At 38.3% G+C, this 59,135-nt stretch overlaps 1 protein-coding gene across 3 annotated transcripts; it reads left to right on the top strand.

Moving 5' to 3' along the window:
* Positions 1-6,345: 6,345 nt before the first annotated feature.
* Positions 6,346-56,716, top strand: LOC122083492 (mitogen-activated protein kinase kinase kinase 5-like). 3 transcript variants are annotated; one of them, XM_042651324.1, is made up of 12 exons: positions 6,347-7,247; positions 12,202-12,837; positions 12,918-13,005; positions 30,497-30,559; positions 30,672-30,835; positions 31,205-31,280; positions 38,355-38,414; positions 38,500-38,625; positions 55,486-55,695; positions 55,778-55,878; positions 55,999-56,245; positions 56,338-56,716. In XM_042651324.1, the coding sequence occupies exons 1-11, from the start codon at positions 6,715-6,717 to the stop codon at positions 56,231-56,233; spliced, it is 2,292 nt and encodes a 763-aa protein (XP_042507258.1). In that variant the 5' UTR covers positions 6,347-6,714; the 3' UTR covers positions 56,234-56,245; positions 56,338-56,716. The 3 variants fall into 3 exon arrangements, with proteins under 3 accessions (XP_042507259.1, XP_042507258.1, XP_042507257.1); XM_042651325.1 differs by lacking the exon at positions 56,338-56,716 and having other exon boundaries at positions 6,346-7,247; positions 56,043-56,210; XM_042651323.1 differs by having other exon boundaries at positions 6,348-7,247; positions 55,999-56,716.
* The last annotated feature ends 2,419 nt before the right edge of the window (positions 56,717-59,135 follow it).

Genomic DNA, 59,135 nt, shown 5'->3' with positions numbered 1-59,135 from the left:
TTCTTAACCATCTAAACATGACCAAGTTGGACATGCTATGATCATATATTTATGTAGAGATTCCTTCAAACATGTGCTTCACGAAACATAAAATATTTTGAAAAATATATAAAATGCTTTCTTTGTTGTTTTCTTAAAAGATAAAATAGAAACAGTTTCATCATCTAATGAACTATATAACTAAATGTGCATTTACAATCTTATACATTAAAAATGTATTTAGAAACTAATAATATGGTACAAGAATTACGATAAATAATAAACACATACAAAAATTATGTAATCTCAATTTGATTTGAATAATAGAAAAAATAGGATATAGCATTGTGCAAGAACAATGATTTGTCCTTGAGGAAATATCCTCCTCTTAGGAGAGAAGAAAATAGGAAGGAGTGGCCACCTATAGGGTGTTGGACTCACATTGAAACATATGATTCCATTTGAATAGGTCCAACCAAAAGATCGGTTTAGGCCAAGTTTCAAACTAGGGAAGGTGTTAGGCATCCACCAGTTGAATCATTCCTCTTATTTACTTCTATTTTTATTTTTATTAAATGATAATATTCTTAAGCCACTACACGTCATGTCATAATTTGTATAAATAAGAAATAAAAATAGTGTACAAAAGACAATAAAATAAAAGAATGTATAAGCGACACCCCTTTAGATAGCATTTAGAACTTGTAATCTTCTTTTTATCCATATAGAATGTATGAGTTGGGGATTTTTTTTTTTTTTAGTTTACTCCATTTCTAGTACCCTCTTTACCTTTCTATGCTTTATAAGAGGGGGAAAAGAGTTTGACTCTTTATAAAGTAAGAGACCTAGTGTAAAAAAATTAATTGGTTATTCAAAAATATATTATAGTAAAAGAAATTAATTTTACATGACCATTTTGGAAGAGTTTTCTAAACTCTCTATGATTTTGAGCCATCCACATAAATGATTTGGCAATTATTACAATTGGATAGATAATGCATGACTTGGATTGTTTCAAAGTCTAATTCAATTGAATAACATCCTAAGATTGCCATAAATCGCAATGTTTATTTGTGCACTCCAATTGTATTTTGATGATTACCATGCATTCTTCTATCATCATGGATCATTAAAGCTCTATTTTACCACTTGGTAAACTTCGTTTACGATAAATTTTGATTTTTGAGTAGAGGCCTATGAATCTTCTTGTTGACGTAATTTGTTCCCCATTTGGTTTAAGGCTTGCTAAGTGTCTTGTGTACCAAAATTTTACCCTAAACGTTTATTATGGGATAGTGTTCTCCGTGAGCAAGCACAACCTCCATTAGGCGCCAACGCTACCCCCTAGCTCTAGCTAACACAACACGTGTCAAACTTTTAGGGCTATTTATCTAAGGCTTCCTAAAAGGACTATGTAGGAAACCAACCCTTATAGCAATTGTTATATAAAACTTTATTTCATTAAATAAAACAATTCCTTTTTATGCTTACTTACCTCATATAAGCCATGCATATTTTCCACACCTAATAAGTCATTATAGCTAAATTTATGGTGCAAAGGAATATGATTATACAACAACAACATAGCCTTAACCCAACTAATGGGATCAGCTAACTACATGGATCCTTGCTCTCTAATCAGCACTATTCGAAATTATACATAATACAATGCCTAAGTTATGCATGTCTTTCCTCACCGCTTCTCCTAAGGTCATTACAGGTTTGCCCCTAACCCCTTTAATCCTTCAATGTTAATTTGATTATATATATTCATTAAAAAGAATAGAAGAAATTTATTATATATGAGAATATTAAGTAAAGCTTTCTACCAAAAATATATTAATTAAAGCTATTGTTGTTTGGAACCTCATTTCATAATTTTTCCTTTTATATAAATACAGGCTGGGGATCACTGTCTAGTCACGTGGCCAGTGCACCAACTCGGGGACCAACCAAGGGAGGTGCATAGGCATCCAACTAGGGGTAGGGTAGTCTTTTCACTACTCCCATATTTGGATGTAGGTGCACATGACCAAGTAAAGATCTTTTCCCATAAATACATTTCTTCTTTTGCAATTTTACTTCTTAAAATAAAAACCATATTCGATGAATCTCATACGCTACTTTTCCATCATCTAAGTTCTTATAACTAATAAACCTAGTGCAAGGAAGTGTACTAGTCACACAAGAACATTAGTTATGTTAACTGTTTGCATAAAACCTCACTTCCTGTGCAAATAGGGTTTCTTTCTATGTAAAAACATCTTAAAAGGGAAGATTAAATGGAGATATATGCCATATACCTCATTTCCTACCTCAACCAACCATGCTTATACACATGAAAGCATATATCATATTGGTTCAATCTGAAGAGTTTAGTCTCACTCATTACTTGTTACATGAAAGTATGAAATATTTTTTGATAACTATTTTCTTATATAGAAGTACAATAGGTTCATCTATGACATCTATAAAACCCTTATTCAGCACGCAATCTAGTTCTAGCTAACGCAACAGGGGGTATCCGATTTGTAGGGCCGTTTAGCTAAGGCTTCTTAGTGGACTATGTGGGAATCCAACTCTTATAGCAATTGTTATAAAACCTTGTTTCCTAAATTTGTCTCTGAATAAGTTCAATTCATTTCTATGTATTGGTACCTGATATAAATAGTAAATATTTTTCACACCTAATAAGTTATGGGAAAAAGAGAACACTACCTGCTTGCGTTCCTATGCCCATGCACATAGGGAAGTGGAGATAGGAGTAGGGGCATCTTTTCACAGCTCGCTCCCACTTCCTCGTGAGTCTAGGCATGGGAAACGTAAGTAGGTAGCACTTTTTCTCCCTAAATTATTATAGCTAATGTTTATGGTGTCAAGGAATCTGATTATATTTATACCAAAATAAATAAATAAAACAAAAGAAGAACTTTATTTGTTTAACCTCATTTCATAATTTTTCCTTATACAAATATAGTTTCTTCTTTTGTACTTATACTTCTTAAAATAAAAATCATACTCAATGTGTCTCGTACACCACTTTTCCGTCGTCTAAGCTCTTATAAGTAATAAACCTAGTGCAAGACGACTCTTATAAGTAATAAACCTAGTGCAAGAAACAATATTAGTCGCATGGGAATACTAGTTAAAGTAATTGTTTGCATATAACCTCACTTCAAATTTTCCTAGCTATAGATAGTGTTTTATTTCTATGTAAAACATCTTAAAAGGAAAATCAAATAGCGATATATCCCATGCTCATATATATGAAAGCCTATATCATATGTGTACTAATTTGGAGAGTTCAGTCTCAGTCATGACTTGTTTAACAACTCTAATCTACTTTACCATCAGTTCCTTATAATCTTTTACCAAAAAAAAAAAAAAAGTTCCATATAACCAATAATTAGAGTGAAAGGAAATTCTACCAATTATACGAAAATATTATTTATGGCAATTGATTTTTCATAATTATCTTCCTATAGAAGTGCAATAGGTTCATTTATGACATTTATAAAATCTTTCACCTATTAAGGTTTGGGTTTCTGAACAATAAGACTTTCTTTCGAATAATATAGGGATTGATTGAGACTCCAAAGTTCCGATGCAAGAGCAAGGTGATTGTAGATCAGGGAGGAGGATTTCAAAAAGCATTGAACCTCCCAATAGAATGAATCATAACAGTCCATTGCCTGCAAGAGCTACGATGCCTCTATCATATGTGGCGGCGATCAGCCAGTAAGTCCCTTTCTCACTCTTTGTATGATGTGGCCAAAAGCTGATTAGTAGCCTTGAACATTTTAGGGTTTTTTTTTTTTTTTAAGTCACCTCATATTGAGGACAGCTGATCCATCCAACGCTAATGTGTCCCTTCAAAAAATCTATCAGACCATGAAAAGGGTACTGGCGACTAGATCCGTGGCTGTCTATCACGATCTGGATCACCCGATTCATCCTGATCCCGGACCGATTTCCATAGGCTACTATATATTCACTCAGAGCTACTGGCCATAGGCTGATCCGATCCCAATCCTTGAAAAGATGCTGTCAGAAATGGTTGAATCTGCTGTGTCAATTCAGGATCTGTGGAGTTCAACCAGATCTGAATCCGATTCAGAGCTTGTGCTCGCTACCTAATCCAATAAGATTTAGAGCTTGCAACAGTTAAGGGGAAAAAAAAAAAAAAGAAAAAAAAAAGGGAGAAAGAACCTTGTAAATCTGGCATAGAAAATGGTTAGACTGTACAAGATATGAAAAGTCCACGTTGACCCTCCTTGATGTGCATTGAATATGTTCTCGCCCATCCTTCCATTGGTCCGCTAGTCTTTGTGTTTCCGTTAAACTGATAGGGTTCTGTCACTCATAAACTTTTTAAGAATTTGGTTTTTTGGGCGAGAGAACTGTACCGATATGGCATAGAAAACATCGGACCAACGGATCAATGAAAGGGTGCATAGAAGCATATTCAACAAGTGTCAAATGGGGGCAACACGGTCTTATTGTACCCAGCAACACCCAAAACTTATTTTGGATCGCTGGATCAGTATCAGCCCCATGGCTGTAATTGCAATCCATTGACCCGACTCGATTCTTCAAACTCAAACCATGATTGGGAATTTGGGATTCAGGAAGACCATTAGACCAATGATACATTATTGGTGACATCGGATCCATCCAATTGTTAGATTCCACCACCAGTCTTTTTCACGGGGCTGTTAATTACCGGATGCCAGACTGCTTGGAATAGACATGAAGACGGATTAAAAATGCCCTAGCTTGTATTTTTATTTTAGTATTCACATTGAATAAAGAGAATAGGGATAGCTTTTGTACTTTTTATTGGTAACTTTATTTATTAAAGAAATTGTTTAAATGACACACTTTCCACCAAAAAAAGAATATATATAAATATATATATATATATATATGTGTGTGTGTATTAAATGGTAAGGTGCATTAATGTATTTATAACTTATTTGCTTGGATTTGCCTTTAGTAAAAATGACCAGATATTTTTTGGGTGAAAATTTACTTTCATTGAGAAGTGTGTTACACTAAAAGGCAAATAAAAGTGAATTTTTTTTTTAATAAAATAAAATTTCAATCTTATTACAACCTTTATTACAATAGAATTTTTCCCTTTGGTTAAGGAAATTTTTTTTTTAAGTAATATAAAAGTGATTTATCATTGTTAAAAATTATCATTATTTCTCACATTTTTTTGAGTTAAATGTGAAATGATAGGATGATTGTGGAGTGGTGATCAAATCCACTTTCATACCTTTGTTGCTATTAAGTGCAAGGTTGGTACCAATTTTTTTGCAGTATCCATGGAAGCGGAAGGTTGAAGGGATGAAATTCTCCTTGCTAATGCATTGTGCTTTCAAGACATTGTGGTTGTTAGTGATTGTCTTTTTGTAATTAAGGGTCTTTCTTATAATTTCGGCTCCTTTGATTAGGTTTCTAGGTCCATTGTTGAGAACATATTGTCTTTACTTTCTTCATTTCGATATATAGATTCTCGTTTTCTTTCTTGTATTGACAATGGGGAGCTGCATATGTTAGCCCAGGATGCTTCTCGTTGGGAATTTCTTGAGTCTAGTGTTTGCATCCTCCTCTTTGGTTTGTAAATTTTTCTCCATGGGAGAGCTTCTCTTTGTTAGATTTATTTTAATTAAATTGTTGTTTGAACAAAAAAAAAAAAAAAATAAATAAATGATAGGATGACCTCAATTAGAGTTGATTGACGGTAAAAAACCATGTAGCTGGTAGACCTAACCTTTTTAGGATAAGTCTAAGTTGTTGTCATATCATATCAAGTGATTTTCTTACTATCAGTCCTCAAGGTGTCAGGTAACTTGTAATCTTACTTTTTTGCTCTTTTGGCATGACACATTTTTTTTTCTTCCATGGAGGGTAGTACTATTATTTGACTTGCATACTTACATAATAAATGACAACTTTTGATAATAATTTGCTAATGTGCTATTTTCAATTTATTTAAAAAAACCTTTTATACCCCTATTTTATAAATCATTTGAGAATAAGACAACGACCAATAAATAAAAAGTTTCCAAGTTCAAAAAATAAAGAAACCTTACTAGTTTGACACAAGAAATACTAGGCTTGGTAGGCATGAAATGACCGCATTGCCTTGTGTGCATTGAAAATGTTTCCACTTGTGTTTTCATTGGCCGTTAGACTAATGTTTCCTACATCGAACAAGGTAGGATTCTTTCGTCCAAAAATAAAATAAGATTAAAAATTATTTGATAATATGTCTATCGTTTTTTTTTGGTGGAAAGATATTATGTCTATCTCTTTAATGATAATCATATCTCATATGCTCCAATCAAAATTCAAAAACAGAGAAGAAAAAAAAATATAGCTGCATTTTTTGTCTTGTAATCTGAGTGTTGACTTTGATGTTGATGTTGGTGATAATTGAGAGTTGCATGGTGAGTCGGTAACCTTGGGACAACGTTCTTTCCTCTGGTTGAGAAATGTCTGTAAAGCGTGTACCGGGGGAGAAGACCCGATCTTCCATGACTGATCCTGGAGGAATTTGGGTTTCCTTGAATATGGAATTCCTTAATTAGGGTTTTGCTTCCACGATCATGGTGGTCTGCATCTGCAACTCTTTAGAATTTCTGTTATTTGGGTTCCGATTTCGCTTCGTTCTTCCTTCCTAAAAATATCGGAGCTTGTGTGTACCATGTTTCCCGGTCCCCAGAAATGTATTGGTGGCAGAACGCCCTTTTTTCTCATTCGTCTTCTTCGTCTATAGACACTAATAAATCCAAATCGTTAGGTTCTTCTTCTCATCAAAGACGTAATGTCAGGGACATCAATTTCTTCAGGAACCGTCGAGGATCGAACGGGCAACCACGCCTCACTCGACTGCGGAAGCTTCGTCATCTCACAGACGATGATGTTGGGCTCTTACCCTTACCCTTGAGAAATCTCAGTCCTCTCTCTCAGCCCAATTCGACGTCAGTGTCTCGCTCGCCCAGCAACCCTGATCCAGTTTCGGCCTCTGCTGGGCCTTCTTCATGGTCATCGGCGGTGCCGCAGCCATTGCCGCGGCCAGAATTGTCCGTGCTTCTTCAGCGGGATAACTTGTTCCCCTCCTCGACGCATTCAGGGGATTGTCCTCTGCCTTCCCCCAGGGCGGCGTCGAGCAGAAGCAGTGGAGAGGGTGATCGAGCAGACTATTTGTTCGGTGATGGGACAGAAGATGGGGTAACTGGCCGCTCTTCCGCTTCCAGGTAATATCCTTTTTATCTTTCAGATAAATCAGTGAATTTATTTTAATTATCAAATGAGGAACCTTTATTCGTTTATTTCTATCATTACATCCCTGACACCGGGAACAAGCATTTAATTCATGGATGAGGATTGAGAACACCGTCTAGACACTTGTAAAATTTGTTCCTGGTTTTAGGTCTCACTTCTACGGTTGAGGAATTGGTTCGACATTGCACTTCGTTTTGCTTCTTTGGTCATTGCTTCTGAAGGAAAATGATAGTGATTGCGGTTGAGGCCTGAGGGTAAGGCCTATGGTTTGAACCTATTTTACCAGTAATAAAAACCCAACTTTAAGGCTTGAACACTCTCTGTGCTTGAACACTCTCTCTATTTTACCAATAACTCTCTATATGTTATTGTACAACATTAAAGGTGAAAATAAAAGGAATGGTAGTAAAATTAGGTTGAACGTCCATAGGTTTGAACCAAGCTGTTGACATATGTCGATCAAAAAGAGGGTTAAATCCATCCAGTGTGTTAACAGATAAAACATTCTATTTAATGAGTTCAAGAGACGCGGTTATTACTCTTACTCGCATAAGGATGGGGAAACAACCCAAATTCTTTACAAGTTTACCGAACTCATTAATTATTGCTTTTTTGTCACTTCCAAGTGGTCCTGTTATGAATCTTCCTATTCAAGCTTGAACCTTTATGATTCTATTTTCCAACATGTTAATATATCAAGGGAAATACTGAGATTGAATCACCTCTCCAAGTTCCTCTATTTATGAAGGGCTTCATCTCCAATGTGCTCTTCCACTCCCCCTTCGCTTTTTTAGGAATGCATATTCCACTCTAATTTATGTCAGTGAATGGGATGATTAGATATTATCGTTATGATATATGAATTGGAAAAGAGAGTTGTTACTTTGGGGGGTAATTAGAAGATCTAATGGCATGGGGACTACGAGAGATTGGGTCTTCGGGTTTCATATATTGGTTTGAATGGGTGGAAAGTTAGAGTGAAACTTGGTAGCTGGTTTGAAGAGATTGGGATTCTCTTAACTAGCAGCTAGTAGGAATGAAGAATGATTTTGGGCCTGAGAAGGCAGATATAGGTTTTAAGCGGCTCCAGACGCAAGTTTTGTAGGTTTTGAAGATCAATAGCATGCATAATTAATTGGAAGCAGAAGAATGCTGATCTTTGATGACATAATTTAATTGAAACAGTAAAGTTTGAATGGAATATAAAGCTGATCTATAGAGTTTTATAAATATAGGTCTCTTTAACAATAGGAATAGGAAAGGACAAGAAAGGCAGTATCCTCTCTGGTGGAGAGAAATTTAACTCTCTTATAGTTAGTTCACATCACACTCAAGCATGTAGCTTAGACAAAATCCCTTGCCCAATATAGTAAACATTAGATGTACCTTCTATACACTTAGATACTCCCCATCCTATATAGGATAGGTTGTACCTTTGCTAACATAAATTATGAGAGGAGGGCCAATTAGATGCTGCCAGAAAGAGGGGTTGGGGTAGGACTACAACTCCCACAAGTATTACTAATAGTTGTAAATTAGGAAAGAAAGTAAACAGCAGATGTGTAGAAACATATGGCAAAGCTGCCACTCAGATTGGTAGCCAATTTTTTTTACATGGGATTGGGTATTGGTATTTGTTGAGGAGTCTGATCCACTTCTCTTCAAAACATAACATACAGGGATATGTGCCTGGAAATGGGTATGGGTACAGTGAACATGTGTAAAAAGAAATCGGGTTACTTTGGGAGGTTAAGGGTTGCAATCTTCTTCTCCTCCTTAACAGCTGTCCGTTTGTCCAACTGTACATGTCCCAGACCAATCTCCTTGTCATGTCATCTTGATAGGTACTCTGGTGGTATTTGAAGCATCTAGGTAGCAGAGGCTCCCAATAAACTATAACAAGGCCAGAAACCATCTTTCTAATTAAGTACAAAATTTCCCTGGCAACACAAGATCAACTGAAAAATTAAATTACTCCTAATCTTCTCACTGAAACTAGAAAGGGCCGCCAGGAAACATTTGAGTAAACACTTGGGAAGAACATGGAGAGTGATTGTTTGGCCTACTACATTTTTGGAACCCTGGAAAGCAATTGGTTGTCCTGCCAGGTAACATTTGGGGAACCCTGGGGAGCGATTGTTTGGCCCGCCAGGTAACATATGGGGAACCCTGGTGAGCAATTGTTATCCTTTCTTCTCTTTTACCCTGGGAATTTCATCACCCTCATCCCAAAAGGGGAGCAAAAGAAAATACGATACTTGTATTGATAAATTTAGATATTAAGGTCATTGAACACTCTCTCTATGCTTGACCAGCCAAAAGAGAGCTGCAGGATTATTTTCCTTTGGCCTGTTGGAACCCTAAATCTGTTAGGGTGGATTGTTGGTTATGTTAGCGTACTTCAGATGATCCCGCTCATAGTGGGCCTCCAGCAGTATATTGGGAACTCTTGTTGACCAGGTTTGACAGTCCTAAAACTTCCCTACTTGTGAGTTTCAATTCAGCGCTGATTTTAGGCTTTGGTGTTGCTCTACTTGATCTCCAAGTCTGAGATCAGAACTGATATTGGTTGAGTGTTGTTTCATTTTTTTACCTAGTGTGAACTAAGCTTACATTTCCGGGTACCAAGAATCAAATCCAAGCACGGTTGTAAGGGTTTCTACCTTTAGGCAGTTCCATTTATGTTCTTGTGCCATCATGTGCTAGTTAGGTAATTATTGTTGATATCCCAGTCTAGTTGTGCAACATTGTAGGCATCATATATAAGCCCATTTATTTTGTACTGGGGTGTTTAGTGTTTGCTGGACACAGGAGTTGTACCTACCTTCTATTTGGCGCTGTAGCACCCTCCTAGTTGTATGTGGTAAACTGGAGTTGTAGCTCCTTGTCACTTTTCAGTTGTAGCTAACTAAAGGAGTAGTGTATCGAGCAATGTACGAGGCCCAACTAGGGAATTGCTCCGTGGATGTCGGCAACTTGATGAGCCACGTATATTCTGTCTTGTGGTTTTTTTGTGCAGATTTGTGGAGTGCCATGTGTGTGCATTGTAGATGGGTGTGAGTGGTTGCGACGTGGGTGTGCACACGATTGTGTGTTTGATTGTTGTTACTGCTGGGAGTAAGTTGCAAGTTTCAGTTGAGCCGGTCAGATAGAAAAAAAGGTTTTTATTCACTGATTCACCCCTTCTCAATGCCAGCCATAGTCCAACAATTTATATGTATCATAAGCACATCCATGCACTTCTTGACCATTTCCATGCACATCTTTAGCGTATCTTGCGTCTCTTCGATACAATACATCTCTTAAAATCACCCCTCTGATATGATACCTGGTACTAATAATTAAATCCTTGGACTGGCCAAACTTGAAAAGATATAGGGTCATAAATGAATGTGATGTAGATTCTTTCAAAAAGGTGGAAAATTGAATGGAAAGGATTTTCCTTAACGAGTGAAGTGATATAATGGGCTGTCGGTTTGGGTTAAAGAGAATATTAGTATACATAAGGAATAATAATAGGGTTCTAGATTCTACCACTTTATCATCCTCGAGAACCGCTTGGCCAGCTGTGTGGAGGTTCTTATATAGAGGTCGAAGGTAGTTCAGCTATGGTGCACAATTTTCACAGATGAGGCTTGCATAGATGGTTGTGTGGCGGATGATACTTCTCTCCTCTGTCCTCACCTACTGGCGATCCTTCCTCAGGCGGTGATGTTGAAGATACCCCATTGGATTCTCTCCATTCCTATGCAGCTGTGACTAGTGAAATTGGGGGATTTCAAATTGTGTTGAGTGATGGAGTGGGCCAGGATGGTGATTCATTAGAAGCTGGCAGCATTTAAATTGTTTTGGGTGGTGGGAACATGTCTCCCTAGCCCCTACCACTTAGAGGGTGATGGAAGTGGAATAGATATGCATGGTCAGTTCACCAATCCTTTGTGCTCCCCAAATGCTACCCCGAAGCTTCTTGACTCATCCTCTGAATTTGGGGTTCAGCATCCAAAAGTATCACTCCAAGGGTAAAAATTCACAGTTGACGGATTCCTCTGATGTAGTGCATGTGGATCGAGTAAATCCTTCCATTGCCTCAAAGAACCATTTGGAAGGGGGGGGGGGTCTGGATGCTTCCTCCTAAAAAAACAAAGTGGGAAGAAGGCCAATTTAGTTCCCTCTAGTTCTCGCCCTCCTCCGACGGTCAGAGTTACTAGGAGCATGCCTAATTGACTGTTTGTTTTGGGCTTTCTTGAAGAAGTTGTATTGTTTTGGGGTTAGTGGGGGTGTGGTCATTTGATCTGCTGCCCAGGTTTTTGGCTTTTTGTGCAGGTCCTTGTATCCTCTTCGGATTTCCCTTCCATCTTGATTAGGCTGTAGAGATAGGCCATTGATTCTGTTGTGGAGCTCTCTCCATATATCTCTTTTCTTTCTTTTTCTCATTAAATATATTTTAATTACCAAAAAAAAAAAAAAAAAAAAAGAGAAAAAAAAGGGTTCTAGAGAGTAAAGGACATAAGAAAAATTTGATGGGTACACATGTTAGTAGGTATTGGAACAGGTATAAGGGAATTGGCAGAAGTTGATTGGAAAGGGGTTAATAGTGTTTAGGTTGAGTCCTTGAGGGAATGGGGTGGTCTTGAAGAATTGATTAATTGTTGTACTGGTTGCCCCTATGGTTGTGGGTGATATAATTATCAGCAGCTTAAAGTGATTAGTAGAATTCTAGTAACTGGTATCTTCAGTGGCCTGAAAGCATTAGAACCGTAAAAGTAAGTGCAAAGATTGTCATTACTTTGCAACGCTTAACATGTAATGGGGATGCAGTGATAAGTGGCATACTTATTGTAAGTTCTTTTTATTCTTGGTAAAATTTTATCCTTCACTGTCAAAATGAGTTGACTAATGTTTACATACATTTTCTTATTGCATTAGGTATGCTTATCAAACAATCCGCAAAAGTACTGAGCATGCTGATGCACTTTCTGCCAAATCTCCAACTGATTGTGGTAGGATGTTCCTTCATGATCCAAGTGGTGTTGAAAATGTTCGAAGCAATTACATGCTGAATGTTCCTGTTAACAGTGCTCCAGCTAGTGGGTTTTCAAGTCCTGCACGTAGCCCTCGAAGATTTAGTACTGGCGACTTTCTTTCTTCTCCCTTTTCTCAAGGTTTTCAGGTTTGGTCTGCACCCGAGATCCCACCCTTAGATATGCCAACAGGGTGGTCTCCCCGAACATCACTAGAGAAACTTATATCTAGTTCTGACTGCTCGCCAATTTATAGTCCAACAACAATAAGTCCTGGCCTAAACCCTAGAAGTTTAAGTGGAGCTGCATCTCCAAAGCTTCACAAGCAGTCTGCAGAGAGCTCTTCCGCATGGCATGAAAGCATTGGTCATGTCACAGTCCACCCATTACCCCTCCCTCCAGGAGCTACAGTAACTCCACAGCAAAATTTTGTTCATCAAGCTACATCTAAGCCAGATACATCATCAATGACCAGTCAGTGGCAAAAAGGAAAGGTTATCGGGCGTGGTACATTTGGAAGTGTTTATGTTGCCACCAACCGGTGAGGCATTAATCCATGTTTTGTTATGTGGGTTTTTCTTTCCCTTACGTTCGAAATTAATACATCCATCAATCAAACAGAGCAACTGGAGCTCTTTGTGCTATGAAAGAAGTTAATCTGATCCCGGATGACCCTAAAACTGCGGAATGCATAAAGCAACTAGAGCAGGTTAATTCTCTTCAATCCTCTACATAATATTTTTTTTGGGTTACCACAATCCTCTACGGGGAATTTCATATTAAATTTATAGCCTATATGGGATCCATATGGAATGAAAGGAGTCTTATAATAAGGTTATAACCAAAAACTAGAGCTAACATCATGATGTGAGCATTTGTATAGTCTATGGGGTTCGGGCTGCAGACCTGGATTTTTATCCTGTCTCTATTTGTTATCAGTGCCCACTAACTTACCTGGCCACTATATGTTTCGCAACTAATGAAAGGTAGGTTCACCTCAGGTAAACAAACCCCAATAGTAAAACAACCATCAACCAATATCAGATCTGAACTCAGACTATGGGAATTAGTAGAGCAATAATAAAGCAAAGAATAGGGCTGAACTGAAACTCCCAAATTAGATGAGTATTAGGACTATCACACCTGTCCAAGAAAGGTCTGAAAACACTGCTGGAAACCTAAAACAGTAGTTGCAATCAGGCCTGGTAGTTGGACAGCAACCTTGGATCAAATTCCCCGGAACAGGGTTTTAAAGGAGAAATCAGAAGTTAATGTAAGATTGGTTCACAAGTGATCCAATCCCAGGCAGGATCTTTACTAAATTTAATAAAAATCAAATTCAGGGACTGGGAGAATGAATAAAACAGAAAGTAGAGAATGAAGGGAAGAATGGGGGTAAGGGAATAGGTTGTGTCGAGCATCTCACTCTTCCCTAGGGCATCTCAGCCGAGCTGTCTCTCACAGCACTGCATCTTATAGTTCTCTAGTATAAAGCTTTCTTTTTTTTTTATTCAATTCAAATTCGTCTTCAATGTTGTAGCCCCTTACAAACTTATATAGATGACTCAAAACTAACTCAAACACTAAAATGGAAAGGCCTAACCTAATACTTAACTAATTAGGAAACCTAAATTGACTAAAAAACTGAAATAACAAAGAAAACGAACTCAAAACAGAAATTGAACTAAATTAATGAATTAAATCCCGTTTTACTACTTTCTACCTATATTTTGGGCCCATTAAAGTGGCTCATTACAAAGAAAACCCATGGGGATCAAAAGCCCAACTCATACATAACCCAACCCAATGCTTATTTATAATAAAATAAGCCCATTAAGTGACTTATCTGGGTCAATTCGCTCTCTCTCTTAGAAAAAATTCGTCCTCGAATTTTGTGAAGTGTGAGAGTGATTAAAGCATGGTGCACGTCTCTCTTCAAGCCGTAGAAAAATTTAGGTAGCTCTTTGATAATAAGGATGTAGTCTAGAATGTGAGGAGCTCAATTTTCAAGATACTTCAATGGGATGACGAACTCCACATGCTCAGCTCCAACAACCTCAAATGTATCCATGGGATCATCCACATGAATGCCTTCAACCACTGTGTTCTTGACCTCCACAATTTCAATCTCAAGCTCCTTAGGATCTTCCTCTTGGCTATTCACAGTCATCACAGATGTTGAAGCACCACTCTCCTTGGGTTCGATCTCCTTGTCCACAATTGTGATTATGTTGCTTTCGACTTTATCCACATTAATCTCTATCTCTGATAGGAACATTAATGACTACCTCTCCCTTGACAGTAGGAGTGGCTGGATTTTCACCAACACTAACCTCAACTTCTGACTCTGGTTCATTGGTCGGAGGTGTCTTCTATTGTTACTCCTATGCAATGCGTTGTGTGATAGAGGCCGATAATCCTTCATGCTCTTGTCAACTGTAGGTGGATTTTGAAAATTTGGTGGAAGGAAGTACATTCTTCATTCATACTTAGGTACATGCCCGTAAACTCGTACTGCATCTTATCCTAAGTTCTAGGCTCATGCCCTTGAGTTTGAAGTTGCCTTTCACGGACTCTCCATTGTATTCGAACATAATTACTCATCTGGGAGCAAACATATTGAAGCCGTTGCGTCTCTGTTAAGTTGTAGTTGTCAAAGTACACATCTAATTCATATATCCATTCAAGGAAGATGTATGAAGAAATTTTCTTGCGAAATTCATGTGGCTCCATCTTTGGTCTGGCTAGGCTCTGATACCAATTAATGTAAGATTGGTTCACAAGTGATCAAATCACAGGCAGGATCTTTACTAAATTCAATAAAAATCAAATTCAGGGACTGATAGAATGAATAAAACAGAAAGTAGAGAATGAAGGGAAGAATGGGGTAGGGGAATAGGTTGGGTCGAGCATTTCACTCTTCTCATGGGTCTCACCCAAGCTGTCTCTCACAACACTGCATCTCATAGTTCTCCAGCACAAAACTTTTTTTTTTTTCATTTTAAATTTGTCTTCAATGTTGTAGCCTCTTAAAAACTTATATAGAAGACTCAAAACTGATTCAAACATTAAAAAAGAAAGGCCTTACCCAATCCTTAACTAATTGAAAAACCTAAACTGACTAGAAAACTGAAATAACAAAGAAAACATACTCAAAACAGGACTCTAACTAGACTAATGAATTAAATCTTGTTTTCTTACTTTCTACCCATATTTCAGGCCCATTAAAGTGGTCCATTACGAAGAAAACCCATAGGATCAAAGTCCAACACATACATAACTCAACCCAAGGCTTATTTTATTAGTGGTCCATCAAAGGCTCAACACATCAAATGTTATGTATATGTCGAGCCTTTGATCCCATGAGTTTTCTTTGTAATGTGCCATTTTAATGGGCTTAAATTATGGGTAAAAAGTAAGAAAACGAGATTTAATTCATTAGTTTAGTTAGAGTCCTATTTTGAGTCTATTTTCTTTGTTATTCCAGTTTTATAGTCGGTTAAGGTTTCCCAATTAGTTAAGGATTGGGTTAGGCCTTTCCTTTTTAGTGTTTGAGTATGTTTTGAGTCTTCTATATAAGTTTAGAAGGGGCTACAACATTAAACACAAATTTATTAATGAAATTGCAGCTTTATGCTCCCAAAATTTTGAGAAAAAAATTCTTCAATAGCTGAGATAGCTGTGGGTTAGAGGCCCAGGTTGAGATAGCCATCCGACCATAATGTAAGATTGGTTCACAAGTGATCCAATCCTAGGTAGGATCTTTAGTAGATTCAATAAAAGTTAGATAATATGACAGATAATATGAACAAAATAGAAATAAGAGAATGACGGGAAGAAGGGGGTAAGGGAATAGGTTGGGACAAGTATCTCAGTCTTCCCTAGGGCATCTCACCTAAGTTGTCTCTCACAGCACTGCATCTCACAGTTTTCCAGCAAAGCTTTTTTTCTTTCTTCATTTAATCAAATCCGTGTTCAATGTTGTAACCCTTTACAAACTTATATAGAAAACTCAAAACTGACTCAAATACTAAAAAGAAAAGGCCTAACCTAATCCTTAACTAATTGGGAAATCTAAACTAACTAGGAAATTGAAATAACAAAGGAAATAGGCTCAAAACATGACTCTAACTAAACTAATGAATTAAATCTCGTTTTCCTACTTTCTACCCATATTTTAGGCCCATTACAAAGAAAACCGATGGGATCAAAGGCCGAACATATACATAAGCCAACCCAAAGCATATTTACAATAAAATAAGCCCATTAAATGACTTATATGCATCGACCTTCATCGCCTGCAACCTTCATTGCCCATAACCTCCATCTTTTTGCATCCTTCCCTTGCACTAAACTTAAATCGACTATAACTCCTAAACCGACTCGAACTAAGGACCCATCCTACTCCTAAACCGACAACAACTACCCCAACCCACTACTTAGCCGACTCAACTTTCCCAATCCTAATCCAACCCTAACCACTAATCCAACCCAACTAGGACTAACCTAGGACTTACCCAACCTATGCGCTAGCCTATCCACCCACCCTACCAAAAAAAGAAAAGAAAACCACTCTAGGCTCTCTTAGTATGAGGGGAAAATTTTCCTCTCTAGGCTCTCTCTGTCAATGGTGAGTGTTCTCCCATTAGGGGCCTTTGTCATGGCGTTGCTTATGCTCGATCTCTATGCTTGATTAGCTCTGGATTGGTCGTCCTCTCTTGTAATTTCTTGTTGAATCTGCATTCATGGAGTCTGAGGATTCTGGGATATCAGTTACTCAGGAAGTAGGGGGTCGTTCCTTTGATCATGACTATCCTCTCTTCCCAATTAGAACCATCAGTTGGATGGGAGCAACTATCTGATCTGGTCTCGGTGTTATTACCTATCGATTGCTGGTCGTGGTTATGCAATGTTTCTCACAGGAACTTTAGAACATCCTACTACTGCAGGTTCTACTCGGGATAAATGGAACGTTTCCTGATGGTAATGTCCTATCTTATTAATTCCATGTCACCTTTTTATTGCTCGGACATATCTATTTTTTAATTTTGCCGCTCGACTTATTATCTGCTGTGCAGTGAATCGAGGATGGGAGTTACAACAACTAGATGCAAAAAATGCCTTTCTTTTTGGAGAGCTGATTGAAGAAGTGTATATGGACATTCCAATAGAATATTTTAGTCCAAAAACACAAGGCAAGGTGTGTAGACTGAAGAGAGCTCTGTATAGATTAAAGCAATCTCTCGGGGCGTGATTTGGTTGCTTTCACAAGACCATGATAGCAGTTGGCTTTACTTAGAGTAATACAGATCATACTCTATTTATTAAAAGCGTGGGTGATCAGATCATGATGCTGATAGTATATGTGGATGATATTGTTGTTAGTGGCAATGTTACAGATGTAATCTCTAAACTTAAAGCCTATCTTGGTAAGGAGTTTGAGATCAAGAACCTAGGAAGGCTGAAATATTTTCTTGGTATTGAGGTGGCACATTCAACTAAGGGTGTTGTTCTCTCTCAGAGAAATTATACTTGGGACCTCTTCTCAGAGACTGGTATGTTAGGGTGTAAACCCCTGGATACTCCTATTGAGGCTAACTTTCATCTCAGAAGCAAGGAAAGTGAACCGGTTGATAAAGGTCAGTATCAAAGGCTGGTTGAAAGACTCATATATCTATCCCACACAAGACCAAACATAGCTCATGCAGTAAGTTTGGTGAGTCAGTACATGTATGATCCCTATTCCTCACATATGGGTGTTGTAAACTGGATCCTTAGGTACTTGAAGATTTCCCCAAGCGATATTTTATTATTTTACAGATCATATGAGGATTGAGCCAGATGATCATCTCTTTGTTACTGGTTACTGTACATTTGTTGGTGGTAACTTGGTTACGTTGGCAGAGTAACAAACAGTCAGTTGTGGCTTGATCGAGTGTAGAGGTAGAGTTTTGAGTTATGGCGTATCGGATTGCGAGCTACTTTGGCTGCAAAATCTTTTTCATAACCTGGGTGTGTTCGTCCAGATGCCGATGTTGCTATATTGTGATAATCATGATTCAAGGTTTCCACCGATACTGTCGAAATTTCCCACATTTCGACGCTGATACCAAATACGATGTGACTTTTAAAAGTCACTGGTTTTGACCAAAATTCCTACATTTCAACCGAAATGTGGGAATTTTCGAGTAGACCAACGGGTCAGCCTTTATAAGACCTTCTTAAATAGGAAACCAAGCCTTCTTATTTCAAAATTTCGACCCTCTCCCTTATTTCTTCTATATGAAGTGGGAAACTTGGGAAAACACTCCAGATTTTGCCCTTGTGCCATCTAATCATCATTCTAAACTTGGATCTTGCACATTCATAGCAAATCTACCTATGCAAGGGAGCTGGGACCGAAAAGGTAAATCCCATCTTCCTCAAACCTTGTGTGCCATCCTTCAAGAGCTCCGATTCATTTGGATATGGTGGTGGGTATGGACAGTATGATTATGGTGGATCTTCTACTTCATATGGGCAAGAGGGTAGTTTAGGTGGTGGGTCATCTTTTGTTGACAGTATCTTTGGATATCCATCCAGCCTTATGTGCCACATCCACATCCTATCACTGTGACTGAGCCATTCCCTAGGCTGGGATACCTAAGCTAATTTTGATGATGTATCTTACAGATGGCAGTGACAGACTACCAAAACAATTGAGCCCAAACATGTCATGGGACTCATATGTGGTGTATTCAGAGGAGCGGCTATGACAACTGTAGTGGTATGCGGCTCGTGGACTCACCACCAAAACACTGTACTTGGAATTGACTTTTGAGTGTTGAGGGTTGAGCGATAACTCACAATTATGTGACATTATTATTTATTTTGGAGCCTTTGCATTATGTATTATGTACTTATATAGATTGTAGACTACATATAATGTAGACTATGCACTTATGTAGTATAGTTTTAAACTTCCAGTCAACGACTCAACGTACATTACCAAATTTTTGTTTCACCCTACAAGTATGAATTTAGGTGTTTTTCCATAAAACTAATTATGTGAATGTGTTGGAAATGTCTAAAATAGGACGTACACAAAAAATCAGAAAAAAAATAAAAATTTTGAGGGTTGAAACCAAGTTTCCACCCAACCAGGAAAAATTCCCGGGTTTATTCAAAATTTCCCAAGTTTCGACCGAAATTTTGGTCTCCCCAAGGGTTGAAACCTGGTCGATACCCGATACCTTGAACCTTGGTGATAATGTGATGGCTGATTGCACACAACCTTGTTTAGCATGATCGTATTAAGCATGTTGAGATTGACAGACATTTCATCTAAGAGAAGTTAGAGCAAGACCTTATCTGTATTACTTTTGTGCGGAGTGAAGATCAGTTAGTGGATGGTCTCACAAAGGGACTTAGTAGTAATATATTTTATTTTATTTAGTCTAAGTTGGGCGTGTGTGATATCCATACATCAACTTGAGGGGGAATGTTGAATAATGCATTGTTGTAATAATAGGTTCTAGGGGTAATATCCAAACAGACCCTTAAGCCCTTAGGAGTTGCTATAAGGACTAATTATTTTACTATAAATAGAGGAGGACTGTGCCCATTGAGGCACAAGTCCATATTCCCCAAAATCTTCACTAACCAAGTAGAAGTAATTTTAGAACTAAAACTGAACTCAAAGAGGAAAACTAACCTACTCACAAATAGGTTGACTAACCATAAAGGAAACCAAATTTAACACAAAATAGAAACTATTGCTAGTGTAGATCAATGGTTGCTGTAGCTCCCTTCTTGAGATTGATTTCCACCAAATAAGGACAGCTGTAGGAATCTGTTGGTTACCAAAACTTGGAGACCAAGTATGCTTATCGATGGGAAGGTAGCTGGCTGCTGAGCTGGCCTGAAGGATCCAAAAAGGAAACTAAGTAGCTGCCAAACCTGGGCTGGAAAAACTTCTGATTGATGGGCTAATCAGGAAAGCTTCTATAGGCTCTGTTAGGGGCTGCAAAGGCATGGTTCGATGGCCTCTAAAGCGCTGGAAAGCTGCTGCACAGATGGCCCAAGGCTGGCCCAGAATAGGCCAGATCTGGGTTGGCTCTTTGGGTGGTTCGATCCATCTACATCAGCAGCTGCATATCAAGCATGCAAGGCTGGGACTATTCTCTCACTGTCTGAGAGTAGGATTGGCTAATGGTTCCTATTAGTCATACTTTAGTAGGAGCAAAATTAATTTATTATTCTATGGTAATATGAGCGCAAGCATTGATATTGCTTTGTGCTAGTAAAATTGTGAAAAGGCTTCTTATGTGTTTGCCAGTTTTGGTCTGTTTTTGGTATTTCCAATACAAATATACATTAAATTGTTGGTGACTAGAATGTGCCAATGGAGTGTCCAACCTTCTGTCTTGACCATAGTTGTCAAGGCGTCGCCAAGGCATCCAGGCGGTTTTCCCGGGGCCTAGGCGACAGTAGCCTTGTTGCATTGCATGTCGCCTTGTGTTTTTATCCTTATTTATGCCAAATATCATTTAAGTAAATGTTTTTACTTAAGATATTATTCATAAATAAGCAAATACCCCATATTTGAATCCAATAAAAATAGTTTAAAAATCAAATTCCAAAAGGATAAAAAGTCAGCCCCCTAGTCCAAGAATGAAAACTAGATTTTGGTTTTAGGGGCGATTTTAAACTTTTAAATGCTAGGATTTTTCTCAAATATCAAAATTTTATAAATTCTATCATGTTATTAAAATCTTGCTAAAAACCAAAAGTCCAATAAAATAATCTTTTGCTTTGATAACCATAAAATTATTTTCATTCAGACAATTTTAACAGCATTCGTGCACTTAAAATTAAGTTTGACCGGAGCATAACTTTGTCATTACAAATCAGATTTAAGTAATCTTAGACTTGTTAGAAAGTTGGTTTTATGTTATAATTAATACAAAAAGTATCATATAAAAATAAAATCATTTGACCAGTCAAACTTATTATAGAAGAAGAGTATTTATCTAAATATTGATTTCTTATAACTTAATATGACTTAATGTTAATTTTTTATGATTTAATATGGCTAATTGTTGATTTTTAATGACTTGATGTTGCTTAATCTTTATTTTTTATGATACAATATATATAGCTTACTAAATAATGTTAGAAAATAGGGAGAATAAAAAATAACACTTGGTCGCCTTGTTTGCCTTAAGGCGGATGCCTTCTCTCTAAGCGCTTAGACAACCCTCCACAGCCTTGGTTCGCCTTGGCACCGTAACAACTATGGTCATGACTCTTTTAATTTTTAATACAATAGCTTGCTGCTGACTGAAATTTGCCAAAATGAGCTGCCTTGCTGATCCTCTTAATTTTAACTGAATTCTTTGAAAATTAGCTTTCTTTTGGCCATCTGGCATGGGACTCTATTGTCTTGTGTTGTATTTTTACTTTTTACCTATTACCTCCCTAGGAAGGTGTATGTAATGCCTAATACCATGTTAATAAGTCAATATAGGGGAGAGAAGTCTATTCTCTCCCTCATTCTGTTGCACACTTGATGCAGATTATTAACCAAACTAAGCTTGTTTTATTAGGAATAAGTCTAGGGTTGGGTTGTATATGTGTTGGGCCTTTAGTCCATGTGGTTTGGAGTGTATTGGGCCACTTTTAGGGGTTCGAAAAGAGGGGCTTTAAGATTGAGTACGGGATTGTTAGTTAGTTTCCCTTTTGGGTTGGCTTGATGTGGTTTATTTAGTTTCTAATTTCAGCATTATTTAGTTTCCAAATTCAGTACTTAGTTAGGTTCTAATTTCAATACTTGTAATTCCTAGTTTCTATTTCCAGTTTTAGTAACTAGAAGAGTTTCTATTTTCTTTAGTTTCCTATTTTAGATTTTGGAAACTATAGTTAGTTTTTATTTTCTTGTGACCCCATCATTATCATAAATAAAAGAGAGCTCTCATCAGTAGAGAGACAATTTTATGAATGAAAAAAAGAAGCTTGCTGCTAAGTCTCTGCTGGGACTGCTATGTGTTTGATCACAGTGGAAGGGAGTGGTATTTGATCCATTCGATTCCTTGCGGTGGGAAGCCCGGGAGGATCTACTACAAGTGCTCTTCTTTCTCTTATTGTTCTAATCTCTTTCAGCTAGTCAGGTAAGTGCTCTAATCATTCTGCAGAATTTCTGGGTTGAGTTCTCTTTTTTTTTCTCTACAGTCGGCCTATTTTGTTTGGGAGGTTCTGCCCATCCGATGGTCTTGAGATTTTGATCGAGTGTTAGGCTGAACCAAAAGGGAACTCGATCCAAGTTTGGTGTTGATCAGACCATTGGATCCTGCTGACATGGACTGTCTCATTTCTGGTCGAATGCTAAATCCGTCCAGATCTGAATTCTGTTTCTGTTTTGCCTTGCTGAAATCTGTTGCCTATTTATTCCAGTGTTTGACTCGTTACGTTGGTGATTTACGGCTGTAGTTATTGGCTGCTAATTCTCCAGAACCAGAACTGATATCGATTGGTCTGAGGTAATCCCTACTGTGGTTTCAGGTTGTAAATCATTATTTAACAGTTGTTTGATCCTATTTGAGCTGTTATCAGCCCCTGGTTTATATTTAACTAATTGGTACTGTTCTGTCCTAATCGATAGTATGCTGAATTGTTTATATTCTGTAGTTTGATTTGCTACATTAAAGTATGGGTTGGTTATGGTTGTTCTTGGATTAAAAGTTCCTATAGTTGAGACTTGGTTGGTTCACCTACCCTAGTCTACATTAAGTGGTATCAGAGCATGGCTGAGAACAACACCCCCACCTTAGTTTCTATTATGGAGTTGATACAAAATATGAGAGCTGAACTAAAGGCTGAACAACAAGCTCTTAGTGAAAAGGTGTTGGCTATGGAGACTCAACAACAACCTACACATGGTACTCATGTACCACCTGAAGTGGAGCCCCTATGATCTCAGTTGCTCATGTACCACAGCGGATTCCTGTAGTGCAACCTACTTTTGAAAAATATATGAGGTTACTTTGACAATGAACAACCTACATATCATAGACACTCAAGAGATTCATAGAAGGCCAAGTTTGACCTCAAGGAGTATGATGGTAGGTATGACCCTCAAATGTTTTATGATTGGATAGCTGCATTGGATAACTACTTTGACTACTATGACCTATCTGAGGAACGAAAAATTAAACTAGCTCGTAGTAAGCTAGTTGAGGCTGCTCGTGATTGGTAGAGACCTATGAGTATGAACTGGAGGACCGTGGTAGAGAACCTACTACATGGGAAGAGATGAAGCAAGAATTATTTGATAAGTACTTGCCACGTAATTTCAGAGCTAGTATACAAGACCAGCTGAACTCTCTTCGTTAGGGAAATAGGACTGTGGTGGAGTATATGAATAAGTTTGATGCTTTTTATCCTCGCACAGGCATTAGGAAGAATGAGAGGCAGTTACTTTCTCGGTTTCGACTGGGATTACGAGCTGAAATTAATTGGGGAATTGGTGTTGCTGATGTGTATACAATGAGAGATTGCTTTGACAAGGCTCTTCGAGCAGATGAACTAATGGCATAGCCAAGTAGAAGGTTTGGTTATCAAGCTGGGGAGGTCAAGAAGAATTTTCCAGCCACTAAACCTAACACTTTAGCACCCCTAAGAGCCTCAACTCCTCTATGTGAAGTGAAGATACCTCTATTCAAACCAAAAGAACTTGAAGTCAAGGTTCACATTGAAGAGATAGTTCTTGAAGCTTCAAAGATAGAAGGTCAAGAGATAGAAGATTCAACTGAAGAGTTCTACATTGAAAAGAGCATAGTAGACAAGACTGAAGCTGTGGAAGATGCGGTAGTGGTTGAGATCACGCCACAACAAGTCTTTGAGATTCATGATGACAAGGAAGAGCTTGCGATTCTATGCACACGACATTCACAGTTGGTATTGATTCAAAGGTTGAACATATAGAGTTTGTTATGCCATCATGGTTCTTTGAAGAGAAAGCTCCACGCCTTGAAGACTACCTTCTAAAAGTCTACAAGCAACCTGAATTCTGTTTGGGAACGGTTACAGCTGCTATTCACATGCTATTCCCACCTCATCACTACAAAATTCGAGGACGAATTTTTTCAAGATGGGGAGAGTTGATGCAGATTATTAACCAAACTAAGCTTGTTTTATTAGGAATAAGTCTAGGGTTGGGTTGTATATGTGTTGGGCCTTTAGTTCATGTGGTTTGGAGTGTATTGAGCCAATTTTAGGGGTCTAAAAGAGGGGCTCTAAGATTGAGTACGGGATTGTTAGTTAGTTTTCCTTTTAGGTTGGCTTGATGGGGTTTATTTAGTTTCTAATTTCAGCATTATTTAGTTTCCAAATTTAGTACTTAGGTTCTAATTTCAGTACTTGTAATTCCTAGTTTCTATTTCCAGTTTTAGTAACTAGAAGAGTTTCTATTTTCTTTAGTTTCCTATTTCAGTTTTTGGAAACTATAATTAGTTTCTATTTTCTTGTAACCCCATCATTCTTATAAATAAAAGAGAGCTCTCATCAGTAGAGAGATGATTTTATGAATGAAAAAAAGAAGCTTTGTACTATATCTCTGCTGGGACTGCTGTGTGTTTGATCACAGTGGAAGGGAGTGGTATTTGATCCATTCGATTCCTTGCGGTGGGAAGCCCAGGAGGATCTACTACAAGTTTTTTCTTCTTTCTCTAATTGTTCTATTCTCTTTCAGCCAGTCAGGTAAGTGCTTTAATCATTCTGCAGAATTTCTGGGTGTTCTCTGTTTTTTTCTCTACAGTCGGCCTATTTTGTTTGGGAGGTTCTGCCCATCCGATGGTCCTGAGATTTTGATCGAGTGTTAGGCTGAACCAAAAGGGAACTCGATCCAAGTTTGGTGTTGATCAGACCATTGGATCCTGCTGACATGGATTGTCTCTCAATTCTGGCTGAATGCTAAATCTGTCCAGATCTGAATTCTGTTTCTGTTTTGCCTTTGCTGAAATCTGTTGCCTATTTATTCTAGTGTTTGGCTCGTTACCTTGGTGATTTACGACTGTAGTTATTGACTGCTAATTCTCCAGAACCAGAACTGAAATCGATTGGTCTGAGGTAATCCCTACTGTGGTTTCAGGTTGTGAATCATTATTTAATAGTTGTTTGATCCTATTTGAGCTGTTATCAGCCCCTGGTTTATATTTAACTAATTGGTACTGTTCTGTCCTAATCGATAGTCTGCTGAATTGTTTATATTCTGCAATCTGATTTGCTACATTAAAGTATGGGTTGGTTATGGTTGTTCTTGGATTAAAAGTTCCTGCAGTTGGGACTTGGTAGGTTCACCTACCCTAGTCTACGTTACACTTCTTCCTCCTTTCTTCCTCTCTTCTCTTCTCTTGAATCGATTCTTGCACTATTTCCAATGTGGTATCATAGCGTGGCTTGAGAGTCAACCAACTTTCACATCTTTTGTACCTCTCTTTGGAACCCTAGAAGAGTAGCGGGTTCCAATAGGGGCTATTCCATGTAATCAAAAAACACTTAGAAGATCTAAGGGAGTTATCTCATCAACCAGAAGACCTAATGGAAGAAGATTGGAGGTTGTGAATGCCATTTGAAGAACAAGGGAGCCTATACACTGTTACCACCAGCTTCTTCAAGTTCTTGTTTCTCTTTCATCGAGCAACCTTGGGGAGTGGAGCTGGGCTTGCTAGGATCGCCTAGGGCTTAAGCTTTCAACCCCCATGCTCTTGGTTGCTAAAGGAATAAGCTGTTGGAGCACAACTCATCCTCTCAAAAACTGCTCGGTACCGCCAGATTTGAGCTCTTACCCTTTATTTAGTTGGAAATGCTTTATGTGGTGATTTTGGTTGCTATTGTTTAGTGAGTTACATCGTATGGGACTTATGTATTGTCATGGGATGAAGCTACATTGTGAAGGGTTTATGTAATTTGATTTTATTCAAGTTTTATGGTTGCCTCCTTGCTGTTTTTCATTTTTTGAATACTGGGAAAAGAAGAATTTGAGTAGAGTGTAGTCCCCATTTGGTTTGGATATCAATGTCGACATTTGGTTTGGATATCAAACTGAATTTCTAAGTGTGTTCATATATTATGTCGGAGGTCAGTGGACTTATGGGAGCTACTACTAGTGGTTCGAGTGATAACTTCACAGAATGTGGCCAATCCAAGTAGTTGGTACTACCCAACTTCACAATGGATATTGGGTGTTGGGATTTTCAAATGCAACCAGACTAGTGTATATTACCAGTACCATTAAGGCTCCTCATCCAATTATCCCACATATAAAGAATGGAAGACCGAGAACTCAATTGTTATGACTTGGATGATTTTTTCTATGAAACCTAAGATTGCTAGGAGGTCTATGAGAAAAAGGAGATTGCCAAGGATATTTGGGATAGTTATGTAAGATCGAATCACAAGTGATCCAATCCCAGGTAGGATCTTTAGTTCATTCAATAAGTTTCAGATCAAGGACAAATAATATGAAATAAACCAAAAAATAGAGAAGGGAACGAAGGGGGTTAGGGGTTCAACAATTTAAGCCTGGGTCTCTCATCCACAACTATCTTAGTTGCAGAATTATCTCTCAAAATTTTGGAAGCACAAAGCTGCAATTTCATTCATAAATTCGTTTACAATGTTGTGGTCTCTTACAAACTTTAAAGATTCAAAACAGACTCGGACACTAAAAAGGAAAGGCCTAACCCAATTCTTAACTAAATGAGGAACCTAAAATTACTAGGAAATTGAAATAACAAAGAAAATAGACTCAAAACAAGACTCTAACTAAACTAGTGAATTAAATCTTGTTTTCCTACTTTCTACCCATATTTTAAGCCCATTAATGTGGCCTATTACAAAGAAACCCCATGGGATTAAAGGCCCAACACATACATAATCCAACTCAAGGCTTATTTCCAATAAATTAAGCTCATCAAATGACTTATTTGGATCAAATAGTGTCTCTAAGACTTTTTACCAAGTGGGTAACGCAGCTAAGGCCTACCGACTCCTTTTGAAAGTTATCACAGTGAAGTAGGGAGACATGACTATCTCTTATTTTTATAACACTGTTACTGGTCTCTGGGAGGAGTATGATCATTATCGGGATATCCAGCGGTCCAATCCTAAGGATGAAGCAAAGGTCTAGAGAACTCTTGAAAATGAGCGTGGTGTGATTCTCCTTGGCAGGCTGAAGCCAAACTATGAGCCAATCCGGGCACAAATAGTGGGCTGGTCACCTCTTTCATCTCTGGATTAAATGTCTAGCTACTTGCAAATTGGGGAGACTTGAAGAGTAGCCAGGGAAATTGTACCATCGTTGGAAAGATCTACACTTTCCTCTAGCTCCTATAAAGATTGGCATGTTGGAGGAAGTGGCCAAGTGCCACATCATGGAGATGACATAGATGGACTCAAATGTGACCACTATGGGAAACTTAAGCATACTAGGGAGAGGTGTTGAGTACTTAATGGGCGTCCCTCTAGACTTGCACCTACTAGTATACATGTTGGTAGGAAATGGGGAGCCGGAGCAAACATCGTAATGGGTGAAACTGAGCATATAGTGTATCCATTTGGACCATGGGCAGACCACAATTTCCTCACAAGGGAAGACATGGAACCTTTTGATGGACCTGAAACCTTTTGACGGGTTATGTCACAATTCTCCACTACAATGCCAAATCCTTCTGCTTCAGCCTTGCAAGTCTCTATAGCTACTTCTAGTGCTTCCACTTGAGTTATTGACTTTGGGGCCACCGATCACATGATTGGTATGTCTCAGTATTATGATTCATATTTTGTTTGCTCTGGAAAAGATAAGGTCAAAGGTGCTGATGGTTCCTTTTCCTCCATTTTTGGTAAGGGTATTGTTTTGGTTACCTCTTCCATTTCCTTTGTTCTCTTCTTCATGTTCCCGATTTTTTCGTTGACCTATTATATATGTCACTTAACCAAATCCTTGAATGGTAGTGGACATGAGGAAGAAGGTGGGATGGATGAAGTGGAGATGTGCGACTGGTTTGTGCGACCGACGTGGCCCTAAAAAACTTAAGGGAAAATTTTAGAGGATAGTCATATGCCCAGTTATGATATATGAGATGCGAAATGTTGCGCAATGAAGAAACGACATATTGATAAGTTGTCTGTAGCGGAGATCAGAATGTTAAGATGGATGTGCGGGAAAATTAGGAAAGGCAAGGCAAAGAACAAAAGCATTAGAGCGGGCCTGGGAGTTGCCCCAATCTATGATAAATTTCGGAAAAGTCGTTTGAGATGGTATGGCCATGTTCAACGGAGGCCATATGATCCAAATAAAAGGATGTAAAAGAGCTAGGAGTAGACCAAAAATGACCATAGGAGAAGTGGTTAGGAAAGGCATGCATAGATTAAGTCTTACTCCAAGTATGGCATCGAATAGAGCGGATTGGAGGTCCAGGATCCAGGTAGCAAGCCCCATGTAGCTGTGTCTAACTTGGTACTATTTTTGGATTTGCTTCCTGTCACTTATTTTTCCTTTTTCCAGTCTTTGCTTGGATCCATGTAGCCGACCCATTAAGTTGGGATAAGGATTTGTTGTTGTTGTTGACGTGAGGAAGAAGGGCTCTACCTTCTTGAACTTTGGATTTCTGTTTTTACAACTCAATCTTATGTGTGTGGGCATAATGACAACGTTATTGATTCAGTGATGCTTTGGCATCAACGCTTAGGCCATCCCTCTTTTGGTGTTATGAAAAATAGTTTACTCACTTGTTTTCTTATATTTATATTTCCCTTGTATTTCAGCGTGAACCCTGTTTTGTTTGCTGAACATTGTCGTTCTTCTTGTCCTTACTGCAGACCAACTGTTCCTTTTCATATTGTGCATACTGATGTTTGGGGACATGCTCCCACTACCTTTTATTTAGCTATCGTTATTTTGTATCATTTGTTGATGATTGTTCCCGGACTACATGGACCTTTTTTATGAAACATAAAAGTGAGGTTTATGATGCTTTATAGAGTTCTATCAAATGATTTGCACTTAATTTGGTATTGGAATTAAAATAGTTCACTCTAATAAGGGGGGTGGGTGTACATATATGGTGGACTGTAAACACTTTTTTATCGATAATGGCATCATCAATCATCCTTCTTGTGTTGACACACCCCAACATAAGGGTTGTGATGGACTATCAATGGTCCCTTATCTTCGCTTTTAGATATTGGAGAACATAGCTATGGAAAAATCAGGTTTGAGATAGGAATCCAAATGGGAGAAATTAGGGTTGAAATTTATATTGAAGGCTTAGAAGCGGAAATTCTACTATTCAGTGAAGAGGGAGACGGGTTTCTCTTGGCATTCAAGAGGTGCAACTGGCTGGATACTAGAAATCTATAGAAATTATAAATAAAGTAAAAATCCTCCAAGAAACCCATTGTCCGGTTAGTAAAGTATGAAGCGGGAATCTGTTGGAGTAAATCTTATGAAGCTTTGACAAAAGAGTTGAGCACTAATTTGCAATATCATTAGTTGAAATCATTAATACAGAATCAGGTTGCTTCTTCTATGCTGTCTTCGGTTTCTCAAGCATTAGGTGGCCCATTTTTGAATTTTGCTGTATTTTCTTTTCTCTAATAAATTGCAGCTGTTTGTAAGATGTAAAGTAAAAGGATCCAGGAAAAGATGAAATTAGAAACAAAAAGTCATTAACTACAAAATTCCTGTTCTGCCATTCCATGCTATCTGGCAAACATTAATGTCCTTGTTCACCACTTCAAGCCGGATCTCCTTCTTGTTCATGCCTGAGCTATCTTAAAGATGATCTCATAGTCAGCTATTGGGGGAAAATGGAATTATTTCTTTGATACTGATCTCATGTTGCTAGAACTGCCCTGACATTTTTCAATTGATGGATTAGATATACCAGTGGGACTCTCGGTCTATGAAGTCTTTTATGATGGATCCATTTCATTAATAAGATGGCTTGATAAGAATGTCTTTATTTATGTGGCATAAGCATGTAATTTCTTGGTCAGTCTACCAGGACTATCCAATCTTATCTCTTTACTAGTTCTTTATCTGAATCAGAAACATATATGTTTGATTCCACAAATATTGTCTTCTCACATGTTACTTATCTAAATATCTCTTTTAATTGAATGAATTCTGATTTTAACATGAACCATCTATGTTGTTGCAGGAGATCAAAGTTCTTAGCCAATTAAAGCATCCAAATATTGTGCAGTATTATGGCAGTGAAATAGTAAGGATTCCCTATTTTCATGTTATGGCTGCTTGTGTGTTCTTAGGTGTGAATGCCTATAGATTGCTATGCAGTTCCAATTAATTAATTGACCAATAATTCATGTTTGCAGTTTGAGGATCAGTTTTATATATATTTGGAGTATGTACATCCAGGATCCATTAGTAAATATGTTCGTGAACATTGTGGAGCTATTACAGAATCTGTGTTGCGCCATTTCACCTATCATATTCTTCATGGGTTGGCTTACTTGCATAGCACAAAGACAATCCACAGGTAACGGTGGGGACCTATGCTTGAGTTGATATTATGAAACTATGCTGTAGCCTGCATTTATTTAAACAAATGACAAGATACAATATGGACATACATTAACCTTTTTCCATTGATTAATTGAGCTGGTATGTGGAAGATGCTTCATATTTTTTGATAAATGGAGAAAAATTTAGTGTAAAAGAATTGTTTTTTTTTTTTTTTTCCCCTCTATCAATTGAAAGAATCCTCGTGTGGCATTGCTCTGTGGAAAATTTTAAAGCATGAATTATTTGGTAGCATAGGGTTTATGGTTATGTTGTGATTCAGTTATGTTGTCATCCATTTGGAGAACAATTTTGATGTGCCAAATTTGATGATTGCATATTATAGGGACATCAAAGGAGCCAATTTGCTTGTTGACGCATCTGGTGTTGTTAAGCTTGCTGACTTTGGAATGGCAAAGCATGTAAGTTTAAATTTTAGAAACACCTAATGATCATAAATTTCATAAGCACAATAGATCTTCTTCTGGTTGGTGCGTGAGCCGTGAAGTAGTTTCTTGCTGTTAATTTTTATTGACAAACTCAATAAATGCTCAGAATATTTTTTTTCCGGAATCTGCCTTATGACTATATATATATATATATATATATATTCTGTTCAGATACAGAAAAGGGATAGTCGTGATGATCTGCAATTATATACCTGTGTGAATTGTATGTTGCAAATACCATTGTCTCCCATATCATTGTCCGCAATTTTTTTTTTTTAATTATTTTTCAAAGATGGAAAGATCCCTTTCCTTTCTCTGACCTTAACGAGAGATTGTGTTGTAAAAGGTTGTTTTTCCCTTCAATTGCCACCATACCATAGGGTCTTGCTCACGGATTTTATGTTACACTTTGCTGCATTCTTTTTGTAGCTTGATATTTTTAACCTGCAAAGGGTGTGTAATGCTGTCACAGGCCAATAATTGGCCCTATTTTGGTATTACATGGTTGTGGGCCTCTGTTTTAAATGTTTTTGGTTGTAATGTGCTTAATTATAATGCCCAAAAATTTAGTCAAGTAGGGGTGCACGAAATTTAAGTCTTTTTGAAGTAGTATTAGGAGTTAGAGAGTCTAATAGTTCGTTTGATTCTAGTTTCATTAGGATTTCTGAAATTTTAGTTAGTCTTTAATTCGTAGTCAGTTTGCAATTCTTTGTCTATTATTGGTCAAGTAGTGGCTTGAGTTGTATTAGGATTAGGAAAGTTCTCCTTGCCCCATTCTTTCGTCTTCTTCTTTGTCTTCTTCCCTTCAATCCTCTCATACTATATTTTCCCATCCATATATACTCTATTTCTTTTGTCGTTTGAGGTGGCATGGCCATGTTTAGCGGAGGCCTTTGGATGCTTCAGTACATAGGAGTGATTTGATTCAGATTCAAGGAACTAAAAGAGCAAGGGCTACCTAAAATGACCCTAGGAGAAGTGGTGAGGAAGGACGTGCATAGCTTAGGCCTCGTATTCAAGTATGACCTCAAATAGAGCTAATTGGAGGGAAGGGTCCATATAGCTGACCTCATTTAGTTGGGATAAGGCTAAGTAGTTGTTGTTGTTTTATTATTCTCGGATATTGTTCAACACCTGAGTGATGCAGTATTGCTTTTGTGGACCAGGCCAAACCTGATTAGAGGCCCAGACAGAGAACCAGGTCCAAATTTGGGTTTTGGGTCTGTTTGTATATTGAGGATTTATTTCTATTTTGGGATAATTACGTTATCTTTTATTTTATTTCGGTTGATGAAGTAGGAGATTTGTTTGAGTTGACTTCAGTTTCCTAATTTGAGAGTTTTATTTTCCTATTGATATGCATGTAACAAGTGGGCGAGCCTTGGTGCAACGGCTAAGTTGCATTGTTGCAACCATCAGGTTGCGGGTTCAAAACATGGAAACAGCCTCTCCGCAAAGCAGGGGGTAGGGCTGCAAACATTTGTCCATCCTAGACCCTGCAGTAGTAGGAGCCTCGTGCACTGGGATGCTCTTTTATTAATATGCATGTAACACTACATTGGAGATGAGATTGCATGATGGAATATTGAGTATTGCTCTGGTGTGCCTGCGTGGCTTGACAACCACTGGCTGTGAATTCTCCCTTCTTTGTTTTCTTCTCTCTTTCCCGTTCTGTTTTCTTCTCTCTTCTTGTGCATCTCCCTCCTTCCTATGCCTCAGTTTCTGGTTCACCTCTTTTAGAAACACCGACAGTCCCCCATCTCAAGTTTTGATCTCTCTCATCCCCTTCCTTTTATTCCAAAGAATTGGGCTGAAATTACTTCTGGTAGAGGCAACCCTAGCCTCCAAGTTCCTGCTCCTAATCCCTTTCTATCTTGAGATTGCAGCCAAGTTTCAGATCTGAAACTACAGGTACTGCCAGGTTCTATATCAGGTTCCCCACCATCTTTCCCGCTTGCAGTTTCGAGTGGTTATCTAATGGAGTCGATAGAGCATTTATTAGGGAACCTTCGCCTGAAATTTCAGGTGACCCAGAGACCTGTAGAGGGAGTTCTTTCGATTTGAGTTTCTCTTCCTGTTGCTGGATGTTCGAAGGTCGAAGACAACCTTGTGGTTGTGGTTATTTCTAACACTTGTCTAGTTCTTGTTTGCAAACCTACCCTTCCCTTCTTTATTTTTATTATGTCCTTATTTTATCATTCCTTTCAATTTTGTCCATGTTAAAAAATTACAAATCCCTTTAGCATTACCTCATTGGGTAAATAAAGTATGGTTGGCTCGACTTTGGGTATATCCATTCTTCAAGATAGTCTGCCTAAACCTCTCAAGCCAAGCCTTCGATGATTTTTGGGGGCCATATATAATGTAAGATCGAATAACAAAGTGATCCAATCCCAGGTAGGATCTTTAGTAAATTTAAGGAGTTAACTTGAATCAACAAACGGAAGCAATACAATAACTATTTGAACACAAAACAGTAACTTTTTCCAGATCTTGAGAATGGAAAGGCAGAATTAGTATTTTGCAAGTATCTCAAGATCAAGCCATTGGAAAGGGCTCAAATTTGAATCGGTCTCCAAATTGGGGTTCTTGAATGCCTGGTCACAATTTGAGTTCGATCGGATGTCTGAATTGCTTAATCCGGAAAAACGTGACATCCAAACTTCTTGAAGACTTGAAGAAATTCAAGGAAATCTTGAAGAGCTCTACTTGTTGCTGGATGAAGAAGATGATGAAAGAATAAAAAGAAAAGAAGAAGGATTGAGATGGGATAGATGGTGGGATGGCTATCTTAGCCTAGGCCTCTCACCCACAACTATCTCAGCTGTTGAAGAATCTTTTCTCAAAATTTTGGGAGCACAAAGCTGCAATTTCATTAATAAATTCTTGTTCAATGTTGTAGCCCCTTACAAACTTATATAGAAGACTCAAAATTTGGTGAAATACTAAAAAGGAAAGACCTTAGCCAATTCTTAACTAATTGGGAAACCTAAACTGACTAGAAAACTGAAATAACATAGAAAGTAAACTCAAAACATGATTCTAACTAAACTAATGAATTAAATCTCATTTCCCTACTTTCTACCCATATTTTAGGCCCATTAAAGTGGCCATTACAAGGAAAACTCATGGGATCAAAGGTCCAACATATTCATAATCTAACTCAACCCAATGCTTATTTCCAATAAAATAGCCCATTAAATGACTTATCTGCATCAATATATAGCTTTCTTGAGAAGACACTTTCTCCTCAACTGAGGGAGACTTGAACCTTACTGGAGTGTGCATATATACTTATAATTTAAAGTATCTCCGATACGATATACTTAGATATGCTTCTTAAATTTAGCCGATTGATATTAATACTTTAATCCTTGATCTTTAGCATATCTTAGCGTATCTCTGATACGATATGATAACCTCCGATACGTATCTTAAATTTAGCCGGCTGATATGGTGACCGATACCGATACCAATACCGATACTAATACTTTAATCCATGTATATACTTCCTTTTCCAATTCACCATGGAAGAAAGCATTCTTTACATCCAGCTGATACAATGGCTAGTCCTTATTGGTGCCAATGATAAGAGGGTTTTTTATTTAATTGTGTTTAGCCACGGGGGCAAATCTCCTGATAGTCAATCACATACACCTAACTTTGGCCAGTATCCTAGCCTAATACCTCTCTCAACAGTGCCATCTGATTGGTACTTGATTGAGTAGACCCATCTATACTCAACCGGTACTCTCCCTTGGGGAGATCAACCAATATCCAAGTATAGTTTTTCTCCAGAGCCATCATTTCATTTTCCTCCCATATGGATTCCTTCCACTTTGGGTCAGACATTGCCTCATCAACATTCTTAGGAATGAGAGTAGATGAAAGAGAGCAACATAGATGGAAAAACCTGTAGGAGACAAAGCATAATTGGAACACACTTGACTATATGATTAGTACAAACTCTCTTTCCCTTTCGAATAGCAATGGGCAGATGTAAATAAAAAAAAGGAGAACGAGTTTTATTTGACTAAGGAAGTTGGATCTCTGCATGTGGATCCAAAAAGGGCGCTCAGTAAGTCTTCTTTCCCTTTCTTTGGCACACAGTTAATTCATTCTCATTGTTAGAATTCCATGAATGATTAACAACATCAACGACATCCACTTCCTTGTGTTTCCCCACATCAAACAGGAAAGGAGAGATAGGCAAAGGTGAAAGGAGAGGGGTGGCACCAGCAGACTCTTCACTTCCTCTCTTGGCCCCCTGAAGAGGATGCTGCCGAGGAGTAAAGAAAGGCAAAATTTCATGGAAGGTGACATCTTTCGAGAAAAGGCGTCTTCAGGAAGAGGGATGGTAACACTTATAGCCTTTGGTAGAGGGCTCATACCTAAGGGAAAGGCATATGAGGGCCTTAGGGTCAAGCTTAGTCCAAGTAGATTTATTAATATGGATATAACAAACACACCCAAAAACCTTTTGGAGGAAGAGAGAAGAAACTTGGGGTGAAAAAATTTCCATAGGGGATATGGAACCAAGGAGACTAGTGGGCATACGATTGATTAAAAAGGTAATCGTAAGAAGGGGATCATATAAAAATATCTTAGGACCATGCGTGTTGAATAGCAGACCCCTAATGACTTCCAATAAGTGTTGATTTTTCCTTTCAGCTGCTCGATTCTTTTAAGGTGTGTCTTCATAAGCAAGCTGATGGATGACGCCATTATTGGTAAAAAGAAAAAAAAAAAATGTTGGATTCCACCATACATGTACTCCCCTCCTTTATCAAAGTGCACAATTTTAATCTTAGTATTAAATTGAGTGCAAACCATTTGATAGGAATTTTTTAAATCATCACATACCTCACTTTTATATTTCATAAAAAAAATCCATTTAATGTGGGAACAATCATCAATATATGAGACAAAATAGCGACAACCAAATAAAGAGGCAGTGAGAACAGGCCCCCAAACTTCATTATGCACAATATGAAAGGAATGGTGGATCTATTACCATGATAAGGATAAGGGGAACGGCAATGCTTAGCCAAAAAAAAAAAGTTCACACTAAAATACATGAGAAGAAGAAATATAAGAAAACAAGTGTGAACTGTTTTTTCGTATCACCAAAAGAAGGATGGCCCAAACGTTGATGCTAAAGCATCACATAATCAACAATATTGTTGTCACTACGCCCACGTGTAGGATTGAGTAGTAGGCAAAAAAGATGTTATCGGATAAAAAAAAAAGGTAGAACCCTTTCTCCTCACGTTCACTGCCAATAATCCTCTTCATCACCAAATCCTAAAAAAGAGATTAAAAAAATGTGACAATAATTCATGGATTTGGTTAAGTGGCTCACAGATAAGAAGTTAGTGGCAAAGTTAAGAATATGAAGAACATAAAGGGAAATAGAAGAAGTAACATAGGCCCTATCCTTACCAGATATAGAGGGAAGAGAACAATCAAAACATATAACAACCTTGACATTATCCCTGTCATAACAGACAATTAGGATCATTACACTGAGACATACCAGTCACGTGTTTAGTGGCTCCATAGTCAATGATCCAAGAAGAGGCAGTGGGTGAAGGAATAGATGTAGATTGTAGAGTCAGCAAACCTGAAGCTTAAGAATCTGGCACTGTAGGTGTAGAAGAAGAGCCACTCAGCTGTGACAGAACCTTGTGACATGCTGCAATATGCTTCCGTGTGAAAGACATGTGGATTGTCTTTAGTCTAGATGGATATCCCATAGGCAAGGTTCTAAATCTCGGGTTTTAACTAGGTTTTGACCTTGGTCAGCAACGAAATATAGGTTCAAACCTTCGAAATTTCGGGGAAACTAGGTACTTTTCTAGGTTATGTAGAAACCTTGGTTTCGACCCCAAGAAAGTGTTTTCTTGGTTTGACTTTTTGTGTATAGCATATTTTTGACCTTTTAAAGCTAATCCATGAACTATTATCACAAAAAGAACACCCAAAAATGTCATTTGTGGTGTTAACCCAAGTTTTCTAGCATACATTGAATGATGTTGTACATTAGTCTTTTTTTTTTTTCTTTTTTTTCTTTTTAAAATGAATCAATGTATTAAAATTGCACGAAGATTATACAGCCCCAGAGGGGAAGAGAAAGAAGGAGAAGGAGGCCGATGAGAGGCTAGAAAAACCATCAAGGAGGGAGGATAAGAGAGGATGGGAGATTGGAGGTCCTAGAAATGTAAATAAGGTTTTAAAATAATCAAAACATATAACTTATATAGTGAATTAGTCATACAACACTCACCACTCAATACCAGGGAGAGTTTCTAGGCTGCTTCAATCCACGAGATGTGTACTATTGCAGATGTTGTAGCCACTTCTCTGAATGCAACACATATGAATCCCATGACATGTTTTGAGCCCAATTGTTTTGAAAGTCCATCACTGCCCACCTATAAGCCCCATCATCAACACTTTGCAAGTATCCCAATCTAGGGAATGGCTCACTGAATGTGAGGATGTGGAGGTGCCATACTTGATTGCTTTGAAAGATTTCTATTAAATTAACTACTATGTTGAACAAAAAAAGAACTTTGGGGGAAAAGTGGGTTTACCTTGAATCTCCAAGAAGTCCTTTCTAGGTTGATCTGGTTGATAATGCTAGATGGTAGAAGAAAAATTGCAAAACCTTGGGCAAAAAATTGATACTTTGTGGCCAAATTCACCTTTTCTATTCATAATCCGAAGAATGGAAGACTAGCAACAAATATGGTTTTGCACTGCCTTTGGTGCATTCCATCGCAACCCTTTGTGTAATTCAATGTTGGCCTTGTGGAATTTATAGCTTTTAAACTTCTAGTTGCCGATCAGCACTGCTGCACTTACATCAAAGTTATACTGATTTGTTCAAATAATTGCTGCATATAATTAGATAGGAATATCTTGAGCTATGATAAACAACCCCTATGTAAAGATTTCACCTTAGTTATTATTTCTAAATTATTTTTGTCTAGTGGATGTCATCCGCTTTCAGTTTTTAAAATTGGGTTTTGTATTGGTGCTCAGCTTAGTGGACAAGTGGCTGAACTTTCTTTGAAGGGTAGTCCATACTGGATGGCGCCAGAGGTACTTCTTTTTTGCAGTTACTAAAGTCTCAGATAGCTTATAGCTCCCATGCTCTGACACATTTTTTTTTTTTTTTTTATAACAGGTCATGCAGGCTGTGATGCAGAAGGATCTTAACTGTGAGCTTGCTCTTGCAGTTGACATCTGGAGTTTGGGCTGCACAATTATTGAGATGCTGACTGGGAAACCTCCTTGGAGTGAGTTTGAAGGGGTAAGAAGTTTATGTTGGTTGTTGAGGGTTATGCTTTATCCATCATGCATCAGACTCTTGACAAGCTGTTACATATAATTCAATCTTCTTATGGCATTCTTTGGACTTACGAAATAGTTGAGACCTGTCCAAAGGTTTAGGTGTCAATTTCATGTTATTCATTAGGAGCGGCTTGGTCCAATGGTAAGGTACGAATGTTGTGACCTGGTGGTCAAGCGGTCGAAGCAATCCATCGACATTCTCGGGGTAAGGCTGCATAGTTCTCACCCCACAGACCTTGCACATGTGGGAGCCTCATGCACCAGGTACGCCCATTAGGTGCGGCTTGGTCCAATGGTAAGGTACGAATGTTGTGACCTAGTGGTCAAGCGGTTGAAACAGTCTCTCGACCTTCTCGAGGTAAGGTTGCATATTTCTCACCCACTGGACCTCGCACATGCGGGAGCCTCATGCCCCAGGTACGCCCATTAGGTATCCTTTTTCTGTTGTGTTGAGGCAAAGGTTGTTATGAGAAAGTGGCCAAATTAAAACAACTGTTTGCAATGGTATAAAATAAGAAAGAGAGAGAGAGAGAGAGAGAGAGAGAGAGAGAGAGAGAGAGAGAGAGAGAGAGAGAGAGAGAGAGAGAGAGAGAGAAGGTCGTGACTTTGGGAAAGGGAGTCCCAATTGTGTAATTTGGGTCTGCCCTCTTCTTCCCATTATATAGTAACATCTATTACAAATAAACTGTGAATAGGACAGCAGTCCTAGTAGGACTAGAAACATAAAGACATAATAGGAAACTAATTAGCCAGCTAATCCTAGTTGAACTCTAACCGCAAACGTACGTATCAGTGTAGCTACGGGTCGAACACAGGGAGAGCAGCCACTTTATTTTTGGTTTCTTTTAATAATGCGAAAGTGAACCGATTAATGGTTGTGATCTAATTCTAACTACCACCCTAAACATATGTATCTAAAATAACTTCCTAACCATTTGTCATCTAAGAATTTTAATACGCAAGCCACACAATTAAAATTAAATAAATAAATAATTAAAAATAAAAAACCCATGCAATTAAAAAGCAATGAAGGAAAAAAATGTTGAAATAAAAATAAAGTAAAAGAAAGGGGATAAAGTGAGAGAGAGGCTCACAAGTAGGTTTCTCTACTTAGCCCGAGGGATGCATCATAATATGAGCTTCCCTACTTGACTAGAGAGTCACTCTTACAAGGGTTACTCTACTTGGCTTTAGGGAAAGGGAGACAATTAAAATAAAAACAATAAAATGATGGTTCTATGGCTAGGAGGGGCAAAACTAACACACACACTAGCCATGAACCTTGGGGGAAAGGGAAAGCAATAATGTAACGACTGAAATTAAAATCCTAAATTAAGAAAGAAAGGGAAGTCAGAAGAGGGAATGAGAAGGGGGAGAGAAGATTATTGAAGAAGCCTACCTACTTGAATCAATGCTTGAACTTGAGAGCTTGGGTGATTTGAGATACTGCCAACCCTAAAAACCAGATCTGGAATGAGCCAAATCTGAAATTTCTAGGCCTGGAGAAAACAAATCTTGAAAAAAAAAAAAATTGAACTTGAAAAAAAGAGATGCTCCACGGCTCGTGATCTTGTCACCTAGATCTAAGCCTAGAACTTTAACTTTAAAAATTACAACTCAATTGCATAAATCATAAATATAAAAGGCTGAATAAAAATAAAAGAGTGCTTCATTAATTGAAATAAAAAGCTATTACAAAAGTGATCAAAGCAAAAACAAAGAACTAAAACTAAAGAGTGAGAGGGAGAGATAGAGCAACTAAAAAAAAAAAAAAACCCTAAAAGAAGAATGAAGTGTCTCCTCTCCTCTTACATGAGTTGTATTTATAGGGAATGGGGAGGTAGGGTAACAAATTTCTCTTTCCTAAAAGGGGGAAACCCACAATTGTTAGGTGAGATCTTTTGAGACCAAAAATGTTTAGGTGGAGGAGAGAGAAGAGAGAACTAAACTTGGAAAAATTTCCTATAATTTTTTTGCTTATTTTCTTTCCTTTTTTTATTTATTTTTCTCTTATTTTTCTCCCTCTCTTCAAATCTTGCGCACAACCCTTGTTGGCTGATTTTTTTCTTTCCCTTGGACGATTTTTCTTCTTGCTTTGTGTGATTTGGACAATCTTCTGGTGATGATGTGGAGGAGAGAGAAGATTTGGACAAGATTTATTTATTTTCTTTTTTTTCTTTCCTTTTTTTTTTCTCTTCTTGCGCAAGAAACCTCTCCCACGATTTTCCTTGCTTTGAAGATTTGGACAATCTTCTAATTTGATGTAAGAATCCCCTCTATGCCCTTAGTGCTTTAAGTGTCACACTCTGCCTCCTCTAGGCCAAGGTATGCGGCGTTGGATACCCATATCTAGTAAGCCTAACCCTCCAGGATCACAGATACAGTACCCCAATCCGTAAATGCCCCAAAATCACAACTAAAATCAGAGTACACGTATAAGATTCGTAAACTTTACTCTGTATTGGTGATTCACTAAATGATAATTACTATATGCCAAAATTCATCTGAATTCCGATCCCAGGTATTACAAGATTACAAATAGTACATGAGGATAAATAACTGAAAATAAAGAAGCGATGTCCATCCACACGGTGTCTTGCAGACACAAGCCTTACCATTGCCACCGAAGTCCCAAGCATGCCTCTGCATTGGTTCCACCATCTAAAAAGGGTGCAACAAATGGGGTGAGCTTCCACGAAGCCCAGTGAGGGGTACACACACACCCATGCATCCACAACAATCAATAAAATAGAAACAAGTATAAATGCTCACCCACAACAATATTAATGCAGTTAGATGAATGCAATTTGATGTATGAAATGACATGATCCGGTTTTAACAAACAATTATAAGTAACAATTTCTAGGTCCAAAGGGGGTATAAGTGCTACTGCAACATAGGTGTTATCCCCAGTCATGAATGTACGTTATCAATCCGCAGGGATACAAGCTAGTTGCGGGTCAGGAGCATGTCGGTTCCGAAACCACATCGTTACCCGGCAAAACCCTATTAATAACCCTCCAATAATACCACTACATCGAATCCAACATCATATATAGGGTATACCCGTCACCGAATCAAACAACGCATGAGGGTCTATCACGGCGTTGACATTTGAGCACCTCAGTCACCGGAAATCGTCCCCACCACGGATCATCGGACGAAAGGATTAGCCAATACGTAAACCCCTATTGGCAAGGGTTGTAGCACCAGAGTGGTTATCCTAGCCCAATGCATTCTAATATGCCACAACACATTTCAATCATACTCACACACACACACACTCACTCTGAGCATACAGTGTCGTTGGCACTAACCGTTGGCTACCCTGCACCCCAGTCATACATGCATGCTCACACGCACACCCTGAGAATGCAGTGCCGCCGACACCAACCATTGGCCACCCTGCACCCCAGTCTCCACACACACACACACACACACTCTCACACTCACACACTCACCTTGAGCATGCAGTGTCGCTGGCACCAACCGTTGGTCACCCTGCACCCCAGTCTCCACATACACATGCACACCCACTCACCCTGAGCATGCAGACGCAGTGCCATTGGCACCAACCGTTGACCACCCTCCACCCCAGTCTCCACACACACACACTCACCCTGAGCATGCAATGCCACCGACACCAATCGTTGGCCACCTTGCACCCCAGTCTCACACACAGACACCCACCCTGAGCATGCATGCCGTCGGCACCAGCCATTGGCCACCCTGCATCCCAGTCACACACACATATGCACAATCATAATCCACATTCGCATCCCACATCAACACTTTACACAAGGAATAATATAATAATATGCAAAATGATATAATTTATCCACATATGCATTATGATACAAGCATTCCATAAAAGCACACAAAATCCCCTCACCTTGAGTTTTAGATGGCAGTAGATAGTTTATGGTTTCATGTTGCGTGCTCCCGTCACTTCTCGGTTCCACTCCTAGGACACATAGTGTTTTGAGGTTATTTGGTTATCCATAGGGGAGTGGGACACTAAGACCCGTGCCCCAATAAAAGGATTAAACATTAGCTTTAAAATGGTTCACCAGTGGATGCTCACCGATGGACCGCTCCGAAAGGGATGCAAATCCTACAATATTTTCTCCTGTGGATGGTCTCTGCCTTCACCGGTTGGCCGATGACCATTAGTTGGTGAAGTTAAAATCGGGGTTTCCTTGCCCAGATCAGCCCTATAGGCTTAGTGGCCCCTGTGTATGGTGGTGAACATGCGTGTTTTTCAGTGGGGTGTCATTTCCCAACTCCATTTCTCCCTTCTCCCTCTTTTGTATAGTTTGCAAATTGGGTTTTGTGATTTTAGAGTTGGTTTGCATGTAGGGCATTCTCACACACTTCAATTAGCTTAGGTTCAGTGAAATTAGTGAGTGGATCAACATAGGGTTTCAAGATACACCCAACTTCCTCAATACACAAGTTTAGGTTAAGCTAAATTGGGGAAGACTTAGGTTGAGCTCATAGAATGGTCATTAATGGCTCATGAAGTCACTCCCAGACACCATATATAGGTTTAATTTCATTTTCCCCAACCTAAATTTTTAGTAGAATGGTTAGCTATAGAGGATTTGGGAAACGTTCATTGTTCTAGGGTTTATTTGCCCAAATTGGGATTTTAGATGGGGATTTCATAGGGAATTGTCCATAGACTCAATTGTGACCATTCTAACCTTAGTTTAGGTGCAAGACATCTTTTCCCCAACTTAGGATTAGGTTAGGATGTTAGGTCATAGAGGATTTGGGCAAATTCCCAAATCCTAGGGTTTAGGGTTTTGGGTTGCCAAATTTTGGGGCTTTTCATATGGGAGGTTTCCCACATTCAATGTGAGTGTTTAACTTGCTTGATTAGGTCCCTCACACCAAAATCCCCCATTCAATTTGTAAATTGGGTATGTGGGTGGAGGGATTTCAATTAGGATTTTCCCCAACCTAGCCTAGGTCAAGAATGGGGTATGAGAGAGAGAGAGAGAGAGAGAATTATCTAAATGGTAGAGATGAACTTACCTTCAATGGTAGGTGTTCCCTTTGCTTCCCTCTTCTTCATCCTCCCTTGCCTTCCTTCTCCTCCTCCTTCTTTCTCCCTTTCCTTGTTTTTATTTTGGTAGGAGAAGAAATGAATGGTAAGAATCCTATTTATAGCCACTTAAGTCCCACTAAGGGTTGTTTGGGGAATTAATGGATTTTTACCAAATACCGGGTTATTCCGCTATTCAGCACTAACGGGCCCACCTTAGGGTATCCGGATACATTAATCTATTTCCCAATAGGTTGTCCCAACTCTTGGGGTGGTTTGAAGTGCACGGGTGCGAAGTCCTGGGTCCCACGGCAAAATAACCCGATTTCGGCCAGTATTCTCACCGAAGGGTGTTCACCGGTGGATGCTCCATCAGCCAGTGAAGGCTGAACTGGTCACCCTTGTGAGGAAATGGGTCCTTAAGTTTAGTGGGGCCTTCCCAAGGTGTTTTCAGTGTCTGGGCCCCACCACTTGGTACATTTCACTAGTAAGGCTTAGGGAAATTCTCTTCAATGGTAGCATACATACCCTAACTCCTTCAATGGTTCGTAGTCTTTCCATGCAATGAGCAAGGTAAATCCACAAGTTACTAGTGGTTGTCACTCGGGTTGCATTGCTTATGTCTAAAAGTTTAAAGGGAGTTGTCACTCACTTTGACTTTGTCCCATGTATCCCTCAACTGTGATGGAAGTACCAGCTGTTCGGTAACCCCAAAGTTTATAAGGGAACTGATCATTTTAGTATCAAAAGGATTATTGTCCACAAAAACAGTAGTTCCCCCAAATTTGACGCCTGTAAAAGCATGGTAATTCAGGGGGTAACTGTTATTTTGCCTTGTGGAAGATGGAAGGTGTGGGTGCTTGGCCACCATCTCTCAGCCAAAGCACGGGTCAAAGAAAAATCTAGACCACGCATGTCTAAAAGAGCAGCAAAGCCAAAACTAGCCAACTTGATTCTTTCCTTAACACTGGAACAAAGTGTTGTGTACCATTCGTATGCTTGGTGAGGCGACCCATATTATTTGTAGGATGGTTCTGGCTAGTAAAATCATATGCATAATAATAACCAGAATTTAAATATCACAAAAAATAATAATAATAAAAAATAATAATAATTAAAAAAAAATTGTCATACCAGGTGATATTTTTGCACATACATAAAGAATATGTCCAAGTTAATTCATGCATAAGATACATATTCGGCCTAAAATAAATAAGATAGGCTATTTAAGGCATACTATACCTAACAAGGGATAAGTGAAAGAATGAACTTACCTCCAATTTCCCCATGCACTATTACATATATGATGGCAAGTGTCTTTCAGAATGGAACCTGGATACTATGTAGCTTTCACTTCTGGGTAATTTGGATCACCCAAGGGGGTAACCATATTTCCCATGCCAAATGCGCTTTTTTTCCACTCGAAGACATGAGGGGCTTGTTTGAAAGGTCAGAGGGGTCTATTCGTAATTTCAAAAGTTGGAAGGACCTTACTTGAAATTTCTTAAAGTTGGAAGGGTTCAATTGAAAATTCCAACAGTTGAAGGGATTTATTGGTAATTATTAAGAAATGGAGGGATGTAATTAAAATATGTAAAAGAGGAAAGGATTTGGTGGCAATTTTGAGAACTAAACGGCAGAGAGCCGAAATTCCGTATCAAAAGAGGAGAGATGAGTTTTGGGCAAGCCCTATGTATAGACAAGAGATGGTACCGAACACGGATTTGGTTCGGATTACCAAATCCGTGTATACTTGTAATCCGTTACATGTGTAACCTTGTATAAATAGTTCGGTGGATTAGAAAAAAAAAACACGTGTAACCTTGTATATATATATGTTACATATATATTCTTATCCAAAGGCGTGGGGAGATTTTTCCTTAATAGCGTCAGAAAGTGCCTATTCCAGTACTGAAATGTCATTATAAGAATAACATTTCCACAACAGTGCCAGAAAGTGCCGATTCCAATACCAAAATGCCATTATAAGAATGACATTTTCCCGATAGTGCCATTAAGTGTAACTTCAGTGTTAAAGTGCCGCGAAGAGTGTTATTTCTACAGTAGTGCTAGAAAGTGCCGATTGCATTAATAAGAATATCATCTCCATAACAACGCAAGAAATTGCTGATTCCATTTCAAGACGCCATTATAAGAATGACGTTTCCCCAACAGTGCCAAGATGCATATGAAAATTCCTTTTTCGCAGCAGTGCCAGAAAAGTGCTGATTGCATTGCCCGGATGATATAATAAAAATATCATCTTCACAACAGCACCAGAAAGTGCCAATTTCAGCCTTGTTTCCACGACAATGTTGGAAAATATTAATCTCAGTATCAATTTTCATGTTATGATATCAGTAAGATCAGAAGTATCAAGAAGTGTTACAAAGAGGTCATTTTGATTAGAAGAGCTGAGGTACGTTATAAGAACGATATCCTTACAATTTCTCCAGTGAGTTGTCTCTGAAGTATGTATTCTCTTCCTCATTAGAATATAATTGTACTTTGAGATAATTCCCTTATACTTGCATTTTTGGCCAAGTTCAGGACATTTCATGTATGATTCAGTTCTAGTGGTATGATATACCCGATACTAGTCAATGGGATATACTGTCATCGAATTTCACTGCCAGAGTTTAACCGTTCACCTTTTGCATTGCACCTCCACTATTCCTAAGCAGAATATTGGCAGTACATGCATTAGGGTGACAAAATTTTGTTCTTTTCTTTGCCCTTTGGCTGTTATACAGTCTCGGCCAAAGAGGGACATTCTGTAGATATCAAATTTTGTCCCCCCTCGGCAATGATGAATTACGGGTAATGAGGAGACATATATTCTCTTTCGGAAAGAAGTTGAATTTTCGGCACAAGTCCATATTATCCCAGAACTTGGGATCAATAAAACCCAATGTTTAAAGATATGGGGAAAGTGATTGGAAGTGGTCGATGCCTTTTGTCAAGAATACGACAATCGAGCCTAGTATGTGCTCGATTCCCGTATCATTAGAACGTGCTCAGGAATACGGTCCTATTGGTATCTTGCGCGAAAAAAATAGATACCCAGGTGTGCCGTATTATTTACTTTAAACCCTAAACCAGACCAAACCAAACCAAACCAAACCCTAAACCAGACCAAACCCTATACCAAACCAAATCCTAACCTGATTCCAACATAATGGCATTTTGGTATTGGAATCGGTACTTTCTGGCACTGTTGTGGAAATGTTATTCTTATAATGGCATTTCAGTACTAAAGTAGGCACTTTCTGGCACTATTGTGGAAATATCTTCCAACGCCTTTGGGTAAGAATATATATGTAACATATATACAAGGTTACACGCTTTTTATTTTTTTGTTTTTTAATCCACCGGACTATTCATGCAAGGTTACAAGTTTTTTTTTTTTAGATCCACCTAACTGTTCATGTAAGGTACACAACCAAATCTGTGTTCAGTATCGTCTCTTGTCTATAAATAGGGCTTGCCCAAAACTCATCCCTCCTTTTTTGATACAGAATTTCGGCTCTCTGCCGTTTAGTTCTCAAAATTGCCACCCAGTCCTTTCTTCTTTTACATATTTTAATTATATCCCTCCATTTCTTAATAATTACCAATAGATCCCTTCAACTATTGGCATTTTCAATTAAACCCTTCAAACTTTTAGAAATTTCAAGTAAGGTCCTTTTAACTTTTAAAATTACGAATAGACCCCTCTGACCTTTTAAACAAGCCCTTTATTTCTTCGAGTGGAAAAAAGCGCTTGGGTGATCCAAATTACCCAGAAGTGAAAGCTCCATGGTATCCAAATTCCATTCTGAAAGATACTGGCCGCTATATATGCAATAGTGCATGGGGAAATTGGATGAAGGTAAGTTCATTATTTCACTTATCCCTTTTTAGGTACGGTATGCCTTAAATAGCCTATCTTATTTATTTTAGGCCGAATATGTATCTTATGCATGAATTAACTTGGACATATTCTTAATGTATGTGCAAAAATATCACCTGGTATGACAATGTTTTTTTTTTTTCTTATTTTCAGAATGATAAACCAAACCAAACCAAACCCTAAACCAGACCAAACCCTAACCAGACCAAACCCTAAGTCAGACCACCCTAATCCAAACCCCAACCAAAACCTACCGCCTAGCCTACGGTTACTGCCTCAGTTGATAAGATTTCCAACTCAACCACGTAGGGCTACTGCCACCCAGTCTACGGGGTAGTTGCCCAGTCTACGGCATATATGGAACCATAACGGGGTTCCATGGGATTTTTCAAGAATTAAAAGAGTGCCACAGGGGGGAGGGGCCTTACACGGATGAGTGTAAGCCCTTACACATCCGTGTAAGCCTTACATGGATGTGTAAAGGCCTTACATGCCCCCCTAAACCCCTTTACACGCTCCTAAACCCATTTTTACACGGATGCCCTTATTCCTTCTATAAAAAGTGACCTCGGGTCACTGAGAAAAGCCCGGATAAAAAAGAACCCCTGAAGAAAAAACCCTGTTCCAGAGACCTTACAAAAAGAGAGAGAGAGAGAGAGGAAAGAAAAAGAAGAGACGAGAGTCTGTAGAAATTCCGAGCCGAGCTTACTGAAGTTGACAGAGTCTTACCCTATTTTCGAAAGTCCACGTCGTCCATATTAGGTTATTACGGAACTTCTGTTTAAGTTCTTTTGTATTTGATTTCAATATTTTTATTACGGTGCGGAAGCTCTGCTCAAATTTCCATATCTGATTCTGACCCTAGGACCACGGCACAGAAGCCTTGCCCAAATTTCCACAACTGATTCCAACCCTAGGAATACGACGTGGAAGCCCTTCCTAAATTTCCACATCTGATTCTGACCCTAGGAATATGGCACGAAAGCTTTGCCTGATTTTCTAAAGCTGATTCCGACCCTAGGAATACGGCGTGGAAGCCCTGCCCGAATTTCCAAAACTGATTCCAACCCCAGGAATACGGCGTGGAAGCCCTGCCCAAATTTCCACAGCTGATTCCAACCCTAAGAATACGGCGCAGAAGCCCTGCCCGAATTGTCACAGTTGATTCTGATTCTAGGAATATAGTGTGGAAGCCCTGCTCAAATTCCCAGAAACCATAACCCATGTTCTCACCCTAGCATAAAAACTCTGTCAACTTTCTTACCCAAGTGCTGGAAGTTTTTAATTTCTCCAAGAAAGAGAAGAAAATTAAATCGTTGCCCCTGAGTTGAGAAAAATTATCGGAAATTTCACCGTTTTTATCGATCATTATCATGTAAATATTTTATTGTAATTTCATTTGCATGTATAATATGTACCTCATCTCCGCATGTATTATTTTATGTGTCTATTGCATAAAATAATGATTTATTGTCATTGTTTCGTGTATTAATTTTAGCATTTGTACATTAAATGTAGTCTATTTCCTCATTTTATACGTTATTATGTGTTTCTCACATAAAATAACGATTATAATTATCATGTCATGGAGCATCGTACACATCTGTAGATAAGTTGCTTTCTATTTTATCATTTTATGTGTTATCGCATGTGTTCTTCACATGAAATAACGATCATAATTGTCATGTCATAGGGCATTGTACGTGTATGTAGATAAGGTAATTGCATTTTCTATTATTTTATGTAGATTTTATTATTTCATGTGGTTTTAATATAGATTTATATTTCATCTGATATTTCAATAATTTCTTACAATTTTTCCATGCAAGTGTATGTATATGTGATTGCATTATTTCATGTAATAAGATTTTCATGCTAGCTTAGACTGTTAAAATTCTTAGGGGAGAATATTCGAAATCCAAGCCTCTGGTCGAAAGATTGAAAATTCCGGGCAAGGTGGGTGCCTAACACCTTCTCACACTCGTAACCTAACACGGACTGCTATCTCTGGAACATACCAAAATATGAAGTCAAACTCAGGGGTTCCTTCCTTTCATAGGAATCCAACCCCCTATTCGAGCTCGATCCCTCGATCAAAATTGGGCTCCATCATAGGGTTCTAGGCCCTGAATCCTAGATGGCGACTCCGAAAAATCATACTTTCCCCATCCCCCTATAGTCGCCAGACATGTTTGGAAACAATTCAATTCATTCACCCCTGCAAGGTAGATCAGAAGAGTTGAGGGAGGAAATAAGCGGAAAGAAATAAAAAAGGTATTTTCTCTTATAGATACCCTCTGATACGTATCTTAATTTTGGCTGACCGATACGACGATCGATACCAATACTTTAATCCTTGGTTGTGAGACCACCACAACTTGAATCAGGCCATTTGGACATCCCAAGAAAAAGATATGATCATATGAGTAACTGCTAGACAGTTAAAACTCAAAACAAAGGCCATATGGTAACTACCGCCAGGATCAGGTAATTGCCGGTTGGGCTCTGTGAACAGAGAACATATCAGACTTGGGCCAACAGATCCCATCCAGTAATTACCGGATTGTATCGGTAAATACTGGTAGGGCTCTATGAACAGAAAAACATATTAGACATGGCCAGCAGAGGCCATTTGGTAACTATTGGACTATACCGGTAACTACCGGATGCCTTTCGAAAATCTATCCGGCTAATCGGATTGCTTTTGGATGACATCAGACATGCCCAACGGCTAGTTTTTCAAATCCTAACGGATCAATTTGTCCAACGGTCACCTGATCCGGAAATTACCGGATCTTACCGGTAGAGGGAATTTTGCCCGTTATGGGATATTCTCTTCCCAAAATGGGTGATTCTCTTACCCAAGTTAAGACTAACTCTCACCCATAGAAGAACCCCAATAATGGCTTTGTTAATTAACAATTTAATTGAGCATTTTGCAATCATATTCAGTGAGATATAAGTTTTATATTGATTTCAGCTATTGTGGTCAAACCTACTTTTCAAAAACTCAATACTGTGCGGAAGTCTTCATCAATAGTACATATCCAAAGGAAGACTATTAAATGTGCATATTCATAATCGTCATTTTATACTCATTGCACGCACCGCACGAGGTAACTCAAAAAATTCTATTCCACTTTATCTCTATTTTACACTTGTCTAGACTGTACTTAGGCTAGTGTAGGATTCTCGTCCTTATAAGAGTGAAAGGTGCCTCTCTAGCTTAAACGGGATTGTAAAGGTGTCTCTCTACCTGAAAAGGAGATTGTACGGATTCTCTTGTCCTTATAAGATTGTGTAAAAGGTTTTTTTCCCTACCTACTATACTGAAAGGGAGAGCTAGTGGAATACCTTACAAGAGGATCTTGTTGGGAGTGGACTAGAGTCGAACCACTATAAATATTGGTGGTGTGATTGTGATTATTCTTATCACGCAGTTTTAATTTACAATCACATTTGGGAGCCGTTAATCGAGAAGTTTTAAATTTCCGCTAGTATAACATATTCATCCCCCCTCTAGGTTATTTTCAGTATGTGGGATGTTCATTGTCAAAATAACTCCTCACATGTTCTTCAAAAGTTGCTGGTACTACAGGAATCCTCTGTGGTCCTCTCAGATTAGGGTTAGGTCTCCTGTGAGCAAATTAGGCGACTAAATTCATAGGAGCATCAATTTCTGGTGGTACATGAGTGCCATGAGTAGGCTCTTCTTGTTGGGTTTCCACGGCCAGCATCCTTGCATCAAGAGCCTTCTGCCTTGCTGTCAATGTCTGTAACATCTCCATTATAGAAGCTATGAAAGTCATCATCTCAGCAGTAGGGTTGTTCTCTGCCATGCTCAGATACCACTTAATGTAGACTAAGATAGATGACTAACCAAGCCTTCAACTGCAGGATTTTATAATCAGAAGAACAACCATAACCAGCCCAGTAATATAACAGAAAATCAGAACAGAAGAGAAGACACGATAAGACTGTTGATTCCAACAGATCTGGTTCCTCAGGTCAAACTAGCAAACAGGTCAGCAGGGACTATTACAGGCCTCATACAGTCCAATTAATATGAGCAACAGCATAGAAGGGCATAGAAACAAGAACACATCAGAACAATCCTATCGATTTCAGTTTCAGCCTTAGGAACTCACTTCAGGACAAAAATAAAGAGATTTTTTATATCTCAATAACCTCCGGTTTTGGATCAAGTTCTTCCCTAGGTGAGGGGCACTTCCAATCTAAATATCAGCCCAAGCTGATGGCTGGTTTGGTCTGGGCAGAATCTGAAAATTCTCACAGAACCTTTTATTTCTCTGGACAGAATTGAGAGAGGAGTTGATTCAAATACCTGTAGAATTAGGACAGATCTGTAACACCTTGAGTTCTATAAAGAAGAAGAAGATAGCTTGGAGAAGAAGACCTCTCGGGCTTCACACCACAGAGAGTCAATTGGATCAAACACCAATTCCATCAGCCTTGATCAAACTTAAGACAACTCTTCATGGAGAAGACAATAGCAGCAGCCATTAATTTGTTTATCAAAAATCATTCTGAGCTTTAGGAGCCTCCTCTTCTTTATTTATAACGTTGATAGGGGAGGGAATTTAATTTAGTACCTTAATACAATACTTACTAAAAACTGAAATTAGAAACTAGCTGAAAAAGGAAACTAACTACTAATGACTTGACTTCTAAAAAAACAAAATAACTTAAATTAAACCTAACTTAAAAGGAAACAAGCTAGTAATCCCGTAGGCAACCTTAAAGCCTATCTTTTAGACCAATGAAAGTGGTCATTACACTCCAAATTACATGGATTGAAGGCTCAACACATATACAACCCAACTCTAGACTTATTCCTAATAAAACAAGCCTAGTTTGGTGAAGAATCTACATTTTTCTTTTTAAGTACTAAATTTTTATATTTTAAACTACAATATGGACTATATAGCCTATAGGATTCTAAGATATTATTTTCCATGTGATTACGTCATTCATTGCTTTTTTATGCTTAATCAGTCGCTCAGTGGATAGCCAAAGGTCTTTCCAAAATTACAGCAGTAATCCTTTCCAAACCACCCCAACCCCCACCCCCCCCAAAAAAAAAAAAAAAATTGATGATAATCCATTTACACAAGAAAAAAAAAAAAAAAAAAAACCACCTCAACTCACATTAGGTCTAGGATCCTAGACCCACTGATCAAGTTCTCCTTTAATTTAGCTAAACAGACACTTGACAGAAACCTACTAAAATATATGAAGTTACTAATTAACTGACTCAATTAATATTAAATAAGAATGGTCCTGATCCACTTTTTCCCTTATAGACCCCATCAAGAAATTCAAAAGAAGTAGGAAACTGAAAAGATAAAAGACTCCTTCAGACCATAGATGTCTAAACAATCAGTCTTAAGAGTCTTCTTGTAATTCCTACTCAGATTTGATGACTAAAACGCAAAGAAATTCCATAAATGTGGATAGGAATTATTGTACCCATAAGGCTTTATATTTGGGGCCACTACAAAATTAAACCGAAGATTAACACCCAAGCCCAATAACTTGTCTTGGAGATCCTCCTACATCATAGATATTCCCTAAATAAAACTTTTGTCAGAAGAAAATTTTCAGAATTATGGAAAGAATAGAACAAACAGAATATGAAACAAAACGAATCTGTAAAGTACAGTGGGCACTAATGAAGGAAAATATGAGATTTAACTGGGATAAATGGAGGAAGCTCAATAGAATTCAAAGGGATCCAACTTTATAAGCTGTAGTCTGGTTAAGACTAAGATTGGATTTGTAAGTGAATTGGGAGTCAACAATTTCAGTTATAGGAGAAAATTTGCGGGCTGCAATTTATAAATTTATCAATTATAAATAAATTAAATGCGTCCAGAGTATAAGAATTGGTGATCAATAGAAACAATGAAGAAGGAAGAAGAAACCAGATCTAGATGTTAAGCTTAACGGTAGAAAAATTAAAGATGATCAGAAGGAAGAAGTACATGGGAATTGTGAGGGAACCTGAACAAAGATAACCAGCACTCAGAAAACTCAGAATGCGAGAAGTTCGGTAGGAATTGTAGTTCTCCTCACTGACTGCCACTGCAATGTATTTATAATATTAATAATCTGTTTAATTACAAAACGGACCCTTATGACTTTTTACACATAAGCCCTTGTAATAAGACAACCATAACACAAACACCCTTTGCGGTTTTGTGGATTTAATTCTTTACAGCAACTGTATTAGTAGAGTAAGTGAGAAGATAGAAAGAGGATAAAATAGTATGTAGGAACAGCTAGGGTTTCATGTGATGATTGCACTCAACTTTCACAGCAGAATTCTAATCCCCACAGAAAATTGACTCCGTATTGGGATGTGCTGGTTATATAAGCATCTATTTTTCCAAGTCGAACAAAGACTCAGCTAACTTCAACTCTATTACGAGCCATACTCGTTGATAAGAGAAAAGTATAAACATAACCTAATTAATTCTCCCAATGACCGGAAATGAATTAATAGGGAAAACCTTACCACTTTAGGACTAAGTTGATCCATTGGACCTTCATAAAGCCTTGAATTCTTAGCAACCATTTGACTAATAAACTTGGCTGTGGGGTTCCAAAATTGATCTTTCTTTCCAACCATTGAAGAGTTGTTTCTGAATGTATTTCAAATAGATTGGGTGTTTCCTAAGGATTTGGAGGAGTTAACTCATATGGCACAATGCCCTATTTGGTTGTACAGGGAAGGGATTTTGGAGAGGAGTTTTATTAGCAGTTTTTGGTGCATATGGAAGGAGTAGAATACTAAACAAACTTGTAATTTGTACACTGTATCCCAGTAGTGATTGATTGTATTGTTACCGAGGTTTATCACAGAGCTGTGGTGAGCGAGTGCTCTAGAGGCATTCTTGTAGCGTGCTGTTTAGAGATTGTGAATCCTTGATGTTTTCAAGGGTGCTGTTTAGAGATTGTGAATTCTTGATGTTTTCAAGGGTAAGTGTGGTAGTACTGAAGTGGTATATTGATGGTTTTTTCCTTAGAAATACGGGACCCTGTAGGGGTGTGTGGGTCTATTGTACATGTTATTTGGTGGTTAGTGCTTATTGTGGTCCAATTTTTAGGGGGAGTGGATTTTACTAGTGCAGAGTTTCCACTAATGAAAATTAGATTGGATCTTCGAAAGAGGTGTTGATAGAAGACGGGAGAGATTCTTATTGTCCAAACGTTCTGACTTGGGTGTCTAATTGTTTTGAGGAGCCTTGGAGGTCACTGATTTGTACCTTGGATCTAGACTTCATTGCTCTTTGCAATGGAATCTAGGGGTGGTTAATGAGCTGGCCAATTTTGAATAAGCATGTAGTTATGTGTTCCAGGGTGTATTATTGGACTAGCATTCCATTTTGAGGGGTAGTCCTTTGTTAGTCCGCCTCCCCTCCAATTTTTCTTCTTGTTATTGTTGTGTATTAGTTGTAGCTTTGCTTCTTCAGGAGACTGTTGGATATTGTTCTTTTTTGATTTTTTACTTTTTATTTATTTATTTATTTTTGAGATGGGGGTTGATAGTAAGTTCTCTTACTTTTCTTGATCTTTGAATGATAGTTACATATATATTTAAAAAAACACAGAAACTTAATTGTTTGATGAAAAATTTGTGGGTTCAGGAGTCGGTATTAATCCAGTTATTCATGTTGACTTCAGATCTGAATTCATTATAATGAATGTGACACATAAAGACATCAAACACATCCCCTTCTCCTTGCTTATTTGTTTTCTTGCCTAGTTGTGCTTTGTATTGTTTTCTATCCTCTCTATTGGTGTGTCACTCCATTTATCAGTTAAGCTGAAGTTTATATTTTCTTCCAATGCAGGCTGCAGCTATGTTTAAGGTTATGAAAGAATCCCCTCCAATACCAGAAACATTATCACCCGAGGGCAAGGATTTCCTTGAGTGTTGCTTTCGAAGAAATCCTGCTGAGAGGCCATCAGCCAGCAAGTTGTTAGGACATTCTTTTCTGAGGACTCTACACCATCTAGATGTTCCTATTTGTAGCCAAGCATTCTCTGGAATGAAGTTGGCGGTAAGTCTGAACATCAAGAAAATAGTTCTAATCATTAGTCTTCCAACTGCTTTAATGATAATTGTACCAATACTCATTACAGGACAAGGCTAACAGTCCAAAAGAGTGGACTAAGAATAAAACTGATATGTTGAGACTCTCACCAAACAAACAGACAACAAAAGGAAAACAGGCATCAATTGGGTAGGTCTCTTTACATTACCCCACCCCTATCTGTCTGCACGCAAATTAACACTCTTAAGTTATCAATTATTCTGCATGACCTCTGGATCTGGCTTCATGCATGCATATTCTTTTCTCCAGTGCTACTGCTCAACAATCTTATACTGAAACTTGCGACTCCACAGAGGTATCTCGCCATTCTCCTCGATCTACTCTTGAGGCACTTCCAAGTTTATCTCCTCCACATTCAAACTACCTGACACAGAGTCCCAGCTCTTCACCAAAGGTTCTCAACGGTATACACCTGGGTGCTGGAAGCAACCATTTCTTTGCTCTCCCGAGGACTCATGGAAGGGATGTCACTCACCCTTTCTGAAGTGGGTTGATGGTATTATACCGTAGTTCTCTCTTAGAATAGTTCAGTTCCTTCATGTGAACGTGGAGTGACTAAAAGTAGTTCTATTTGTGAATCTGAATCAGAACTGTGGAAGGATTGATCATATGTGCATCTGCTGCTTGTGGACATCAACTCCCAGTCCTGTAAAGGTTCAGAGAGATGGTGTGGTTTTGCTCCTTTTTTTTTTCTTTTTTTTGTTAAGGTTGAAAATCCATCTCTAGGTTGGATATTGAAGCAGGTAGGGCCTCAGCAACAAAAGTTCTTAGTTTATGCTTACCCTTAGTTTCCTTCTTATAGATGTACACAAAATTCAACCAAAGTGAATTTGTAGATATTAGGTTCAGGAGTTCTCCTGGTGGTCACATAACCTGCATTGTATCTTTTCCATGTATACAAGAAACTCCAAGGATGTGATGTAATTTGTTGCTTACAATAGTCATTACCGGCTTCATGGTTATGGTATTCTGCACTTCTGGATAGTTGGTCTGATATTGGTAAATATATGCAATAATATTTGAATAGGAATGAACATGATGCAGAGATTCAAACTATGTTGTGCTTCCGCGCGACATGTTTGTTACCAAATCCTCCAGTCTATTCTTTTATTGGGGTGATGGTCAGGTTATAAAGCCTTGCTCGAGTGATAGTAGGTGGTGGTGAATATTTAGGATCTGTTTGGTATTATGGTTAATGCTTTAAAAGGATACAGGGAGCTCTGCCACTTGGAATTGGATGAATCCGAGGAGGGGACCAGAGGGCCCTATCAGGGAACTGAAAAAAAAAAAAAGAGTGGGGGACTGGTGGCCTTAAGTTTTGGTCCGGTTCTGAGTCTTCTGACCAAGTCATCCAGGGAAAATCCAATTCACCAAGATGGCTCCTACGCTTCCTCCCAATTGAAAGCATATTAGATCTATGTACTTTGAAATGCATAATTGCCAAGCAACAGAATACTGTGGGTCAGGTCTTGGGTTCTTATTTAGATGCTTTCTTTTGTTCCCTGTCTAGCCCTTTTACACGAGGAGCCAATATAGGAGTGCAGGTCTACCATTTACAGAATAGGTCTCAGGTTTCTCTAAATTGAGTTATTTAATCACTCCTAAGAACTCATGGAACACCCCCTCTGCATTCTCCTTATTAAGAGCTGATATTATCTTGTCTATTCTTCTACAAATAACCTCATACCTGGTACGTTTCTATTTCTACGGAACAAGTTGGGTGACTATCTATTGAATATGCATCCAGGATGTTAATCTCATCATGATGGTGCTATGAATGCTGAGCCTAACCTTCCCCTTGTGAAACGGGTTTGGGCAGCCTCATCCTTAGGAATCAGAGGAGGTTCAGTGCAAGAACTAGTCCAACACATATGGCACTCACCCTGCATGACCCTCAGTGATAAGAAGTATATCATTCAAAAAGGAACCCTTTTGGCATTCCATGTCTTAGAGGTGTTCAATAAATGGTACAAAGAACAACATTTCTTTACACCCATTTCAAAAGCTTGTTTTACCAGAAAAAAAAAAAAAGAAAAATCATCAATTTGTTTGCCAAACTCACCCACAGCTCTCTATCAAGGCACTAGTCCAAACAATATTACATTTTCAGATCTCATTTAGTTCATTTTAAAATGTACACCTTACGCTTCACATTCAGAATTTATTGTTATCAATGGTGAAGATCTTTTAACTGGTTCAACCATTGATCACAATGTAGGTCGTCGGCATGAAGGAATCCATACAGCTTGGGATTCTGAGAAATAAGCCAAAAAAGAGAGCAATATCTTAAGGCTAGAAACCTTAGTCTAGTCTTCATAACCAAATATGTTGTTGAAACTAGTCGGCTTCTAAATCACTTGAGCTCTTCTCATAAAAAAAATCAGTTGAGCTCTTCAAAGTCTCCAATAAGAAATGTTGTCCAAGTGAATGCTCTTGGAGATAGACCATTGTAGTTCTTAAGCTCAGTGAACATTGCTTGACTTCGCTTCTCAAGTACTCGATATTTCAAAGGAGTTGACTAGGAAAGCCAGTATGATCATTTTGAATGATGTTCAACAAAGCTTACACAATAGAGAACAAGAAATTTTCAACACTATACACCAAAATAATATTAGGCAAAAGCAATATTCCAACAAAGAGGAAGGAGATTTTCCATCATCTACAACACAAGAAAGGTAAGACTGGTTATGTTCCCATTAAACTCGACATGGCCAAAGCTTATGACAAATTGGAATGAGATTTTTTGAAAGGGATTTTTTACTTCCTAGGGTTTGGTGAAAATGGGGAGATGTGATACGTTATCTTATTAGCTCTTCCTGTTTTTATATGAAACTTGGAGGTTTCGCATTTGAATTTTTTGAATCCTCTAGGGGATCAGGTAAGGATGTTCTCTTGGTCATTTCTTTTCATTGTGACAATGGAAACCCTATCTCGCCTCTTGAACACTTACAAGGGCCTTAATATGTTTAAAGGAATCAAGGTGGCTCGTATAACACCAGAAAATTCCGACCTCTTCTTTGCAGATGATACCTTGATCGTTTGTCGAGCAACTATGGAAGATATTTCAATAATCAAATGTATTCTTCATATCTTTTCAAATCTATCTAGTTTGATTGTAAATTTTGGCAAAAGTAGAATTGCATTCAGCTCAAATGTAAATAATTCTTGTTAAGTCTGCTATTTAGAACATTCTTCATATCAAAGAAAGGGACAATAAAGGTACTTATCTTTGTATAAGCTTTATCACCCCAGGGCCAAAAGTTTTAGGCTCAACCACATCATTCATAGGATTAATAACAAATTATCAATTTGAAAAGCTAATATTCTTTCTTATGTAAGGAGGTCTGTGTTGTTTTATGATTTTCCTTGTTGGCAAACTTGGCCAT

This window comes from Macadamia integrifolia, chromosome 7, assembly GCF_013358625.1.
Source record: "Macadamia integrifolia cultivar HAES 741 chromosome 7, SCU_Mint_v3, whole genome shotgun sequence".
Lineage (NCBI taxonomy): Eukaryota > Viridiplantae > Streptophyta > Magnoliopsida > Proteales > Proteaceae > Macadamia > Macadamia integrifolia.
The sequence above is the reverse complement of the archived record's forward strand: the minus strand, read 5'-3'. Positions and strand labels throughout refer to the sequence as shown.

What these genes read in the sequence shown, in the direction of transcription:
- LOC122083492 (XM_042651324.1), top strand. Translation starts at nt 6,715, where the DNA reads ATGTATTGGTGGCAGAACGCCCTTTTTTCTCATTCGTCTTCTTCGTCT. An exon ending in AGTATTATGGCAGTGAAATA is followed by an intron (nt 30,560 to 30,671) that starts GTAAGGATTCCC and finishes TCATGTTTGCAG; the next exon opens with TTTGAGGATCAGTTTTATAT. An exon ending in CATACTGGATGGCGCCAGAG is followed by an intron (nt 38,415 to 38,499) that starts GTACTTCTTTTT and finishes TTTTTATAACAG; the next exon opens with GTCATGCAGGCTGTGATGCA.